Consider the following 63,572-nt stretch of genomic DNA (forward strand, 5'->3'; position numbering starts at 1 on the left):
AAACGTCCATAGTGAAAAAAATAATATAATGAAATGGAACCCTGAGACTTTCTTCATTTTCAGCTAGACTTGCGTGGGCTTTCTTGGATATTTATACTTCAGGGTTTGTACGACAGATTAGTCACCCTCCATCCTGGCGGACGCAGAAACAAAATGGTAGTTATGTTTTCATGGAAACAAATACGGAACACAAGAAAGTACGAGTTTTTCTTTCTTTATTTCCAAAGTTCCACCCACAGTGCATTACGTAACTTGTGAAGAAACCGGGAAACGAATAAAGGAACACTTGTACTTTCATGTGTTCCTTTTTTTGTTTCCACGAGTATATAACCTGTCTGCATGCATTTATGAACACTGATTTATGATCCTCGGGAAGTTAAGGAAGGTCACAATGATAATAAAATATTATGAGCGATATTTTATGGAAATTCAGGTTATATGACGTTCAGTCTGATGGGCACCATCACGAACGTGGCATCATTGCTGGACAAGGTCAGTGTGTCAGTGTCTGTGGGGTCCAACTCGTATCACACAGCACGATCAACGTCTGGAGCCAACAGCTCTTACTACGGAAGGCCGGAGGGGACTTATTGTACAACATGAACGCACCGTGATTTAATTCTCCTCGTTACATCATTACGGAAGTGTATCGTTGTTAGGCTATTGTATACACAACTAATTACGTCTTATAAACAACGTTGACTGATGGCTGTTTTCTATTTTGGACTATCGGACGTACTGACGGACATATTTAGATGTGACAGCTTATGTTTACATTTCTCTGATGAGACGACTCATAACCTTATATATTCTTTGATTGGCGGGAACCGAGTGCCCGGGTCACTTATGGTTATTTGTAGAAAGCCCAAAGGCCTTTAGGTAGTATTTTCGCATTAATACATAAATGGTTGTATAAGACTATTGCGTTGACTGACGCGCGATCACGTATTATGCTATTTTAGTCATCGGGGATGGTGGGGTAGTCTAGTGGTTTAACCGTTCGCTCGTTACGCCGGAGATCCGTGTTCGATTCTCCATATCGGTACAATGTGTGAAGCCTATTTCTGTTGTCCCCCGCCATATTACTGGAATATTGCTAAAATCGGCGGAAACCCAAACTCACTCACTATATCAGTCATCACATGTATGTGCAAGGCTGTGACACTTAGTCTATAACATGTCATGGTTTACTCGGCAATAAAGCAGGATTATCAGAATTCAACTATTTTCGTAAAAAAAGTTTTAATAACGTATTAAATATGAAAGTACATACCTCAGCATAACGCGACTCATGTATGTAATTAATACCGTGTGTAAAAAAAGTATTAATAGCGAATGTTTCTGTAAAGGACAAAACAATATAAGGGCCAATGTAACCCGAGGGATTTGCAAAAATTCCCATGTCAAGCGAGTTACAGATTTGTTCATACGAACAGGAATGATATCGTTGGTGATTTAGGCACTCGTTTCCCATATATACAGATTAACATCCGTTCGATTTTAGACGTTTCTGAGATAACACGAGCAAGTCTTTCACAAGTTGGGTTTTCTGGGGAGAGGAATATATGACAGTATACATATACACTAAACACCAAAAGAAACGTTACCCTGCTTCCTTAACGACGGAAGTACCTTCCGTAGCTACCATTGTGAACGTCCATTTCTTGGTCCGTCTACGGTGTCCCCAGTCTCTCTGTAGCGCTGAATAAGTCTTATAAGCGTGATACGGTAGTATCAATTGGCGTTGGCAACAGCATTGTATGTGGACCCCATCTGTACCATCCCAATGGCTCCTTCTCTGTCTTCAGCTGGCATATTTCACGTACCTGTGTATCAAGTCATGTGTATGGTATCACAGCATATCTTTATATATTACAGAATCATTCTACGCATGAAATGGATGCAATTACATGTACTACTTGAATATTGCTACATTTTGGCGATTGATATTGCCATGTGTAAACAGAAATGCAAAAAAATGTTACTTTGCCACAATAATGTTAAAAAGCATAATTTTAGATGTTTCCGAAACACATTTTGACAAATATCAAAGACACGTTTTGCTTGTTTTCACTAATGCAAATCAGCAGAAAATGTTTGAAAAGACGGAAGTCGTTGGAATGATTGTTTTACAATTTCACACACTCAGTTGTTTCTCTAGTTGTAATAATTGAATAATGGTGACTTTAAATGGGTTGTCTTTGTCTCAAAGCCGACTTTTATTTCTTTGTTTTGGACATCTAAATCACCGTTATTGGTTTATTTCGGCATGGTCGAAAATAGGAAAATGTAACTCTTCTTAAATAAATGCATTTCACCTAAATATGAATGCATTTGAGAATTCTCCCTCCCCCTTGATTTGCACAGAGCTGTATTGTTTAGCTTTCTTGTAAACTAATAACATACATTTGATTGTTTTTGAGTAATTTATATAGGTAGGATGGTTACGTTTCTTTTGGCCTTTAGTGTATATCGCCGGGATGAAAACGCGCAGCCACAAAAGAAGCAAAATTAAAAACCAAATGGTTATTCCATAATAACATATTTGATCGGGGTTAGACTGCCATCTAGTCAATGAAACAAACAGAATTTACAAAAACATAAAATAATTCCTAAAACATTTTTACATAAAAAATTGTCGTGTTTTAGCTCTAAGCATTCCAGTATTTCTTCACTCGCTATAGTCTTGCAAAGCGTGTGTGACGTTTTTGGTTAAGTCCAGTTTGATATAAATACATTCTTTAGTATGGTATCATTTGTGGTTATGAACTTGCTAATCGTAGCATTTTCTGTTGTAATGATTGATTTTAACCAAAGTTATGTTTTTGATTAAAATAAAGAGGCCTAATGACGGGGTAGGCCAAGCGTCTGTCGGGATGTAGGAAGGTCTACGGTTCGATCCCTGCAGCATTACACCAAAAGGTATTAAATGAGTGAATATAGGTTTACACCGCCTAGTCCAGTAATATGACGGCGGGAGACACCTGAAAATGATTCCCTTTCTGGAACCATACTAATAATGTTTGGATTCGAACCAGGGTCTTAGGCGTAACCCATTAACCACTAGACTACCCAACAAGATTATGTTGTTAATTAACCCGGTGATCGGCACTGAAGGATGAAGTAGTCTGTCTCACAGTCTCCCTAAGCCGCATTATTTTCCCTTCAGCCCAGCCCTTCCTGCAATACTCGGTTCCTAAATGAAGCAAGTCTAGATTTCTAGGTACTGAATCTCACATCTCGCTGGGGTTTAAAAGAATGGTTTGTTTCTATAAAAAAAAGTATATGTATTCGGAAACTGGGGATATTAGTCTGGGGGTGTTGTGGAGAAAGCATACAACGTCTGCCAGAGGAGTTCCGGGTCCGTGTCCTGGAGGTAGAACCTCTCTCTGGACAGCACCAGCTTAGGGCATGTTTTCTGAAAGTTATTTAACCGCACTTGATGTTTGTCGTCCTGGAACTGCAACGTTCTATTAATTCTTTTTCCTGCCATACAGAGGATGTGGGGATAAAAAGTTGTATTCTTGCCCATTTCTCCATTCCTCTCACATCGGTGCTTAAAACTGAACCTTTGCCATTTCTCGTGAACACAGCCACATTCATGAAACACGTTGTGCACGTGCTTTACCTCCACCTAAGCCCTTTGAAAGCACAAGGAATTGTGAAACTTAATCAGGCTGAGAAAATGCCAGGTTTGACACAAGACGAAAGGGATCAGGCTATCGGTATGGTTACCCAAGTTGCTCCAGATGTGATGACAGCCAGGCACTTTAAGTTTGATGTGCATTCATACACTGCTAGTGGACGCAGACAACGTTTGGGGATGACAACCGGAAGTGTTCCTGGTCGTCATCGACCTGGTGCACCAGCTGTGACGACAGCTCGACAGGACCACAATATCCATCCAAGTTGCACTCGAAATCGCTGCTGATACGAAGAGGGCAGCTGAGACAAGACAACGCCATATCAGCGTCCAAACAGGGCGAAGACGCCTCGCTGACTTCAGCATACGGTGTCGTCCCCCGTACCGTCGTCCAAACTTGTTGCATCGCCACAGACTTGCCAGACAACGGGCAGCTAATGGGACCACTCATGGCAACAGGAAATGGTGAAATGTCTTTTTTTCAGATGAATCCACGTGTAACGTTTCGCTTGCAGATGGACGTCAACGGGTGTATAGACATCGAAGGTAAAGAAGCTCCAAACTGTGTTCTTGAACATGATCGTTTTGGAGGGGCTGGTTTCATGACCAAACACAGTTGCTGAATTGACACAGGCCCTTCAACATCACTGGCAGACCATCCCACAGCTGTTCCTCTGAGAAGTCTGGATCTGTCAATGCCCCGGAGACGGCGAGCATGTCTTGCAGCGCACGGTGGACACACATGATACTGACTGCCAGCAGAGACTGTAGTCTCTGCTGAAAATGACCCCTACTTTGTTTGATGTTGTTTTTTCGTCGTTATTGTTGACTGGACATTTTCAGTTGAAATTATCCACAGACGTTCACTTAAAACATATCTGCCAGTTACATTTATGTATGGTGACATTTGCGTGAGTTGTTTTACGCCTCACTCAACAATATTCCTGCTACATGGTGGAGGTCTGTAAATAATCGAGTCTGGGCCAGACAATCCAGTCATCAACAACATGAGCATCGATCTGCATAATTGGGAACCGATGACACGTGTCAACCAAGTCAGCGTGCCTGACCTCCCGATCCCGTTAGTCGCCTCTCAAGACAAGCACAGTGGCCTTTTATGGCAAGCATGGGTTGCTGAAGGTCTTATCTACCACGGACCATCACCGGTTACTGTGCCTGGTGGTCAGTATTAAGGGGAGAACATAATGACTGGATGGCTCCAAGTCAGTGTGCCGCATGGCCAGTATTGTCTCTCAGACAAAGACAACGATATATATGGTTCTATATTTATTTATCTCGGTGGCCACACAGTAAAATTGACCATAACCAGTAAGCCATAACAATAGCTGTAAGAAATACATTCATACAAATTCATCATCACATCATGTATTGTTTGAAGACAAAGCTGTACTCCTTGAATGCCTTCAGGTGTATTTCGCACATTCTTTACTTCAGCCATGTTTTTCCCGGGGTAGAATAGACCTTCAGCAACCCATGCTTGCCATAGAAGGCGACTGTGCTTGTCGTAAGAGGCGACTAACGGGATCGGGTGGTCAGGCTCGCTGACTTGGTTGACACATAATCACTTGGTATCGGATATTTGTAAGAAAATATGTCACATGTCTCCCGGTAGTGAAGGCCGCATTGTGCAGTCCCGACGTGGTCAGTGTAACGCCAGCGCAGCATATCCCGTGTACCAGTCTGGGGTGGAAATAAAATTCAGAATCAGTGTTCATATGGACATAATACTAATACTAATACTGGGTGCATTAGGGAATGCAGTTTTTCGCTTTCTTGTTTAAGTGAAACAGTGAGTGAGTGAGTGAGTGAGTTGAGTTTTACGCCACACTCAGCAATATTCCAGCTATATGGCGGCGGTCTGTAAATAATCGAGTCTGGACCAGACAATCCAGTGATCAACAACATGAGCATCGATCTGCGCAATTGGGAACCGATGACATGTCACATCCAAGTCAGCGAGCCTGACCACCCGATCCCGTTAGTCGCCTCTTACGACAAGCTGAGTCGCCTTCTATGGCAAGCATGGGTTGCTGAAGGCCTATTCTACCCCGGGACCTTCACGGGTCTTAAGTGAAACAAGGTACATTACTTTTACAAACAGCTCTTTTACAACCCAAGAATATTCGCTCTACTTCAGAATTATGAGTGACGTCGAGAGAATAACCTAAATAAGTTTTCTATAATAGACAATATTTGACTTTGTAACCAAAACCCACATAGACAACGTGTGAGAACACAGACCATCTGTCAATGGGTCAAGGCATCTGAGTCACGCTGATCTCAATCAAGGACGGTACAAATCCGTTACATAATGCACTGGCAGTTAGTCAAGCGAGGAAGTCGAACACCCACCCGTCACATGAAACTCTCTTCAGTCTCAACGCGAGTGGACGTGGGTATCCACTATGGATCTTATTAGGTTGGACAGAGGATATTAGCTTAAAAAATCCAAATGAATTAATGCATCGTTGCATTAAATCGACTCTCGCGCCCTCTACCGGCCAAACATTATTTCAAGCGCGCGAACCCCAGAGAATTATGTCCCTCTGAGCGCTCCTCAGAACTTCAGAACTACGCAGAACTTGTGACCAGAGACCCTATAATAGTCTATTATATATTCTCTGTGACAAAAGAAGAGATTATTCAGTTGGGGGTTCAGTTCCATACAGAAGTGCCAAATATATACTAACTACCGAACAGTCATCGCCAAATTTTACCAGTATTCACAAAATTACTCCACCGTTCGTTAATTCATGAAACAAAATTCATTCACCGATCTATTCAGCCCGTCTACTGCCTCCGATCATGCTTATATAACGCGGCGGAAGGGAAATGTGCCAGTAGAAAAAGATGTTCATCGCCATTTAGATTTTCCCATGTCATTCGTGAAATATTCTTTATATTGATATCATTCAGCAGCCTCGAACATTTGATTGTGTCACTACTTTTATTGGGTTCAGAACTTTATCGTTATTTTTTTTATCTTATGTTACTTACTGTGAAGAAGTTTCTTTCGCCTATAGTTATATATAGTGGTCACGTGGGTACAAAAATACTGGGATTGTAACGAACTACACGTGTGATACTGGTGTATTGGCGATAACTGTTCGCTTGCCATTTCATATTATCATTTATTATCCATACAGTAAAACATAGCCGAGCACATTAAAATCATATGTTGCACACGTGCAATAAACCCTTAAACGAATTTCATTGGTCAGTTATCCGACCATGACCTCCATGACCCCTTTGGAATGTTGAACTACTTTTTCATTCACAACTTTTTACTACAAATCTACTACGAATGTTCAGTCTCGCTACTACGAGAACACACCAATGAAATGCTATCAACAAATCTAACATCCCAATGCATGTCGTGCACAAATACAAGCAAAGCCTTGTTGGGTGTTGTTGTTCACACTATCTTCGGAGGTCCTATATACGCGGGTACATTCCACATCAAAATTGACAAGTCTTCTATGGCAGTGAGTGAGACCGAGCCGTTACAAACCATTGCCGTGTTGTTCGCTCTCCTCTTGGTGACTTTTCTGACGACGAATAACTTTCCCATTAAAAATGTTCCCAGTTATACAATTCTTATAGTTACTTAAGTTGATAAAGATTAAATTTCAGTTCAAAATGTGTTTGTATTTTTGTCTTCGAGCAAGAATAGCTAGTCAAAATGTCGTGCTCTTTACTTTGTAGCATTACACAGCGTTTTTACGTCCATAGTGCCGTATCACTTTATTCATACGCGACCTTGACCTTTACGTCAAGCGACAACAGCTGATTTCGCTTTACGTGGAGTTGTTTGGAAATAAAAAGTTAGATACAAATGGATAATAAAGAAATTAACACACTCGCTCTCGCTCGGGAAATATGTATTTTTTTTCTGACACTCGTTTCGTAAAATCAGTATGACACAGTCGCTCGTGTATTAATCTCTATAACATTTACTATGATTATAGTACCGCTTCATCGAATAACGCCCTGGGATGAGAGTTATTTCCCATCGTTTTCCGATGTTTACACGCGGCGCTGAAATCTGCACACGGCACGAGGTTGGGAGCTGAACAGCTGAACTGTGCTGTGGAAGTGGGGCATTTCACAGGTGTGCTCGTCTTTATTTCTCCTCGTCATCTCCACAACTATGTCGACTCCCGTTGTCAAGGCCCCCATGCACGTGCCACCCATGGCAGAAGCAGCCAAAGGTAGACCGATTTTGTTTACATCTGCAATTCATGTCAGGGTACGATGCACAACTTCCACAAGTGGTTGCATTCAAGTCAACGGGTATCTACCCATTAGCCCAGCACGTATAACCCCAGTGATCGTAAAGACGTGTTTCATTGGTGGGGAGAGGGTAGCCTACCCTAACCAACTAGATCAAAGGGACACGATAACACTTGTCGACAGTTTCAGCTTTGAGCAAGCTTTGCCCGGTAAACCACCCTCTGTTCACAAGTGTAGAGTAAGGTCACCGAGAATTATCATGTCATGCTTATCAGTATGTATAACCCACTTCCACATGGAATACGGAGCCTAGTCGTGTTCAAATTTCAACTTGAGAATTGTTATCTTACACAAAATAACCAACGTGGCCTCGTCAACATTCGCACCTGTGTGTCAATGTTGATGATCATTTACTCATTTGAATGCAGGGATCGTGCATATAGAGATATGAATAATTTAGAGACAGCTACATGTGATATAATATTACTTCAACAGGTTTAATTGTTTGTCATGAGCTTTCTGATATGTCTCACAGGGAAACATGCATTCAACTTAGAACGTACTTGAAGCAGTTATACAATTAAGTTAAAGTATAGGGAGAACAAGTATATAAGGATGAGAATGTGGTATCAGCTATTCCACTATGAACTGTACAACCCTGAATAGGCCCCTATCCCCAAAAGGGCCCCAGTACTATTAACGTAAGGGAGATAACTCTCATTGCCCTTGTTCTAGGAGTTGAGAGCACATGGCCACTGTCTCGCCATGTTGGCTGAGTAAGCCCATTTTGAGCTACAAATAAACCCACAAACCTCTGTGATAGTTGTCCTTCCTACCACCACAGAGAAGTTCTTTAATTCTAAAGGATGATGTTTCAATAGAGGTCGTATACTGGCATTAAAGAAGTTGTCATTCATATACACTTGTTCTATCTAACTTCCAACTTTTAAAATGCTACCCAAAGAAGTCATAAGTTCAGTTATGTTATATAGAACTTCATTTGTTTAAAAATACTTAATAGACTACCCAGGAGAGTGAGACAGTATTGAATACCTGAGAAACATCACCAACCAAAGTAAATGAAAACATTAGTAGATGCTCAAAAGATTTTCTCAAACCTTAAATCAGGGTTTGTGTTAGGATTTATTTTGTAGTTGTTTTATTGGCATCATACCAGTTTGTGAATTAAACTTTAGTCTGTATATCCTGTAGACTAACAGGTCTCTGAAATTGTGTACTTTTGATTGAAAGAAATAACTGCTGGAGCCCTGATGAAGTGGATGAGAGAGTGAAGTCGAGGCTTACTTCAAAGTCTTTTTAACTTAACAAAATCCTTGTGCAATTTTAAAACTGCATTTTCTTCAACACATTAATTAGCAAATTCAGTGCATTTAATGTATTTGCACCATCACGGTTTATCCATGTTCTGAATAATTTTGATTGTATACACGTGGAAGGCAGTTAATTCGAGAGGAGTAATCGCTAAGTAATCTACCTGTTACCATGTTTGAATGCTATTTACATGCGTTACCAACGTCAGCTTACTAGTGCACTAGAAGATGTTATGGCTCCGAGATTGTGAGATTGTAATCTGCTCTGCTCATGTTTGACAAGCTAACAAGATGACCTATGCTGTCTACATTCTTACTACAATACTTGGAACTTAAAGGTCACTTGCAACGTAGAAAACAACTTTGCATATTCTGATACCTTTTGGTATGCACTGACTTGTGAAGGTCCTGGAGTAGAATAGGCCTTCAGCAACCCATACTTGCCTTAAAAGGCAACTATGCTTGTCGTAAGAGGTGACTAACGGGATTGGGTGGTTAGGCTTGGTGCCTTGGTTGACACGTCATTGGTTCCCAATAGCTCATGTTGTTGGTCACTGGATTGTCTGGTCTAGACTCAATTATTTACAGACCTCCACCATATAGATGGAATATTGCTGAGTGTGGCGTAAAACTAAACTCACTCACTCACTCATTCCAGTATGCACTTACAGAAACAAATAATCAAAAATGCCAATTCAGCCTAAGTTGAGTTCAAATGATTCAATAATTTTCCTGCAGCGCTGGTTTTGATTTGTGACCATACGCTTATTATTTTGTTTATTTGTTTTTTCTTAATCAGCAATGCATTTTATATTTCATGAATAAGTGATAGCTGTGTTTTAATTATGTTTGACATTTTGGTTGCATGCGACCTTTAAGCTTAACATTTCAGCTGAAATTTGAAATCTGTGTTGCCATCCCAGTTATGGAAATATTCAGAACAAATTTGTAGTAAGGCTTAATCTCATTCTTGTGATGTCCCCAGTCGAAACCTGTTTTAGATGATCAGCAAAAATAAACATAGGCTTTATGACATGTAAAATGATTCCAATGATTATGTTGTTTTCAGTTTTGCAAGAAGGACTAGCAAAGAACTTTGAGAATGTCACAGTGAAGGTGGTGGACTGTCCAGACCTGACCCAGGATCCCTTCCTCTTGTCAGCCAAAGGTACAGGGACTATAGTGTTCATGGTCTGTCATGGTTCAATGTATCTTAGAGGGATGTAAGTGGTCCAGTCATCCAAAGGCATCACCATTCGATTAATTTTTAACTTACCTTACCACAGAAAATATGCATATTACCTCAAGCTTCACTTAGAAGAGATCAGACAGTCGTTGATTCGCCATTCTCATGAATGGCTACCTCAAGTATCGACAAGTGTATAGGCACGGAAGTGACGTGATCTCCTGAACCGCGCAAGCGCGGACCTTTCAAAATTCACTTTTACATCAAGCGTCCTTGTGGTCAGACGTTACAGTTTGAGTTTGTTGGTTCTTTTTCAGACTTCTACCTTGTTCTTAGTTTATTCACATAGCAGTAGGTATGTTTTTGCTTTCATGTTACGTGAGTGAAGAATAGAATTAACTTCACTAACCTGGCTACCTTGTGTAATTTTATCATTTGCCGCTTGATGTGGGTCTTGTTTTTCTCACATCTCAGCGGTTCTTGCGTGGTCTTGGCATGGTGTGCATAACTTGGGTTAGTTCTTACACCATCTTACGCTTGGCTTTCTTTATGGTTTATCCATTTGCTCTAAACTTTTTCCTTTTTTCTCATGTAGCATATCTTTGGTTGTGGGGGCAGCCATCTTGGTTGTTGCGTCTGCTGCGCCTTTGGACGTGCCTATTTTTATTAATTCGGGGTGTTTGTCACATTTTTTATGAACAGGTGTTTTTCTGCTACGTGAGTTTTGTAAGGTTTACTCGCTTGTTGTATGTTGCAGTAGCTGTTTATGACTCGTCAGTTTTGTACTGTGTGTAAAGTCCTAAAGTCAGCAAAGTACCCCCACCCCTGATGTCCAGACTGCGCCACCGTTTCCTGCTCACTTGACCAGTGCTGTGTACATTGCGAGCCCCTGTCTACGGTGGAGTTCAAGGCTTATCTCACTGCGAGAAGGAAGCGTTGTTCTCTAAGAAGATATCATCACCAGCGTCGTCGTTGGGATCCCGTTCGTCGCTACAGGAGACTCCAGTGCGACAGCCGCTAGTGCCGACGCAGGTTTCCACTCACATCTTGACGTGCGATCATTGCCCTGATTCCTTGGTTGACTTATCTCGTCCTGATGCCTGAAGTCACCCGGAGGTGCAGAAGCTGCTCCGGTCTTTATTACAGCCTGCTGTTGGGACGCCTGGATCGACGCTGATGCCGATGCTGACACCGATGCCGACACCGATGCAGTTGTTGCCTTCTGCTCCGATGCCAGTGACGCCTCCCTCTACTGAACCTGCTGTATTTCCTACGCCAACGCAGATTTGGCGCCCTACTGACACCAACCCTGATGCTGACGCTGACACCAGGACTGGGTTCGCCTCCAACCACTGTCTGTGTCATGGGATGATACGGAAGAACGTTTTTTCTCTCCGGATTACAATGAGGAGCCATCTTAAGAGATTGATGATTGCGGGACTTATCATCCTCCCTCTGTCATTTATGACTGGAAAGCCAACCGACTGCTGGATTGCCCATTACCGTCATCAGACTCGAAGGTCATTCAACTATCATTCGAGTTACTTTTGCTGCTGCATCCTGTGGTAGCTGACGTCATTACATTGTTGGATGAGGACTTCGCCAAGCTATCACTTTACCCAAACATTCGAGCACCCAAATCGCGTAAGGCGGATTACAAAGTACATAGTCTGGACTTTGCTTATTCGGGAGCGGTGCATGACGAATCTTTGAAGCGCTTACCTGGTTCCGTTTCTTCCTCCTGCTAGGTACAGGACACCAAGTTACCATCGACACAGAATTGAGGCGGATGCTGAAGCCAGTATCGGTGTTGGCGTGAGCTACTTCAGCAGCGGCTTTCCACCTGACGGGGGATAATACCTCTAGGATTGATCACTTTACGACTTTGTTTCAATGGCAGGGCAAAGTTCTCCACGACCTTCTCGCACACTTGCGTGCAGTGTTGGCAATAACTTCCTCGGTGGGACGTAATGGCTATTTGGACCCAGGCTCTTGGCAGGAAGAATTCAAGCAACAGTTGTTACGGGCTCCCTTTGCATTGTGGTTCTTGTTCGACAATAAGGTTCCTGAGATTTATCACCAACATGCGGAACTTACTAACATGGAAGTCTCGTTATCTACATTTGAAGCCCTGAGTTCTGCATTTCATGGCAGGCGGTCATCACGTGGACAAGGGAAACGTTGCTATGTCCCCCGTAGAGAGTCAATTAGATCTGTTTTCACCAGAGGTTGAGGTCGTGGATGCCCGGACCCGGATACCCAAGCAAGACCCCTGGACCATTTGCGAGACGCCCCCTCTACTCCCGGCAGAGGGAAGGACAAGGGGCCTTATTCCTCCCGATGAAGATGAGAACGCTCAGGACTGGGTCCTCCCACCCCCAGTCGTGTCTGTTCACCCGACACCAGTTGATGGGAGATTAGGAATCTTTTGGCCCAACTGGACATTCCTAGAAGATCCCTACATCACAAACATCATAAGGACTGGTTACAAAGTGCTGATTGTCACCCTGCCGCCACTAACATCTGCACCTCAGGCACGAGTGTACTCTTTGGAACAGCAGCTCTTACTTCAAGCCAATATTCAAGTACTTTTGGAGAAGCAATCCATAGAGTTAGTAGTCGATCCCGTTCACTCCCCAGGGTTTTACTCTCCAATCTTCCTTGTCCCCAAGAAGGGACTAACATCGGATGATCCACAACATGGCGTTTTTCAACTCATTTTTGTATGGTTACCCTAAATCTGCTGTGTGCCAAGCTGTGACCAGGAATGTGGTTAGCCAGTCTCGACTTGCTGGACGCATACCTCCATGTTCCAATTTTTCGACGCCACTGGAAGTTTTTTTCGGTTCATCTTCAGCGGGCTTCATTACCAATGGAGGGTCCTCCTGTTTGGAATTTCTTTGGCCCTGTGGCTGTTTACACAGATCACGTCTCCGATCACCCGATTCCTTCATCTGAGGGGAATAGACTTCGATCCCTACAGAGACGACTGCCTCCTGAACAATTTTGAACCTCAGTTGCTCTGCAGACAGTTAATTTTCACCACTTGCCTTCTTCAGCAAGTGGGGGGGATTATCAATCTCGACAAGTCACATCTCATGCCGTCACAGGAACTTACGTCTCTAACGAACTGGCAGTCGCTGTTGGGCCTTTTATTCAGAGGGACGAACTACATGTGCGCTTCCCGTTACCTCAGCATTTACATCCGTGCCTTCGTTGGTGGACGGTCCCATCGAACGTTTGTGCCGGCATCTCTTTGAAAGAATTCACCCATGATCACAAGCTGTTCATACACGCGTCCCTCCAAGGATGGGGTGCCCATCTCAACGTGCAGACCACCTCGGGGCTGTGGTCAAGCACAGATCAAGGTGGCTTCTTTTGGTTTTTCTTCTGGTCACCGCTGCCAGGGTTAGTGAGATCCACGCTCGTCATGGATGTGCCCATTTAGGTTTGTTATGGGACTTTATTGCGGAAAATCAGCCCAATGACTGTTTTCCATTCCTCCTCTCTCTGCGATTTTGGCCCCTGACGATATGGAGGAGACTCTGCTGTGCCTGGTGTGTGCTTTGGAACTTTATTTAGCTTGGTCTGCTCCTTTGAGACGAGGTCGAAAGAGATTGTTCATTCCCTTTTCGTCGATGTGCAAGGGCGAGGTAAATAGAAACACTGTTGCTTTATGGTTGTGTTCTACAATCCTGGCCGCTTACGATGCTGAAGGACTGCCTCTTCCTATGGCTCACAACCCCCACAAAATCAGAGCTTTAGCTTCCACGAGGGCCCTTCACAGGAATTGCACGGTTCCAGCCATAATGGAGGGTTGCTTCTGGAGGTCATTGACGGTCTTTGCCAGCCACTACTTACGCGACTTGGCAGTGGAGGATGTACAAGGTCTCCAGTCCTTTGGTCCTCTAGTGGTCGCTCAACAGCTCACCCGTCCTGCTACTCATTAGGTAACTACTGTTTCTTACCTGTAGGTCTCATGGTTTTCCTTCAGAATGAACTATGATCGGCTCCATGGAGCTTCTCGAGTTACTACCTGTTTTCTCGTGTTACAGGATGTTTCCTGTATCTGACTCCACTGGTTTCTCAAGATTGTATGATATCTGCTGGCATCAGTTGGTTTTGGTCCTCTGGAGCCCGACACTGCCAACTTACTGTCACTTCTGTGCCTATACACTCATCGATACATGAGGTAGCCATTCATGAGAATGGCTTATCAATGACTGTCTGATCTCTTCTAAGTGAAGCTTGAGGTAATATGCATATGTCCTATGGTAAGGTAAGTATTTAAATATCTAAAATATTTAGATTTTAACAAATTATTTCTCTCAACTAACATTTCTGTAAAAAAATTAGAAGTCAGTCTCATCCAGTGGCCTTTAAATGTAAACTGTAATTCTTTAAATAAAGCACAGTGTTCAAAACCTTGAAGAATTTTGAATGGAATGGTACCATTTTAAATTGTGTCAGGTTAATATTTTCAACCTGTCATAAGCATATGAATTACCATTTTTTCTAAAGTTTCCATGGTTACGGTATAATCTATATTAAAAACTTCAGTTTATTTGGCAGCAAGTAAACACATTAACAAAAATCAATGAAAATGTGCAAAATATGTATGTTTGATTACACAGTGCTATTTAGAAAGTGGTAAAATGTAACATATGATTACACTTTCTTAGTAAAGTACTGCCAATTACGTGTCTGACTCTGAGAGTGCAGGTTCGAATCCCTGTAGGACTCACTAAACTCGATAAAATAGCACTAAAATTTGTACTTCACTAAGAAAGTGTAATCCTAAATATAACATCTGTTATGTATGCATGTTTTCCAAAAATGTTTTTCAATTAAACATTAGGCCAGACCAGTTCTATTTCTTGTTGTACAGATTTTTGTCCTTTGGAAACCTAAAGACAGGCAGGAAAAAAATAAAAATAAAATTTTCAATCAAAGTAGTATTCCTTCTAAATGCTCTAAATAATTCATGAAGGGAACATGGGTCAAAAAACAACCTAAAAAGTATTTCCTTGTGAGTTTACATTTTTAGCAAAAAACAACATTAGGATTTTATTTTTTGAGCGGGGAAAATTAATTTTCATTTTTTTCTTATGTTTGAAAAAATACAACAGAAGGATGCGTAAAACAAGAAATAAAATTGGTCTGGCCTTAAGATGAAGCACATTCAGATAATGAAGTTGTCTGTTTGCAAGGTATATGTGGGAGTCCAAGACTGGCTGATATTGGGGGACCGCCATATCTTCTGCCATTGGCTCAGAAGGACAAGGTTAGTGGATAATCAGACACATGTAACATGTACATGAGATGGCCTGTCGTCTCTTGTTCACGAGACGGTTTGCTCCGTGGGACTAACTGAAACGCTTCCCCCTAATTAATTCAATTACCGTGGGACCAACTCGATTGGGTGCGAACACGATGCAGGGTAATTAAAGCATCCTGTAAAATCACCAAGGGTGGTGGGGTACTTGACAGTCGTGAATGGATAGGTTTTTTCGTATCGGATGCCATGATAGTACAGGATAGAAGTGTCATTTGTAATTCTATCAAGTGTACCAGAGCGTACTTGCAAAGGGGAGAGCCTTTTTGAATTTAGTGTGTCAACATGGAGACCATTATTTATTCCTTTTTCATACCTTGTTAATGTAACTTTTTAATGAACTTGATTGGAAGTGGTTGAAATCAAGAATATATGCATTTGTATTGTCATTTATCTCCATCTATAACATGATTTATCTCCATCTGTGACATGATTTATCTCCATCTGTGACATGATTTATCTCCATCTGTAACATGATTTATCTCCATTTCCATCTGTAGCATGATTTATCTCCATCTGTAACATGTGTTATATTTGGGACTTTTTCAGTAAAGTACAGATTGCCATCTGGGTGTCTAACCCCAACTTTCTAAGTGACATTGTATACTCAAAGCTTTTGGCTATACCAAATTACACTTGTCAGAGAGGTGCACAAAGTATGTGATCTTGATTTCCATTTTTGTGGGAGTCGTAGTGGGTTAGATGGCTGACTTTGTGCGCTAGAAATTAGGTGCCTGACTTGGTGGGTGTGGGTTTGAATCCTTGACGGGACTAAATCTAAGGTTCACTTCATCAAAAAATATGCATTGTACCAAGCATGTTTTTTTGTCATGTTTGTATACATTCCTCTTGCTCAACAACATTACGCTAGGTATATTCACAATCACAAAATATACTCTTAAAAAAAGTAGGGGATATTGAACTTTCATTTTGGATAGGAAGTGTAAACGTTAACAGACGTTTCAAGGACAGACATCTCATGAACGCACCACCGTTATGGCATTTTGTTCTTGTTCAAAAAGACATGAAAAATATGTATCATCATATTGAAAGTACTAAGAACATAGTTAACAGAATTGTGGTGTCTAATGTGAAGTTTTGATAAGAATCATGCAATTGACTGTGAAAGCTTCAAATACACGCTGTTAACATAATGGCTGTCACTGATCCAAAAGTGTTTTGTTTGTTGTATGTCCTCTTCTATCAGAAATATGGGAAATGTCGTTATAAGTCGCTAGGAGTTTCAAAACAATTTTGAATCAACTGTAATCTTTAACACTGGGCATATATTTCACATCTCTGAGAATAGTTTTGTCTGACGTTTTTTGGTCACTGTGTACTTTTCAGCGAATTTAGTTAAAATTCTTCTTTCGGTATTAAAGCAAGGTTACATGATTGTTCCGCATGAGAAATATTTTTAAGTCAATTTGGAGTTTCTGCTTTGGGATTTATGTAGCTTGGTTTGTGGTTGATGTTCATCTCTAAATATTTACATATTGAATGAAACAAATAACATTCAGAAATATGATTGGAAATACAAGGTGAAACTGTAATAATTACATCAGAATATGTCTTTAACAAATATATTTTTGTCTTTCTTTTAGCTGTTTCAAGGAGGATTAATTCTTTGAAATAAATAAGGGAAAACTTTGGTGGTATTTAGTGCCACAGGAATCAAATAGGAAAAGAGATATCATTCCAAGGTGAAATCCTTCGAGGGGGCCTGATTCACTATTTGTCATGTCTGAGAATAACTCAAGTTGGTCACGAACGATGTCAACCGTGTCAGAGAGTCTGACCACTCATTTCTATTAGTTGCCTCATATGACAACCTACATCGATTCTAATCTGGATCTTCACTGGTGACAGTGTTGTGTACATGTGTGATGCTTTGATTAATACTCCTCATGTTGCAGGTGTTTAACTTTCCCCTGATATCCAAACTGGTCAACTTGCCAGGTGCCTTCATTGTTGGAGCTGGGGCTGGTCCATGTCATGTTGTAGGAATCAACAGTGAGGTAAGACATGGACTCTTTCATTGAGGACTTTCTCTATCTTCATAGTAGATAAAGCTGTTCACCCAAGGGCATAAATTTGGTTTATGGGTTTTGGCAGTGGTTTCTGTCAGATCACAAGTTTTCAGTCACTATTGCACTGTTGTTTGATTCTTGTCCATGTCTTTCCAGCTGATTGGCAATGTGAAGGTTCCGGAGACTGACGGTGGGAATGTCATCAATAACACCTACACTGCCAAGATACAGGTAGTACACTGGAACATTTTCTAAGTAAACTTCCTGTCACTGTCTCTAAGGAGATTGTGGGTCAGAATTATAGGGGTAACACTGTTTTTCTGGGCATTTTCAGTTGCAGAAGCCATAGGTCTTCTGTTAACTGAGCGATGAGGGAGGGAAGCTGTAAAGACTGTGGGCTTCTGAAAAAGGATAATGCCCTGAAAAACAGAGTTACCCCTGTTATATAAATCTAAAGTGTGCTTCTATTATATATTAGGTTATGTCTTGTTTTCCCAGAATGACCGCATTTGAGGTTTTTGTTTTGGAGGCACAGATTTTACTTTTCGTTACTAAGACCGCTTCCCAGGATTTACTTTTCCTAACTTAATATGAACATCAACATTCAAATAATACATGACTGTTTGAAATCAATTTAAAATATCATTCAAGATTAAACTCACAATACAAAGGTTTTCCCAAGAGGAGCTGGAACTGCAATTCTCTCATCCATAGGCAGACGCTCTACCGCATAGCCACCGGGCTGACGAAGGTGGAGGGGTTAAATTATCTACTTACAGTTACTGTCATTAAATTGATTTTACGCATGCTTCAGTTATTGTTATGTAGCTTCATTAAATGATCATCTACATTGTAATTACCCATCATTGACGGTATATATGTTAGAGAAAACACTTCCCCGAGGTTTTGATAGACAATGTAAAACCAGAGTGGGAGGGAAATCCCGAGGGGCGGATCCCAGAGAGATTTCCCTCCCCCCTCTGGTTTTACATTGTCTACCAAAACCAAGTAGAATTGTTTTCTCCTATACATGACTAAAATGTTTTCATTGGATGAATAGTTCCTTCGCCAAAGAGTTATGTGTCTCCATGACCAAGAATGGGTATCCAGCAACTTATTCTGGTTGTATGAGGCAAGCAGCTGACTTAGAGAATGAGACTTTGTGTGTTGGTTGGTTGGTTGGTTCTGGATGTCATTGGTTGCTCACAATGCCAGTCTCTGGATTTGCTGGTGAATACAACCCTCATACAGCTAGCATATTACTGACAACAGAAATATACACTTTATCTTCCTACCCATGTTGCAGTTACACTAATCAGAGCAGACGTGGATTGTTGTTTCCTATATCAATCACAGGATAGTCTGGTCCAGATGTAATTAGTTGCAAGAACCTCTTTAGAATTAAAAACGTGAAAGAAGAAAGATCCAACAAACCAACCTATCAAACTTATCTCCCACATGAAGATGACATGAGTGACATGAAACAGAAATATGTGCCCAGCTGAATATTTACATATCTTTGTCATAGAGTTGATTAATTCTAAATAACATTCACTCACTTGTTCAGTCTCGGTGTTTATTTCATTTCAGAATGATGCCTGTGTTCTCGAGAAAGTAAACTCCACAGACTTCTGTCTCATGGGTAATTTCCTTTGCTCAGAAGGAAAACCAGGAAAGGTATTTTCTGTCCCTCCTCTATCCTTGATAATCTCCAGGGTATATGTTCCAATAAATCTCCACAATTATTCTGGATACATCTGTAGCTCTGCCCCAAAATTGTATTACCTCTCTTTGCTAGCTTTTTATCCTGTCAGGTGTCTATGCTGGGAAGTTGAGCGTACCAGTCACAAGTCTTTCATTTTTAACAATTAAATCTTGGCATCACAGTTGTTGCAGAGGTCCCTTGAAAGAGGTAGAAGGAGTTCTTACATACGTTTTTTCACAGTCGCACAGTGAGCAAATCTTTGCCGATCCAGTCACAATCTTTGTTGACAGTAGCAAGCTCGGTTGTAATGGCTTTTCTTATTGGCTGTTGTGAGGACAAATCAGTGAAGGGAGGTAATACGATAATCAATCCTCTAGGCATGCTTGATAATCAGGAAGTAGTGATTGCAGAGTGAATTAGATGCTCGTAGGAATACCGCTTTTATGCTTTATAAACACTGAGAGATGGCATTAAGTGTTTTTTAATGAGTGGCAGAAGCAGACAGTAAACCTGACACTGAACCAGCATCCTCTGAAGGTTTTGTATCAACTCAAGAAGAAAATGATAGTCATTGTGTAATTCGGCAGCCTGTCTAAACTGGTATTTTATTTCAGTTCCACTGGGTGCTTTTTTAGACAGGTTTCACTGTAGCTGACAACTGTCTATGCTGTACTGTTCCACAAGCTGACAAAGATGACGTTCATTCGTTTGTTCGTTCAGCTTCTTTGAGTGGCATGTTTCGAAGTTGGTAAATCAACTTCAGGCAAACTTTATGGGTGAACAACTTCAATATTCAGGTGAAGTGATGTTTTGATTGTATTGAAATGTCACTTCACCTGAATAAAGGAGTTGTTCTTCCATAAAGTTTGTCCTTATCTAGTACTTCATTGCATTCATAAAGGAAAGTTTGAAGCATAGGCAATTTATGAAGTACATATGGGACAAAAAACATTGAAATTTCTTGGAGTGGAGGGGACAAATTTACATTTTTGGCCAATAAAACAGTAGTGGTGAAAATCAATTCTTATGTTTGTCTTATTCTTGAGAAAATACGACAGCAGGATCCGTAGAAGAAGAAATAAAGCTGGTCAGGCCTTACTCCAGCATACTGTTATATCTACTCTAATTTATCAAGCTTGGCTTGTTTTTTTTCTCTGAATACAAGAATATTTAGTTACTTCTCTCTTGAGTCCTCCACTCTCTTGTTATTAGATTACCTTTACAACAACATAATCTACTGGTCAGTAAGACTGTATCAAGCTACTCTACAGTTGTAATTTTAAGCATATATTTCTTCTGGAGACCTGATGGCCATTACATGCCATGGGGTGCCTCCACCCAGGTAATTAATCCCTGTAGTTCATTTGTGATGTAGTTCAAATTAGATGTAAACTGTGAAGGTCAGGGGTAGAATAGGCCTTCAGGAACCTATGCTTGCCATAAAAGGCAACTATGCTTGTAGTAAGAGGTGACTTACGGGATCGGGCAGTTAGGCTGGCTGACTTGGTTGACAATTGTTATTGGTTCCCAACTGTGCAGATTGATGCTCATGCTATTGAGCACTGGATTGTCTGGTCCAGATTCAATTATTTACAGACCTCCAACATATAGCTGGAATAATGCTGAGTGAAGCATAAAACAAAACTCACTCCACTCACTCAAATTAGATGTAGTGCTTATGAGAGTAAACCGGCAGTTAAGTTTGCAGCTTGAAATCAGTTGTCATGTGATCAGCTCAGCCAGGTCCTGCCAGATATATCATCAGCATATGTCGCCCAGGTAATAGAAGTTGTTGCAAGCAAGAGGTCTGGTCCAGACAACTTCATGACTAGCTTGAGGACGAGTCTGGCCAATCACTACAAGACCAAGCCTGTAGCCCTGGGTGGAACCTTCTTGATAGAGAGTGGGAAGGCCAACCTGCATATCATGGTCAGTGGTAGTCAGTATTACCTGTAGAGGGTGTAACAACGTTCATGTGACAGCATACACGTCACTGTGTGGAGGTCACTCGTTGACCACAGCTTCCAACATGTAACAGAAAGTTCTGATGACTAAATGTTTTGACAAAATTTGGACAAAATTGTTACTGTAGTTCATTAAATGAGATTATTCACTGTTTGAATGAACTGTTTTTCAAACAGACAAAAATCATAATAAAATTCTTTGAATTATATAACTGAATACCGTAATTTATACTATTAAATATCTGAATTGTACTAGCAAGATTTTGTAAAAAATATGCTGATGATTCCACCAAGATAATGGTTGTCAAGTGTCTGTGTTGACTTGGTGCTCACTTCCAGCCCGACTTCTCCAAGACTCCCCTCACATCTGAAGAAGATGTCAACAACTGGCTGAAGTTCTTCGAGATGGACGCACCCCTGGTGTGCCTGGGAGAGCTGGTGTCACATGATCCTGTAAGTTTATTTATCATACAGTTGCCATGAAACCCTGAATCTGATAACTATGTCGCTGTGACGTGAAACCTGTCCAAATGGCTAGCTGGCCTGATGGCTGCCATGTCATAATTTTGTGTGATGTGACATCATTTGCTTATCTTGCCTTAGCTTATCCTGTCCAGGTCCCAAGATGCCATGAAAGTTTGAAGGCAGTCGGTAGCTATAGCATTTTAGCTGTAAACATTTTGTAAAATGTTGCTTGTGAACATGATAAATGTGTCACTCACACAGTGTGTATGTATATGTATCCCTCAAACCTGTGTTCTCGTGTTGTATACAAACCCCTCTACTGTCAAGCAACTTTTGGGGTCAAGATCCCCTCATAACAGATGACGAATGAGTTAAGGTGATCAAACATAGTGACTTGTTCCTGTTAGAGGTCAAACACTGGTGTCCCTGTGACCTATTTGAGGTAAAACACTGGTGTGCCTGTGGCCTGTTTGAGGTCAAACACTGGTGTCCTGTTTGAGGTCAAACACTAGTGTTGCTGTGGTTTGTTTGAGTTCAAATGCTGTGCCCCTGTGGGCTGTTTTTGTGCCTAACACTGGTGTCCCTGACATGTTTGAAGTCAAACACTGGTGTCCCTGTGGCCTATTTGAGGTCAAACACTGGTGTGCTTGTGGCCTGATTGAGGTCAAACACTGGTATCCCTGTGGCCGTTTTAGGTCAAACACTGGTAGCCCTGTGGCCTGTTTGAGGTAGGCACTGGTGTCAGTTTGGCATGTTTGAAGGATAAGTTGTAACAGAATTTCTCAGAATATGTTTCAGTAATTGTCTTAAGATCACAAAACAATTCAGTATTTTGTGACTTATTGAGCCATCCATCTGGTCTAACATTGCACTGATCTCATGTCTTTCAGGACCTTGACCTTCGGGTAGAGCATTTCCACTGCTTCAGCACACACGGTCAGGGAGGTCACTACCACTACGACACCACACCTAATGAGGTCAAGTACAGAGCCTACTTCTCACTGGCTGAGTTTATCTACAGAATTGACCAACCAAAGGAAACTCATAACATGGGGCGTTGATGTTGCACATCAAGCTTGTAAAACATTTTTAAGTGGGTCAAGGTCAAAGTGGGTAACTGACCTTCACTTTAGCTATCAAAAGTATTGATGATTCTGAACACCTACCATCCTTAATTCACATATGTGATTCTTTTCTGGTCAGATCACTTGTTACACATCATCTTTTTGGGCAGAGGGGGGTGGACATATGGTTCAGATAATTGTTGTGATTATGTCAAATCAAATTCACATCAGTACAAATCAGTAACTTTAGACCATTTACACAAGATAATAGACACCTCATCTGTATCCATGCAAACTGCACTGATGATTTATCATTCCTCATTTTCACATAGCTTCTAAATTTGATGAAAAAGTGTTTCATAATTATTTGAGAACTAAGAACGACAGCACCAGATGTTTCAGGTTTCAATATAATTCAAATGAAAGCACAGACATAAAGGGCTTGTCTATATATTAATTGAAGTATTACTCCATGTGAAAACTTGCAATCGTTGTTAAACAAGAATTTATTTGTTTACACTATTTTGTTATATTGATGCAAAGCTCTTTTGAAATACCTCTATACTGCAGGAGATATTATTCTACATTCGTTATCCGACGTTTGTTCTTCTGATTTCTGAGGTTATGATCTCCGAATTACATTTCCTTATCTCCACATAAAGAAATAAAGAAAAAAGGCAATGTAAGCCAGAGCTGATGTTTTTGTGTTTTCACACTAAAGGGGAGCTGAAGCTTGCAGTGATCAGGTTATAGTTTTCAAAAACAATTGTAGTTAATGTGTCAGTGTTTACCTTACAGCATTGTCAATCAATATGTTGTTATACTTTATACCCAAGAATTGAAACACAATTCAATAAATACTTTTACACGTTTTCCTTTTGATTCTTGTCTTTTCCAAATACATTTAAGTGTTTGGTTGTTTTTTTTAATGCTGCTCTCAGCAATATTTCAGCTATATGCCAGTGGTCTGTAAATAACAGGGACTTTCCCAGACAATTAAGTGATCAACATCATGAGCATCGTTCTATGCAATTGGTAAACAAGGGCTGGTCAAAAAGTTCTAAACTTACATAACATCAGCATTTCCTGTTATTTCACGCAAATAGATCAACTAGTTTGAAAGCAACAGGTCGTTAAGGCATACTGGGGTATGCAGCAGATTTGAGGTCAATAACAGCCTAGTGTTTTCCACGGAGATGTTCCTTCAGTTTGGGAAATAGGTGAAAGTCGATTGTGGCCAGGTCAGGTGAATATGGAGGATGAGGAAGTTCTTCGGGAAACATTGGTGTACTGCAGACTTTGCCAATCGAGAGGTGTGAGATGAAGCATTGTCATGTATAATCAGAACTCCAGGACTCAACATCTCTCACATACTCATGTATAGCCCAGTATGCCTCAAGCACCTGTTGGTTTTGAACTAGTTGATCTGTTGGAGGAAAATAACTGGAAATGCTGATGAAGAACACTGTCCCACAACAATCCTAAGATTAGTTGGTGTCACCAGTCTAGAAATTATGTAGGCTTAGAACGTTTTGACCAGCCCTTGATGACCTTTGTCACTGAGCCAGACCACGTTGTCATCTCTTGCGACAAGCACCGGTTACTGGAGACCAGTTCTACCACAGACCTTAATGGGTGCCCACTTGAAGTGAGAACAGATATGTTAAAAGAGTCTCATGAATTAATGGTGTGCTGACATAAGATATGCGAAAACTACAAGAAGACATTTTTTGTCACTGGTAGCTTTCGTCCACAGACCTCAGTCACACACCCTGGCTAACTAAGTTGATCAAATCTGAGTAATTTATCAATTTTTACATCAGTGTGGGATTTGATACCAGCTGAAATCACAATATAAGTCAACAAGTGTAGAAAATAGAAATTTTGTTTGTTTGTGTACAAAATTGTCAGACAAATGTCACTTCATTATTACTGCAAAAACAATATGCACCAGATGCACTTTGATAAAATGATAGATTTAAACATTTCTCACAGTTGGGAGTCACATCATCTGATAAATAGCTACAGTTACATGAAAGATACTGCCTGAATATTGCATAAATCACGATGAACAATCAAGGCATATATATATATACATGTCTGAAGAGTTTCATTAAAGAGAAACTGGTCTGAATGTGCAAGTTTAGTAAAGGGAGATAATTCATGAACATCAACTTCTGTATCACGCAGGGATGGCAACAGGTGAAAGTGATAGTGGCTGAAAATCAGCTTGGGGTCTGGGACAGACAGGCCCCCAACAGGGTCCAGGATTAAATTTTCCGGCAGAAAATTGCAATCATGATTAAGAGGAGTGAGTGAGTTAGTTAAGTTTTACGCCGCTTTTAGCAATATTCCAGCAATATCACGGAGGGGTACACCAGAAAACGGGCTTCACACATTGTACCCATGTGGGGAATCGAACCCAGGTCTTCGGCATGACGAGCGAACGCTTTAACCACTTCGCTACCCCACTGCCCCATGATTAAGAGGAACACAATGTTTTAGCATATGTTCTTACTTATTCATCAGTCATTCAATTGAATGTAAGAAAATACTCTAAAACTTCTCTGATTATAAAATTGATAAATATTTCCCTTTATGTGTAGCACTAATAAATGTCTTTCAAAGATTTTAATTATCTTGGTTGTTGTGTTGTGGAAATGATGGTGCAACAAGGACACCTTCACACGATTTGATTCACAACACTACAAGTTCGATTTCACAGACTTTGCATATTCCATTCTTGCTATAGCTCGCTTGTGTACTTCATCCGGGCCGTCAGCGATACGCAGGATACGAGCCCAGGCAAACATGAATCCTATAGGCAGGTCGTGGTGAAGTCCGGCTCCCCCGTGGGCCTAAACACAGACAGGTGAGGTGAAACGGTTGACAGAACAAAATGTTGAACATATAGCTATACATTGTTTAACCGCCATTACATGTTTCCATGTCTCATGAAGATCAGGGTTAGAAATGATCTTCAGTAACCTATGCTGGCCGTAAGTGGCGACTAACGGGATCGGGTGGTCAGGCTCTCAGACTAGGTTGACACATGTCACTGTATCCCACTTGCGTAGATTGATGTACATGCTGTTGATCATTGGACTGTCTGATCGAGCCAGCTGGAATATTCCTGAGTGTGGCATCATACTAACTCACTGACTCCTTGTCTTATATTGACATTTCATTAAAAGACATCAGACTAGATATCTCACTAATGCAAACGAGTTCTTTGTTCAACAGGTCCCACCTGTATGGTCAGTCTAGGGCCATCATGATTATGTGATGTTCAACATTTCTCAAAATCAAGAGTCTGTCTTCGGTCATACTGATATTTCGCTGTCCATATTTCTCACCTGTATGGCTCTGTCAACAACTCTCTGGGCCATATTTGGGGCTGCCACTTTGATCATGGCTATCTCAGGAGCAGCCACCTAGAAATACAGTACAATCCAATATGAACAAGAAGACAAAGTCATCAAAATCCCCTGCAATGGTAAAACACTCTTCATGAATGTGTCTACTAGTTATGATGACGTCAAACGATTTGGCAAAGTGGAAGGAAAGCAATGAAAAGATTTTCAGAATTCCCAAACTACCAAACTGCACCAGTATACCACCAGACCAATGTATGTGCCAAGTTTGAGGAAGAATATTGAAAGGTTCTACAGTTACCCTCTGGAAAAGAGAACTACCATCAAATTCAGTCAAAGTCAAACTTGTTGCCATGGAAACGCAAAAAATATTCTATTCAGAATTCCAAAACTACCAAAAGGTACCAGAACACCACAGTATCTATCTATGTACCAGGCTTGGTTAAGAAATATGAATGGTTTTAAAGTTTAGGTTCAGAAAAGGGTACACTTGCTAAATTCAGTCAAAGTTGAACTTGTTTCCATGGAAACGCAAAAAATATTTCATTCAGAATTGCAAAACTACCAAAAGGCACCAGTATACCAGAAAATCTATGCGCCAAGTTTTGTGAAGAAATAGTAAACGGTTTAAAGTTCTGGTCCAGAAAAGAGCATACCTGTCAAATTCAGTCAAAGTCAAACTTGTTTCCATGGAAATGTAAAAAATATTTTACTCAGAATTGCAAAACTACCAAAAGGCACCAGTCCACAACCAGAACTATCTATGCCACGTTTGGTGAAGAAATATTGAACTGTTTCGAAGTTCTGTTCCGGAAAAGACCAATGTGGACAGAAGCACAGATGGAGTGCACTGTAATACGTCCTGCAAAACGTGCCGTGGGGAATAAAAATGAATGAACTAAAACTTTTTTGGATGATGATGGCAGTCATGAACAACAAGAATCAATTATGTTTCATTTCCATACAGGACAAAAGTTGTTGTATCTGTTTTATTTTCATATGTGACTCATGTTATGCTGATACATGCCCATCAAATAGGCTGCTTTCAATTCTGTTTCTCTCAACAAGACACTTGGTGATGATTGTGTCCCATCTCTATATGAGACACAAGATCCTGTGTATGTTCTATCTATAGATATATATACAACACTTACTTTACTCCCACACACGTCCATCATGTTGGCAGCCTTCAACACCTGGAGCAAGTCTGTTCTCTCTATACAAGACTCACCTTATTCCCGTACAAATCCATCGTTTAGGTAGCCTTCAACATCACGAGCTGATTCTGTTCTATCTCAGTTAGAGACTCAATTTATTCCCATACATGTCCATCATGTAGGCAGCCTTGAACACCAGGAGACAAGTCTGCTCTATCTCTATACAAGTCTCACCTTATTCCCATACACGTCCATCATGTAGGCAGCCTTCAACACCAGGAGCCGAGTCTGTTCTATCTCAATGCGAGACTGGGCAATGTCAGCCTGTATTGTTCCCTGAGCTGCTAATGGTTTCCCAAAGGCAATTCTTTCCTGAGTCTGCAAGATTGACAATCACTGAGTGAACCCAACCAGACTCACAAGATATCTAAACATATATTAGGATCTAGTTTCATCTGTAAACACTCATCTAGAACTGAATAACATACATACTTATATACATGAAACCCCAGACTGCAGCTACGAGGATTAAAAAACCTCCATCACCCCGTGCCATGTGGACAACAGGCAATCATGTCTAAATAACCATTCCTAAATCAATCAAATTTTGGATTAAGGGTAAATACATTATGAAAAGACTTATTAGAGACCTGGTGCTTATTAGAGGAAATATGGTATCTTATTTATTCTCAATCCAGGATTTAAGAATATGAATGAAAAATAGATAGAGATTATTATACAAACAAACGGAGCATAGGACTTATATGAAACATGTGAAATTCTGTACTGCCTGAGTGAGTTGTTCACAACATTGTCACAACTGTCACAGGACATTTGCAGTCGCAGAAAATACACATATGTGCCCCAAGGAAGATCTCATCTCAAAAAGATTTTGTGTTTTGCAAACAGACAATTTCATGTTTTGCCTTGACTTTCATATACTTACTCTCTTCACCATCAACTCAAGAGCACGTTCTGCACTGCCGATCAGCCTCATACAGTGATGGATTCGGCCAGGACCCAGACGACCTTGAGCTATCTCAAACCCACGACCTTCACCCAGAAGGATGTTGGAGGCAGGAACCCGTACATTCTCAAACAAGACTTCTCCATGGCCGGCTGGCATAGGAAACACATCATCAATATTAATAACTAGAAAACTATTTAGCAAGAAATGTAATACTTACAAGCACCTTTAATACAAATATCGAAGAATACCTCCATAAGGCAAAGACTCTGTGCTACTAGGAGAGAGAATTTATGTAAGTTTTCAGTTTCTATGTGTGGGAATGAAACACATCTGCCAGGGCTTATAAGCTAAATCTTTTATCATGAGTTTTCCATCAACTAAGATGGTCATCTCAATGTGTGTGCATTACAACTGTGGGAGAATTCAGAGATTAATTAAAGCAACTGAATATGGTCTTAAAGATATTACAGACATAATTCATGTTAGTGATAATGGTAATCAAATGATAACCAAACTCAATATATGAAGAACAAAGTATTCCCACCATTACATCTAGTACCACTCTTAAAACTGGCACTATACTGAAAGCTCCCAATCTGAGGGAGGTGAAATACCACTGAACAAAGAATAATGATTTTCAACCAACTGGGCAACACATCCTATTCTTGCGGTAAACACATTTTCTGCCGAGGACGCTGATGCGTGATACTTAGCAGTTGTTTACATCACTAACTGGTAACTATAGGAAGTGGCCCAACTCTGTGAATTATCAAAATTTTGCAGTGTAAAGAATATTTGTGAGTTCTAACCAACTTGGAAAAATCGTAACTTTCACCCGCCCTTCCCCTTCCTTACACGTAATAACGTTACTTTCTCGATGTACCGCGAGAATAGGAGACGTCTGGAAAAGTCAGCAGCAAACAACCATGTTTTTCATCGAGCTCAAGTGAGATAATACACTTGATGGATCAAGCAGTTGATAGATGCAGATGTTAGAGGGGGTATCTCTTCATTTATGTGTTTCAGTGCTATGCTTTTATTCTATAATGTTTGGATATTATCCATACAGATGAAATGTCCATATATCCAAACACAAAGAGCAGACTGACTCCACGCTAAGACGTACATCTCACATAGCCATACCTTTTTACCAAAACACAGAGAGCAGACGGATTCTACACAAGGATGCTTAAAGGGCGTAGACATGCCTGGACTGTCCTTTAACCCAATCACAGTGATGGCAGATGGACCTCAATGCTAAGATGTATGTATGGTGTAGACATACCTGGACTGTCCTAATACTCAAAGACAGCGATAAGATGGACTCAACATTAAGATGTAGGTATGGTATAAACATACCTGGACTGTCTTCATACTCAAACACAGCGAGCAGATGGACTCAACATTAAGATGTAGGTATGGCATAAACATACCTGGACTGTCTTCATACTCAAACACAGCGAGCACATGGACTCAACATTAAGATGTAGGTATGGCATAAACATACCTGGACTGTCCTCATACCCAAACACAGCGAGCAGATGGACTCCACACTAAGATATATGAATGGTGTAGACATACCTGGACTGTCGATGTAGGTATGGCATAAACATACCTGGACTGTCCTCATACCCAAACACAGCGAGCAGATGGACTCCACACTAAGATATATATGAATGGTGTAGACATACCTGGACTGTCTTCATACCCAAAGACAGTGAGCGGTTGGAGAATCTTCACTCCTGGAGCATCCATTGGGACGAGAATCATACTCTGCTGCCTATGTTTCTGTGCTCCCGTGTCAGTCTTGCCCATGAATATACAGAGCTTGCATCGGGGGTCAAGGGCACCTTGTACAGAGACAGAAGTTCATTTTACATGATATTCTTATTTCTCCTATACTACTGAGTCATGTCAACGGATTCACTCAGTCAACCCAACAACAACAACAACAACAACAACAACAACAACAACAACAACAACCCCTTCAGTATTACAGAAACCTGATCAAGGATTAGAGAACAACAAACTAGTCCTGTCTGATCTATTCTCTGTTGACGCAGCAGAAAATGGGTCCCTGGTGGGTAGGGGTGGGTATTGCTGAGAATTTTCATATCGCAATATTTTGTGAAGCCAAAGCATGTATTGTGATGTGTACTGCAACATCTAGCAACAAGTTTTTTAACCTAAAAATAAATGCTCTTAGCTGAATTAATGATTTATCCATAAAACAAAAACACAAGAAGATCACAATGCATATTTAAACTTTAACAAATAAATATAGAATGTGAACATTTTTTAGCCTTTGCCATAGTATTGATGGGCACCAGTTTAATTGTTTGTTTTGGGGTTCCATTTTACAATTAAGGCATAACATCCAGGGTGAAAAAGGGAAATATCCGATTTCAAAGTGTTACAAAGTTTTCTGAATAGATGTCAAAATACTGCTTTTCAGTCAGCATATTGCTATGTGTATCGTTTTCATGTCTGAACCAGTAAATACAAGTAAACAGCCCTCTTGGTGGGATAACTCATGAGGTGATTAACCTTCTAGCTCTTCACAAACAACTTGGGCTATCCTGGGTTATAATTCAATCCTGATTACAGGGTCCACTAAGCAACTAGTCAGATGCATATTGGGCACTCTATAAATGAATTATTATTATTATTACTACTACTATCTCTCTCACCTGATGTCCACCACTTGTGTCCATTGATGACGTAGTAGTCACCGTCTTTCTTGATGGAGGACTGGATGTTGGTGGCGTCAGATGATGCTACCTGTTGACAAGTGGGCGATCTATTCTCACATAAAGAACACTACATTACTACAAGACACTGTACTGTAGCAAAGTAAGGTCTACACATTTAATATCACTATGTTAGTAAATTCAGTCTTTTTCAATATTTTAATAAATTTATAAATATACATGATTGAACTTTAAATCCTCTCCTTGTTCACTGCTGTCAGTAAAATGCACCACAAATGATAACACTGGTTGTTACTATAATTACATAATTTAGTAATTATTTGTGGAAGCAATTTGGACAAATACAAAATACGGAATATGAAAGTGGAATGCGATTCCACATTACAAACACCTACTACATCAAGAAATAAATGCAAATGCAATGCACAAAACCCAGTTCATGTGTCTCAGCTGTGATATTGGTGAGATCTTGTTGAAAGCCACATAAATCCTCACTCACTCACTCACTCACAAGGTATAAGATAAGATTAATTTCATACACTTGGTTCTGTCATTCCGAAGCAGGATCTGATCTCCCCGCTTAGAAGTGGTGTCAGCCATTTCTGCTTCTGTTCTTCTGTCCCATACTTCACCAGCACCTCCATGTTGCCTGTGTCTGGGGCGTTACAGTTGAACACCTAAACCATAAAACCTAATTCTGAACAAAATATAACAGTTTTCCCCTAAATACAGTAACAGAGATGCCAACCACAAAGTGTTGCAAATAGTAGTCTCAATGTTCAGAATTAGTAGTTTGACCGTAAAATTAGTAGTTAACTAAGTAAAGATAATCATGACGGATTCTGAGAAAAATGAATGTTATGGTCACATGGTTAAATTAATTCCACTGGAACTAAATGTGTCAAATCGCAAAGGTATTGAAATCAGCTTTGCTAAAATTACGTTTGTTACTTGCAATCATTCCAGTTCAAATATGTCATTAAATGTGATGAATGGAAGGTATGTGAAGGTATGTGAAGTCTGTGAATATATGTTTTTGTCTATATATCTGAATTTTAATGCATTTTATTCAAATTTCATAGGATTTCTAGTGGAATCGTATTGGTGTAGTTTGAAGTTAAAATTCATAGTGACTACGACAATATCATAGAGGTTGGCATCTCTGCAGTCAGTCCTGACAGGAACACCAGAGACAGACCCAATAGACAGGTATGGACTTGATAATGTTAATGATTGCAGCACGTGTGATTTTAACCTACTCTAGTGTGGATGTGTCAGTTGCTTCTCAACTCCCTGGGATCATACAAACAGGCTTGTTTAAGAGTTTGAAGGTTTTTCAAAGTCATTTATAATCAACACCATCATCGGTTATTATTACACCCATGAAAGAACTTGATCACTGTCATGAAAGTACATGATAACAATAAAGAAAATATTTTACTTATGATAACCAGCACAAAATCTAATAATTGCAACAAAACCCAATTTTGCACAGCCACATGAAATCGACAGACCAATTCTGATGATGTGTCTTACAGTCTAAGTAAACTTCATCTCAGTGTATTTCGTTACACTCCACCACTGAGTCAAACAAAACCTAGTAGAAGGTCGGGTCAGGTAACCTTTGATCAACCAATGACAGTCCAATCAAATGCGAGACGGTTAAATAGATTTAACCAATCAGACAATGGCTACTATTTAGGGAGCGGAGGGACTTTCAAAATATTCAGGTCACTGACACAGATCTCTCCACAAACAAAAATCTGCATATAACACACTTATTTGACCTGCAGTATATACGCTTTGGGGTTTCTGTTGACATGGTTACCATTAGCTAATATTTCTGCAAGATAGCATCCTTGAATAGTGCTTGAAAACACTATTTTCAGCGACTGTTTACTCTCCGTTGTCATGGCAGTACGTACGCCGTGTGCATCACCCGGAAACGATCATACTCTAAATAGCATTCGGAATCATTCGGGTACGAACCTTTTCTAGATAAAAAGTTCAAAAGGTATATGCGAATGTGCACTTTCACGATTTGGAAGGTGTGTTCTGATTGGTCAATCTCAAAGGTTACCTGATGTGACCTCCCATAAGGTTTTGTTAGACTCAGTGGTGGAGTGTAACGAAAATTACTGAGGATAAGTTTACTTAGACTGTTATGATAACAAACTCTAAAACTGATATTTCTAGTGAGGTAAAAACATGGACATAGCATGTATCTAATTTTCATCACATACAAACGAACATGAATTAAGTTGTGAAAACTGGATGTCAGAAGTATGGGAGTCTGTCACACAGACTCCGAAACACAACGCAGCCCAAGTCGAGAATTAGTCTGTCTCAAAGTTCCTGAACCACACTATTTTACCCACTGCTAATCCCTCTCTGCAATGAGGGTCTATCTGCCAGCAGAGACTGACCTGATTATTTTGGCTGGGTACAATATAGTAGTTATCAATAATACCTCTGAAGCCAGGACACATCGTCCCATCTCCTCACACAGGAAGGCGTACTCCAGGTTGGTGAGACCTGCTCCGTATTTCCGCTCTGGATCAGTTTCCAGTGGGAGAAACAGGTTCCATAAGCCCTGGGCTTTTGCTTTTTTCTGAAAAGAACAAAGGCCCCACGAACCTGAGTGAGGGAGGTAGTTCTACACTGCTTTTAGCAATATTCCAGTAATATCACAGCAGTGGACATGACAAATCAAACCTGGATCTTCTGCATGACGAGCTTTAACCACTATATTTCACTTGCAGTGAAAACATACCAATATTTTTCACTTTAAAAAAAAATGTGAATGAAATTTGATTTCTATAACCTGCTTGAACAGTCGTGCCACCTTGTGCATACAATCCACCAACGAAACTCTACTGCAGTACAATCAAATGTTTGAAATCCACTCTGTCATTCATTGTCAAACTATAATCTTTCAAGAACTCTATAATTAAATAGAATAAGAAAACTTTATTAACATGCAATTTTTATCTACTTGGGTATCCAGGTTAGGTCAGCATAGATGAAACTTGCATTAGTCTAAGCGTATTAATGGAGAGGTTATGGAAAATGTGTCAATGTTCTACCTCGGGTCAACGCATGGACACTTGTACTTGGAGTGAATGTTGAGACTGTTTAAGGAATGCTGGTACAAAAGAGACATTTGTGCCCTTGAATTGATAGCACTTCAGTCGCTGACGTCTCTCAGGTGGAAGTGAATGCATTGGCCATAACTGCCGCGATGAAGAGTCATGGCGGACTACGGGAATGGGTGAGAAAGCGGCACGTTTTGGGATGCTGGCATAAAGGCAGGTAGAATAGAAGATGAGGAAAATGTGAAATTGTGCTAGGTTATTCTGGATGCTTTTGCCATATGTTCTTTCTTGGAATTGCCAGCTCGCTGGTAAACACAGAGAGACAATATGTATACAGTCTTGTGGTCAGTGACAGCCATAATTTGAGCTGCACCAAGGTGACACCTTGACAATAGTGTTGCCTCAGTGGCATGGATAGAATAAATTTTGTACACCATGGTTAGATTGCAACTCTTGCTTAGCTGTGGAATGAATTTCTGGAGAGCATTGACTCTAACAGGAATGTTGCAATGCAAAATTGTGTCGTCATAGAGTGTTTGTTTACAAACAATGCAAAAACGTGAGATAACTGTTGATGGTATGTTGTTACTAAGGACGAACATGGTCCAGTTAGTATGGAAAAATATACCTAAGGCATGTGACCGGTTTTGACCAATGGGTAGCTGACATTGCTGTGCAAGTCAACACAATACCATATTCCCTCTATTAGAGGGCCTATTGGAACCTTCTACCAACATTGGGATAAGGTTGATATAGAAAATAAGACACCCTTTAAGTTGCCTGGACAATTTTTAACTGGCTGTTTCATCCCAGTACTGCTATCTTGTGTCAGCAATATTCCACCTACATTAACAAACACAAACAGCAGTCATGACATGCAAGAAGTCTCATCCTAATGAACAGGACAAAACCAGGTTAGCCGGAGTCAGTTCCTCCCTAGATGCACCACATTATGTCTGATCTGAGGTTTCAAACACTGATTTGAAACCTGTAAATAATGAAATGAGAGTTTAACTACATCTGACAAACTCACTGTTTGCTCACACAAAAATAAACCAAACATGGATCAGATGGCAGATTGGCTGGACCTTCATGTGTCCTTACCTTGAGATTTTCCAACGGCTTGAACACCTCCCATTTGTTTGGTCCCATGCTGTGGGTGACCATATCTGCCTCGAGGGGGATTATCTCCTCATCAACAATCTTCCGCACCCTCTGATGGAGATCCTGAACTAAGGGGGACAACCCCTTCACTGACACAGCCATGGCCCCTGCAATCCAGTGAGCACACCTTTCTACAAAGGCACAATGTCACACCACACTTCTTTTACAAAATATAATATATTTCTCCCAAAAATTCTTTCCTCAGTGTGAGTGAATTTAGTTTTATGGCACACTCAACAATATTCCAAATATATGGCGGTGGTCTGTAAATAATCGAGTCTGGACCAGACAATTCAGTGATCAACAGCATGAGCATTGATCTGTGCAATAGTGAACTAATGACATGTGTCAACCAAGTAAGCAAGTCTGACCACCCGATCCTGTTAGTCGCCTCTTTACAACAAGCATAGTCGCTGTTTATGGCAAGGATGGGTTGCTGAAGGCCTATTCAATCCCAGACCTTTACAGGTCGTTTCCTCAGGGAAGCTTCAAATAATTTATTTTAAAAACAATATTACGAATTTAGATTACAACATGAATTATGTGTTAATTCTAATTTCTAATGCATTAATGCAAAACTGCAAATCGATTCTCGCACCAGCTACTGGCTGAACATTATCTTCAAGCAAACCCCCTAGAGTTATGTCCCTTGGAGTGCTCTTTCTAAATGCCCTGTGCACAGGTATGTGATTGAAACTAATTTGGCAATCAACCTTGTGCATGACAATTTTCGATGTATGGAACAAAATATGTCATGTGTTCCTGTATGGAAGCTATTCGCCTTGGAGTTTCAATTATCAATTTCAATCTTTCAAGGATAATAAGTCTTTTACTGACTCAGTAGGAAGCTAAAGTGAGTGTATATGCCCAAATATGTATAATATAGGCCAAAATATTTTTGAAAATCTGTGACAGTGTGCCTGCAGTAGCCACACATTTAAACCATATCAGAAAGTCATATACTAAATTAATGCATAGTAATACCTAATGAAAACCTGTTGTCAAAGGGCAGTATAACAAGTAGATTATCACAGATTATACTGAAACAATATCATTACAGTTTATTATTATTTATCCTAAATTACTACGAACCAGTGTCATTTATGTCATATGTGTACAAGACACATATCACTTTTGTCAAGCAACCATTCTTTCTGTATTCTGGTGTTCATGATGGTAATGAACAGGGCAGTCACGCTTACTTACTGTTTTACTGCATAAATGTACATGAACAAAATGGATAATAAAGAAATTATTACACCTGTGCAAGTGTGTCATGACTTTTATGAAACTGGTGCAAAGTTATGTATTATGAAATACTAGTTTCATACAAGTCATATGACACACTTGCTTGTGTAATAACCTCTACTTATTACCTGGCCTGGTGTACTTACCAGCAGTGCCAGTGTGTGGTTGTGTAGACATGGGCCGGGACATGTAGGTCATGACTGACCTGGTACTTGTGGAATACGTCCTCCGCCCTGACTGCACCTGGGATCCTGTGCCCTGCTTTTCTACCATCCCCAATCCAATGTCAGCCAATGTTTCAGCAAACTTGCCGACCTTCTCAGCAATCGGGGAACTTCCTTGTCCTTCAGTGGAAGAAGAGTACTCCACATTGACAGATGTCATCGCTCAGTATCCAGGCTATAAGGACAGGGTTGACTTAAGGATTTCCACGTCTTATTTAGCATGAGCAATCCCTCCAGTTCTCATTAGCCTCAGGCATGAGCAATCCCTCCAATTCTCACTAGCCTCAGGTCTATCTCTCAGATGATCATGTTTTGACCATATCAATATTTTGGATGCATGCAACTCAGAACTCTTGTCTTTGCTTTGAAGAAGCATAAGTATGACTGTGGAATCATCCTTAAGAACTACTACACTTGTACGAAATATAATTTGGGGGGGATCAAATTGTCTTGAGCACAACCCAAGTCATTAAGTCTGAAAATCCTATCCCTTTAGCTGCTTCTCAAGAACATGCATGGGTTGCTGAGGACCAATTCTAACCTGGATCTTCAAATATCATTCAAAATTCATCAAATTCATCATTGGCAGGTACAAGTCAGTTAGAAATAGATATACCATTAGTCTGTTTTTTTAATCATGCTACTTTTCTCAACAGGCTTACATAAGAGGTTGCCAAGCGCAGATAACTATAAAAGCACAAAACCAAGGAATCTACTGGCAAGCAAGGATATGTTGGTTTCACGTTTACGAGAAGTAGGTGGTGCACAGTAATGAGCAAACCATATGGTTTGTGAAATGGAGAGCAGATGTAGGCCAGAGCATGTGCACTGCATGACAATGAAACTGATTCCACACGTAGCAGCACACGCCTTGCTCATAAGACTCTCAGGCTTCACCCATAGCACTACACTTGATCGTGGACAACCTAGGGGCCCTTCGCTCACAATGGCAATCGCCAGTGGGTGGCACCCATACATGCTAATACAGGTCATTTGTCAGGTTGGTGCTCAACTTATCCTTGTTGACCAATAGTGTAAATGCAAGATTGCATGTTTCAATATTCCAATAATTTTATGTGTTAACATTGTTTAAAGTTTAAACTTCCTCTTAAACTCAAATTTACTAAAACTTCAAATTCAAACATCTTAACTCATTGGTCTAATGGTTATGGCTGTGGATTTGTAATCCTAAACTTACAGGTTCAAACCCCACTTGCACCAGCCAAAACTTTTGTAACTAATTTAACTAATATTCATAATGTATTTAAATTCGAACAAACCTGTAGAGGTTGCAGATTCTTTGAATAGAGTCCTCCTTGGGGTACTTATAAGCATTTAAATGTTATTTAAATTCTCGCGACAGTTGTAACTATATTTTTTCAATAAAATATATACAAAACAAAAAACATCGTTTTTGTCTTGTGAGACCACCCCTACAGGGCCCCTGGCCCCGTGACAGCCAAGAGCAGGTAACTCTTCAGACTATAGCCTCCAGCAAAACACTTCCGTTCTGTAAGCAATACAGACAGAATGTGGGGAGGTGGGTGGCCTTACCCCAAGGAGGACTCTATTCAAAGAATCTGCAACCTCTACAGGTTTGTTCGATTCTTTTTCATAGAGATCCTCCTTGGGGTACTTATAAGCATAAGACAGACTCCAAAAGACTGATCTTAGGGAGAGGCATTCTGTCTGCTCATAAACCTGACATAAGATGATAACCTTTATTACGTTTAACTGAAAGTAACAAGGAATCAAACTTACCTGGTCACGTGACCTTCTATGCCTTGCGGTGGGGGTGCGGACCAGGGCCAGGCTATTACACTGTCTAACCCTACATTTCTATGAGAAAGTCGTAAGGTGCTTATAAAAAATACCCCCCCCCTTTTTTTTTTTCTCTCAAAAAAAAACAGGCGACAGGTCGAGACAGGCGACCGATATATCAGGGTCCACTCTTGTGCACTGGCCAAGGTGCTAGGGAAGGACTGAAACAGTCTAGACCGGTAAAGCAAAAAATACCACCACCATAATAGAGCCCACCACCGGGATAAAAGATGGAAAGTATACAGTAAGACACCACCACCAGTCTACTTGTTGCAGCTACAATGTCAAATGATCGTTCGTCAAATGATCGTTCGTCAAATGCAAGGGTAGCTCAATCGGCTAGGGCACTCGTGCCCTGCCCACTGGTGAGAACTGACTGGCCAAACCTAGCACGCTCGCTTGACAGTCTGTCTAACTGATAATGACGGATGAACGTGCTCGGTCGGCTCCAAATAGCCGCGGAGCAGATCTCCTCAATGGGCAAGGCAGACGCATATGCCTTAGACGTCGCCACAGCCCTAACCGAATGAGCTTTCAAACCCTCAGGGGTGTATCGAGGTGTATCCCATACAAATGGCAGAGACAAGCCAGATTTGGTCTGCTTGTTCGCCGGAAGGCCAGCCTTGCCGCCACCATAACAGCAAAACAATTGACCATTCTTCCTAATGTCTTTTGTTCGTTTGATATAAGCCTTAAGGGTCTTACGGACATCTAAGATGTGAGCACGTTGAAGAGAGGTACCGGGCCGCAAAGGCTGCGTGAAAGCAGGAAGCTCAATAGGCGCTGTAACGTGAAAGGTGCTATCTCTCTTAGGACGGTAAGTATCTGGCAATTGAATGCTCACTCTGTCTTTGTGAAACACCGTTAATTCAGGGTTGGCGGACATAGCGTGTATGTTGCCTACCCGCCTGCCAGAGGTTACCGCCACAAGAAAAGCAGTCTTCCATGTCAACAGCTGGAGGGACAGAGCCGACAGGTTGTGAAAAAGAGGACCGGACAGCCAATCAAGAACGACTGGCAAGTCCCATAGGGGACTAATCCGCTGGACAGACGGACGGATTCTGTCCACGCCTGCAAGGAAGCGCTGAACTAGAGGGTGCTGCCCCAATAATGCACCATCGACAGGAATGTGGAAGGCAGAGATTGCCTTGGAGTAACCTCTAACTGTAAAAGCGGCCAGACCGGCTTCCAGTTTAGATTGCAGAAACTCCAACACAGATACTAGATCTGCAGAAAAGGGATTGAGAATCCCCCCTGTCGACACACCAGCGTGCATAACAGGCCCATCTATCCTCATATTGAACATTCGTCGAATCCCTACGCGAAGCCAGAATTGTGTCTGCAACTAATGCAGGAATTCCTCTCGCATGGAGGCGACTCCGGACAGCGGCCAAGCCACCCACTGAATCCTGGGACTGGGGTGTGGTGCTCCGTTCTGGGATAGTAAGTCCGGTCGAAAGGGTAATAGTACAGGAGGCTGAGCCAGAAACCTGAGATTTACCGGAAACCAGCTTTGAGCCGACCAAAGCGGTGCTAGAAGCACAAGTAGCCGAGCAGGTTGTGCGGTCAGCTGCGAGAGGACTCGTGAGATCAGAGGCACTGGTGGGAACGCCCAAAGTACTCTGTCTGTCCAATCGAGCAGAGAGGCGTCGTTGGCTATCGCTCTCAGATCCGGTATCCTTGAGCAAAAGACAGGAATCTGGTTCATGGCCTCAGAGGCAATCAGATCTACCTGGAACGACCCGAACAACTGGGAAATAATCCCGAATATCCCCCGATGCAGCATCCACTCGTGTGGGGCTAGTATACGTCTCGATAGCGCATCTGCGCGGACGTTGTCTATGCCCGGGAGATAAACGGGGAGTACCCGAATGTCAAACTGGTCGCACCAAATCAGAAACTGCCACGCCTCCTGAAGGAGGGACAGAGACACTGTGCCGCCTTGCTTCAGAATATACGTCATAGCGGTCTGGTTGTCCATCTCTAGGCGAACCACTTGACCCCGCACTGACTCCACGAAGCTCTCGAACACCCGGCGGACTGCTCTCAATTCCAACACATTGATGTGTAGGGTAACTTCGTCCTCGGCCCAACGACCCGAGACCGATAGTTCGTCCAGGATGCCCCCCCAGCCTGTGAGGGAGGCGTCCGTCTGAATCGAGAGGGAAGGTGTCAGTGTCTCTAAGGGGATCCCCCTGGACAGATTTCCGACTTCCGTCCACCACCGCAGGTGAGGAATCAACCAAGCGGGAGTCTCGAGAATAGTCTCGTAGCTCTCCGAATGGGACCACAACTGGGCTAACGCCTGTTGAATGGGTCACATCCTCAACCTCGCACGCCAGACCACGTCCACTGTAGCCGCCATAGTGCCCAGCAAATGAAGCCAAGTTCTTGCTGTGGCTCTGGGGAACTCGAGAAATTGAAACACAGTTCTCTGAACTTTGACGATGTGGTCTGGGGCTAGGGAAACAATCCCCTGAGCCGTATTGAACCGTGCCCCCAAGAACACCAGATCCTGCGTGGGGGTCAGATCTGATTTCTTGAGACTGATGATCCAGCCGAGCTTCAACAGGATGTCCGTCACTTGGTGTGTGGCATCGTGTGATAACAGGAGCCCGAGGGCCCTCAAAAGCCAATCGTCCAGGTACGGATGACAACACCTGCCCTGTGACCTGGCTAGCTGAGCTGGAATCAACATAAGTTTGGTGAACACCCTCGGCGCTGTGGAGATGCCGAAGGGTAGAACCCGAAACTGATAACACTTCCCGTCGAACGAAATCTGAAGGTATTTCTTGAACTTGGAGTGTATCGGAACATGGAGGTAAGCGTCCTTGAGATCGATTGACGTGAGCCAATCCCCTGTCTCTACGGAAGAGATCACTGACCGCAGTGTCTCCATCCTGAAGGACGGAACCTCTATGAACTTGTTCAGCCCTTTGAGATTCAAGATAGGTCTGAACCCTCCGTCCTTCTTTGTCACAAGGAAGTACGTGGAATAAATAAATCCCTGAGAAGCGTGGAGGGTCTCGCTTCCACTGTGGCATATGGCCATCCCTGACTGTGGACAGGACCCAGGGATTTGAAGTGGCTGCCTGCCATTCCGAAAGGAATAGTGACAGCCTGCCGCCTACAGGGACTTCTGGCGCAAGGCAATGTACCCCACATTCGGCAGTTCTCCGCCTGCTTGTGTGGGGGACACCAAAGGCTCTGGGCAAATGTTTAACGGGAAGCCGGGGCAGGCTTCCCTTTGCCCCGAAAAGGCTGCTGTTGCTGCAACTGCTGCAACACAGGCCCCTTGCCTTTGCCTTTCGCCCTCTTGCTTCGTTTGTGCTGCAGCGGAGCAGTCCATTTGGCACCTTCCTTCGCCGCGCCGAAGGGTAAGCTGAAGCAAGAGTGGGAGGTCGTTGGCGAGACGAGGAGGGTTGCTCTAACAAGGGCTTAGAGTCCTTGAAAGTGCTAACAGCCTCAGCGGCCTCCCGCACAACCTGTAGTGCCCCAGGGAAGAGGGAAGATCCCAACCTGTAGGGCAGAGCCAGGAGTGCCTGCTGGGTAGCGGGAGAGTACCTGGCTATGGATAGCCATAGCCGACGCAACCCCATGATGGCCCCCATCATCTGGCTAGCACAGCACCTAATGCTGTCCCTCGCCAGATGAGAGTGCACGTCCGTAAGCTGCCGGCCCAACACTGCTGACGGAGAGTCGTCAGCAGTGCTCCCATGATGCAACAGCTGTCCCTGCAAAGCAGAAAGGTAAGCCAAATGGACCACTACTCTCAGCTGCTGGGCCGCACACCTATATTGCTCCTCAAAGGAACGATAGGAACGTGGAGAAGGGCGGCAGCCGCCGGCCCTGCCTGGTCGAGGCCAAGGAAGAGGAGGAGGACCCCCCCAGGGTGACCAAGGCGTACACACACTAGTCCACCACCGGCGGTTCGAATAGCGAATCCTCATCCAGTTGATACCGGCGGCTGATCTCCGGGAGATCAAAGCTCGACCGGGTACCCGAAAGGAGCGGATTCACTACCTCCCTGACCAGCGATGGGAGCAGGCGCAACCTCGCCTTGGCGACCTTAGTAGGCGCAAATGCCTCCCCGGGGAGCCGAAACTCCAAGGGGTCGGGCTCCGACACAGGAATAGAAACCTGAGGTAAGACCTCGGCAATTTTCTCTCTAACCTGTTTGAGGGACGAACCGAACGAGTATGTGACCTCCGACTCGCACTCCTCCCCAATCCCCTCCTCCTCAATATCCATCTCCTCACGCTCCTCAGACAGGGAACCTTCGCCGTAAAGCGAGCCTGTCAAGGGCGCTACCGAGACGGAACTCGAAGGAGCAGAGAGACTAAGAAGGGCCGAGCCGCTAGGTTCGCCCCTGCCAGAGCCCGAACTAGGTCGCCTGGGCAACTGGGGCAAGCCCCCCACCGGAGGGTGACCCGAGAGCCCAGGAAATGGATAAGATGTTGATGCCCCGAGCGGCTGGGCAGCACTAGGCTGCCTGCCCACTGTGGCACTAGGCGCGCTGACCGAGGTCAAGCCGCCGACACCGGGCGTCGTTGCCCCACTTGCCCCACTGGACAAGCTGGGGCCGACTGCCCTAGGCACATCCGCCTTAACGCCTGAAGGGCAGGACAGCTGCCCAGAGGGAGGAGCGTTCTCCAAGCCTAAGCCCGGGCCGCGGCCTCCCTCAACTGAACCACCATGGCCGCTCAATGAAGATCGGGCATCCAGTTCCTTTCGGAAACCAGACAGCGCCGAATCTATCATTGATTGTACCGAAGATATCTGTTGCTGAAACAAGGCATTCATTGAATCAACAGAGATTAATGGTGCTTACGAAGTAGGGGTAGGTGCTGAGGATACAGCGGCAGGAGAAGGGGAAGGGTCCCTAGACACCCTGGCCTTCTTAACCGTCCCCTCCGAAGAGGAAGCTGCGCCTTTCTTTTTGTGGGAGTGCTTAGATGGAGGGTCCTGAGCCCATATATCCCCCCCCAACCTTAAGTAGGTTGGAATAGAACAAGAAGTCCGTGTGTCTAGACTTTCTGGTCCGAGGGGTAAAACCCACGCACACATCACAAGACTGATCGTCGTGATGACATTCCACTAGGCACCTTAGACATACATCATGCAGGTCTTTAGCCGGAATGGAGGATTTGCATGTTGAGCAGGATTTAAACTGCAAGGCAACAAATAACCTCCTAGTGTTGCGTAATAAACAACAAATAAAACAAGACACGCATGGGCGCAAAGCTAAAACTAAAACTACCTACGTAGTTAAGGTAAAAGCTAAGTGCCACTACACCATAGTTTACGACATATTTTTTATAAAAAATAGTAGTAAATATGGAGATAATATGAATAAAGTACATAAAAGTATAGCTAACACAAGCTTACTTTAAATAAAACTGAAAAGTTTTGGCGGGAAAAAAGGGTTGCCTTCCACCATTATGCTAACCACGTGGCTACCAACAGGGACGGCAAAAGTTACAACATTTTGACAAGTAAACTGTAAAAAATGATTCCTAATGCGCCCATGCGTCTAATAAAGAAACCATACATACAGTTTGAGCCTCTGTGGTACTAATCTTAGTACTTGTCTTCGTCTTTGGTAAGCAAGAATCTCTGTGAACGCTGAAGTACGTCTGCATAGGCGGGCGACAGAAAAGGAAGTGTTTTGCTGGAGGCTATAGTCTGAAGAGTTACCTGCTCTTGGCTGTCACGGGGCCAGGGGCCCTGTAGGGGTGGTCTCACAAGACAAAAACGATGTTTTTTGTTTTGTATATATTTTATTGAAAAAATATAGTTACAACTGTCGCGAGAATTTAAAGAACATTTAAATGCTTATAAGTACCCCAAGGAGGATTTCTATGAAAAAGAATAGCCTCGTTTCCAGCACTTGTTTATCAAATGACATCCCTAAGGTAGCATATGATCTAAAAAAGCATGCTCTTCAGTCTGTGCCTGACCACCATGTGGGAAAGTTGCTCACCTCACTGTCTGCTAATCACAGCATGTTAAGGAACAAATGTAAGTTACTTTGAATTCATATCACCTCTACTTTTATTCCTAAATTAGCTGTAGTAGTAATGAGTTATATATAATTACTGGTAAACAATTTTTGTTAAGTTTAGTGAAATGCTGTTCAAGTGTATATTCAACCGTGTGTTTTTGTGCAGTTTTAGTGCACAGTGTAAAGTTTGTTAATGCTTAAAGTAAATAAGTTTGAAGTGCATTGAGCAAAGATTATGAAATTATTTTTGCTTACATTGTAGTTTTTTGAACCTCATCAGAGCTGTACAGATCTCTTCATGCCCCTGATTCGTGAAACGTCTATCCCGATGTAGTACGCAAGCATTCATCTGTCAGTCAACGTCAGTCAGTCAACATCACAGTTTTCATGAATAAATTACAGCCAGAATTATTGTAACTAAAGGTGAAAATAATAAACTCTGATGCGAGTGTCGAAGATTTTGTTCTTGCATCTACAAATAGTTCACACTGACTATGACAAACAGCAGGGGGTAGAGCAAAAGACAGACACTTCAACTTTAGGGCCACAATAAACTAAACAAATTTAGGGAAACATTGTAATGTCGTACCTGATATGGCTCGTTTATAGACACCTTGACATATGGCAGCCATCCTGAAGAAAGCAAAGGCCAGGTAGAAGTCAAAGTTTGTGACTGGTTGAATGTTCATTCTCTGGCAGTACTCAGCAACAACTTCCTGGACTGTTGGAATACCGAGCTTAGACACATCCTGGCCAAGAAATCCTGTCGCAAAACAAAATATTCCTCAGTAAGCATTCTTTATCCATATACATCCCATAATAATCCTGTTTACTTTAGTCCATTGCACACCCAAATACAACAGAATATCACATCTCTCCTTGCACATAAATGCCCTTTTCTGACTGAGTACTCTTCTATTATTTTCAATGTACCATGTTTACAAGCGAGTAACAGTTTCTATGTGACCCAATGTGAATGTTGTACTGAGGGAATTGCTTTGGTACTTTGTGTTCTTGTAATTCTTTGTCTTGAAAATATGAGTTACACGTGATGTACTGAAATTACCAATGTTTTGCAAAATAGATAAAATGAGATGTGTCAACCAAGGCTCCTTGCCTGACCAACCAATCCAGTTAGTTGCCAGTTATGATATGAATGAGTTGGTAAAGACCAGGGCATAAATTTTTTAAGCTCTCTTAGTGCTAAGATAGGCGTAAATTAATGTATGGCAGTTACGACTATCTTTGTGCTAAGGCTGCTCCGAAAATCTAGGCCCAATTCTAATCCTGACCTTCGCAGGTTGATTGGTCCATGGTAACATTAGTATCTTCTGTATATTGTACGAAACTTCTCGATGATGACTTCAAGAGCTAACATAGAGTAGTTTTTTTTCAGAACTTTATTTTCCCATAATGAATGCTTGCTGCAGTATGGCAAGTGTGATTTGGGTCTCTTGCAACAACACCAACCTGAAAATAATGGGAAATCTTGAGGTAGATAGTAGATAATACAGCACTGCGCAAGGTCAGACAAGGGGTCACCAAGGGTGGATAACTCCCAATCTAGCACGCCAAGGACATCTGACTTGTATTGACTGAATATCAAGTTGTCCAACCTGCCAAGGTGAGCAGAGACATCAAATTAAGCTGAACATTGTGGAAACACATCAGCATCAGAAAAGAGATGTTGATAGGGACATTACACCATGGAAGGATACAATACCATTACAAGAGTCATCAGAAGATGACAAATGTCCCCACTTGATAAATTTGAAACAACAAGCCATGTGACAGTTCCTTAAAGTTCAACTTCTTTTTTCTGGATTATGTCCAAAGTCCAAATTGTTTACATGGAACCCAAGAAACATGAAAATGATGAAAATCTGCAAATAGCAAAAGGCACCACTCTAGCTTCTGACTGATGTGCCTACCAATTTCTGTTGAAAAATATTGCACAGTTTTTGAGTTATGCTCCAAAAGCAAGAGGATTACAGATGTACAGATGTATGGACAGACAGTGTCCATACGTCTGTACAGATTGCTCAGGATAAAAGCTGTTTACACACAGAGGGCCAACAAACGGCTGGTGGAACTAAACAGACAACTGAGACCGTAACCAGTCAGGAAACAGACGGCACAAAAAATATCTCTAGCCCTGGATGCACTTGATAACAAAATAAACATACAACAGATGTGGAGTTATCTGAACCCTCCAACAATTTTGAACATATGCTATGACCCTCTACAGTTTTCTAACAATAACTTAACAATAGTTTAAGGGCAAAGATCAAGATTACTGTACTTATACCTGTTGTCTACATTAAAGCAGATCTTAAAGTGCCAGTGACTTATATATCTTACAGAGCCAGTGATTTATATATCTTAAAGTGCCAGTGACTTATATATCTTACAGTGCCAGTGACTTATATAGCTTAAAGTGTCAGTGACTCATATATCTTACAGTGCCAGTGACTTATATATCTTACAGTGCCAGTGATTTATATATCTTAAAGTGCTAGTGATTTATATATCTTACAGTGCCAGTGATTTACATATCTTACAGTGCCAGTGACTTATATATCTTACAGTGCCAGTGATTTATATATCTCAAAGTGCCAGTGATTTATATATCTTAAAGTGCCAGTGATTTATATATCTTAAAGTGCCACTGACTTATATATCTTAAAGTTCCAGTGACTTATATATCTTACAGTGCCAGTGATTTATATATCTTAAAGTGCCAGTGACTTATATATCTTACAGTGCCACTGATTTATATATCTTAAAGTGCCAGTGACTTATATATCTTACAGTGCCAGTGACTTATATATCTTAAAGTGCCAGTGATTTATATATCTTAAAGTGCCAGTGACTTATATATCTTAAAGTGCCAGTGACTTATATATCTTAAAGTGCCAGTGATTTATATATCTTAAAGTGCCAGTGACTTATATATCTTACAGTGCCAGTGATTTATATATCTTAAAGTGCCAGTGACGTTTATATCTTACAGCGCTAGTGACTTATATATCTTAAAGTGCCAGTGATTTATATATCTTAAAGTGCCAGTGACTTATATATCTTACAGTGCCAGTGATTTATATATCTTAAAGTGCCAGTGATTTATATATCTTAAAGTGCCAGTGACTTATATATCTTAAAGTGCCAGTGACTTATATATCTTAAAGTGCCAGTGACTTATATATCTTACAGTGCCAGTGATTTATATATCTTACAGTGCCGGTGACTTATATATCTTACAGTGCCAGTGACTTATATATCTTACAGTGCCAGTGATTTATATATCTTACACTGCCAGTGACTTATATATCTTACAGTGCCAGTGACTTATATATCTTACAGTGCCAGTGACTTATATATGTTAAAGTGCCAGTGATTTATATATCTTACAGTGCCAGTGACTTATATATCTTACAGTGCCAGTGATTTATATATCTTAAAGTGCCAGTGATTTATATATCTTAAAGTGCCAGTGACTTATATATCTTACAGTGCCAGTGATTTATATATCTTAAAGTGCCAGTGACTTATATATCTTACAGTGCCAGTGATTTATATATCTTAAAGTGCCAGTGATTTATATATCTTACAGTGCCACTGATTTATATATCTTACAGTGCCAGTGATTTATATATCTTAAAGTGCCAGTGATTTATATATCTTACAGTGCCAGTGACTTATATATCTTACAGTGCCAGTGATTTATATATCTTAAAGTGCCAGTGACTTTCATATCTTACAGTGCCAGTGACTTATATATCTTACAGTGCCAGTGACTTATATATCTTACAGTGCCAGTGATTTATATATCTTAAAGTGCCAGTGATTTATATATCTTACAGTGCCAGTGACTTATATATCTTACAGTGCCAGTGATTTATATATCTTAAAGTGCCAGTGACTTATATATCTTACAGTGCCAGTGATTTATATATCTTAAAGTGCCAGTGATTTATATATCTTACAGTGCCAGTGACTTATATATCTTACAGTGCCAGTGATTTATATATCTTAAAGTGCCAGTGATTTATATATCTTAAAGTGCCAGTGACTTATATATCTTACAGTGCCAGTGATTTATATATCTTAAAGTGCCAGTGACTTTCATATCTTACAGTGCCAGTGACTTATATATCTTACAGTGCCAGTGACTTACATATCTTACAGTGCCAGTGATTTATATATCTTAAAGTGCCAGTGATTTATATATCTTACAGTGCCAGTGACTTATATATCTTACAGTGCCAGTGATTTATATATCTTAAAGTGCCAGTGACTTATATATCTTAAAGTGCCAGTGACTTATATATCTTACAGTGCCAGTGATTTATATATCTTACAGTGCCAGTGACTTATATATCTTACAGTGCCAGTGACTTATATATCTTAAAGTGCCAGTGATTTATATATTTTAAAGTGGCAGTGACTTATATATCTTACAGTGCCAGTGACTTTTATATCTTACAGTGCCAGTGACTTATATATCTTAAAGTGCCAGTGATTTATATATCTTACAGTGCCAGTGACTTATATATCTTACAGTGCCAGTGATTTATATATCTCAAAGTGCCACTGATTTATATATCTTACAGTGCCAGTGACTTATATATCTTACAGTGCCAGTGATTTATATATCTTAAAGTGCCAGTGACTTTCATATCTTACAGTGCCAGTGACTTATATATCTTACAGTGCCAGTGATTTATATATCTTACAGTGCCAGTGATTTATATATCTTAAAGTGCCAGTGACTTATATATCTTACAGTGCCAGTGATTTATATATCTTAAAGTGCCAGTGACTTTCATATCTTACAGTGCCAGTGACTTATATATCTTACAGTGCCAGTGATTTATATATCTTAAAGTGCCAGTGATTTATATATCTTAAAGTGCCAGTGACTTATATATCTTACAGTGCCAGTGATTTATATATCTTAAAGTGCCAGTGATTTATATATCTTAAAGTGCCAGTGACTTATATATCTTACAGTGCCAGTGACTTATATATCTTACAGTGCCAGTGACTTATATATCTTACAGTGCCAGTGACTTATATATCATACCGGAGTTTCGAGTAGGGTATCAACATGTAACATATCTCAACGTCTTTTGGTAAGATACAAACAAAATGATCTTACCTCACACATTAATGTCATTTTCTGATTGGCTGACTACTCTTCTACAGGTGTACTGCAATACACCCCACTGCCTGTTGCAATACAAACCACCTCGATGTCTGTTTATGTTCCCCTCGCCCTTCGGACTCAGGGGTGAGGTGAACATAAACAAACATCGAAGGTACCTCAAGCCATGCCCCCCATCATGACCAGTGAACAACTTATAATACACACTAGTAATGGCAACTCATTCGGTACACTTCGTGGTAGGAATTTTTTATCTTGAATAACACTGACTCACAGGTGATTTACAGAAATTAATGATGTTTTGTGAATGTAAATCGATAGAAGGGAGATAACTCTAAATGTAATTTTCTTGTCAGCAGAATCTAGTGATGACTACAAAAAGATTTCTACCTATGCCTCAAACAATTCAAAATTAACATGTAGGTGTTTGAGCTCAGAGAACATAAACGAACACTGAGGCTACATCAACCTATGACACCCCTTCGTGACCAGTGAACGACTTGTAAAGGAACCAAGGACTTTTCCCATACTTAGAACTAGAAGAACCCCCATGCAGTATGTTTTTCAATTACCTACCGGAAGTCCCCGTGTACAACAGTCACTCTCTCATCCTTGGGATAGTTCTGTGGAATCCATTCCATCAGTTTTGTCATTGATGGTATCTCTCTTGTCTTGCTTGCCTCATACTGTTTAGCCCATCTCTTGAAGTTCCGTTCCATGTAGTTACCTTGGAAACAAATCTTAACATCAGAAACAAGTGAAATATAACTGAGTGTGGCATTAAACAAAACAACCCAACAAACAATACAAATGATACAATGTTGACATAGGTAAAAATAAACTTGATGACTGTGTGACCAGTTTATAATACTAACCCCATTCTACAGAATACTATTTGGGTCCTGAACATTTGGCTTATTTACATGTATGGTTGTTACTAGTGCTTGCCAGTCAGTCAGTTATAAGGTTATATAAGTATCAGTGACTGTGAATTATCGTAGAATATTTAATTTATACAGTGCACATATATCCACGCAACTAGTACATGCTTAAGGCGCTGAGTATTTCCTTCTTTAACAGATGACTTTTTTCTGGCATTCTTTTAACCTACTCAACTCCCTGGGGAGTATTCAGTTCATGCTGCCTGTTAGTTGCAACACATTTGCACAGCCTCTCCTTCATAAGGCACCCATTTGCAGCTGGATGGACTGGGCAGAGTATTTTGTTCAATGATACTGCACCTTATATACCCACAACTAGGTGTCTGCATGTGTTCATGTGTCCACCATCTGAGGCGTGTTCAGTATCTCAAGAGCTGATTTGATGTTGTCACAATAGCCCTTCACGATACCTTGTTTTCCATAGTTTTCCAAGCCAGCCTTGTTGATGTCCACCGAGTGGATTTTGCACAGAACATCAATCATGGCAGAGTAAATGTTCTTCTTCTCTGTGGAGTTCATCCCTGTCAGGTAGAAGTCCTCAAATATTCTCCCAGGTACGTAGTCCATGAGGTAGAACTGGGTCCCGATTACACTGAAATAATTATTTGATCAGCATTCTTGAATTTGGTGAGTAAATAATAACTTGATAAATGAGTACACATGTATATTGAAACATCCTTCTATGCAATAAATAAGAAGTTGTTTTCCATAAAGTTGTGTCCACCATTACAGACAATGAAACAGACACCACAGACCAACAAATCTACTGTCATTACATCCCCCAAATAAACAATGTAAATCTTAAAATATATCAATAATTCATAAAAATAGCCGAACTCGTATCTAACTTGCATTTATTTTAGTTTTACCCTGCAAACAGCTATATTGAAGCTATATGACAGAAGTCTATCAAGTGTGAACCTGACAATCCTGTGATCAACATCATGAGCAATGATCTGCACAGTTATGATATGATGGTAAGAAAGAAGAGATAAGTGAAACTGTTTCACATTTGTCAGATGTCTGCATGTTTTGAGTGGTACTACTGTGTAGGACTGTGACAGGTAACAGGTGCTCAAGTTTGGTCAGTGCTGACTAGAACCTGTTACCAACATGACTACCCAGACACTTCGACAGTTGGGCTGCTGGAATTCACTTGCATTGAATCATATCAATGGTCATGAGTTCAGTTTGTTATTCATTTCACTAGTATCAAATACATATCAATTTTAGAAAGAGGGTTTTTAATTTTTACTTGTTATTTACCATAGGATGATGCGGAATGAATCATACTGACTGACGGTGTATTGATGATCAGGACATTTACGATGGCAGTGAACTAAGCTTACAGCTAACTCATAGGAATATAGCAACTGCTGATTGATTGACTGACTGAGTGAGTGAGTGAGTGAGTGAGTGAGTGAGTGAGTGAGTGAGTGAGTGAGTGAGTGAGTGAGTGAGTGAGTGAGTGAGTGAGTGAGTGAGTGAGTGAGTGAGTGAGTGAGTGAGATTTTTAGAAATATCACAGCAATATTACGACGGTGACACCAGAATTGGACTTTACAATTTGTACCCATGTAGCTATTTTAGCATATAATTAAAAGGTACAGGATGTTGACTATGAGTTACCTTTCATCATTACAGAAAGCCAGCATCTTTGGGACTGGGACGCCATTTTCTCCCACAGCCTTCATCACCTGATACTCTCGGTCAACAGCATGGGCGGATGGTAGCAGCTTGCCGGGCTGGACACAACACATGACAATGTTTTTTTCATTTTTCAATGCCAATGGCATGGTCTGTTCACAACATTTAGACCAGACATTCCTGTGATTCACATCAACTTCCATCTATGCCACCCTGACATAATGACATGCATCAGACAAGTCAGTGCAAATGACCTTCAGACAGTGTGCAAAATATCTGAATGTAGAAATTAAGCAAAAGATCACAAAAAGGTAAAATTCAATCACTTATCAAGGCATCATTCTGCATGAACTAAAAGTGTATATTACTTTAATAAGTTGGATAGAGTGATATATTTAAACAAAAGATCCATGAAAATTCACTAGACAGTCAGGCTAGTGACTGTGGAGAATTACTGGCTCTGCTGGATTTTCACTAGCTATAGGCTGGTGGGCCAGTGGCTATTTGTCACACTGCCTTCAGATCCTTTTAGTTGCCTCTTATGACAAGAATGGGTTGCTGAGAAGCAGCTCTAGTCCAGATACTTATGAGGACACACGACAATAAGTGGGTGGGGTCAATCTGACCCGACATATGACAGATTTTGTTGAAATTATTGTCACACACACCTGTTATCCTCAGACTGATTTTGTGAGGCCTGATTTGTGCATTAGAACAACATGGTGGTCTTCATACATACCTTTCAAGAAATATGTGGCTTAATAAAAACAGGAAAATTCATTATGCTGTTCTCATTAGTATCAAAAAGTTCTTGTAACTCACTGGCTTTTTCCTGAGAACCATATTTCTGCCTCCATAGTTGAGGTAGTAGGTTGGGTTGGACTGGCCATGCTTGAAGGCCCTCAGTACTGGGGGTCCTGAAACCAGTGGCAGTTTAGTGAAAACCTGTCTGAATAGATGACATGATCTTACCTTGAGATTGAGGTGAGACTGTAGGTAACACACCGGACTGTATACAGGCAGAGCTAGATGAGATGAGCTTACTTTGAGATGTCACATTGAGTTAAGACTGTAAGTAGATGAGACGAGCTTACCATGAGATGTCAGATTGCGGTAAGATTTATGTAGTTACCAGACCGTCTACAGGCAGAGCTATATGAGGTGAGCTTACCTTGAGATGTCAGACCGTGGTGATACTGTAGCTAGATGAGATGAGCTTACCTTGAGATGTCAGATTGAGGTAAGATTTATCTAGTTACGAGACTATCTACAGGCAGAGCTAGATGAGGTGAACCTACCTTGAGATGTCAGATTGAGGTAAGACTGTAGGTAGGACACCAGGCTGTCTACAGGCAGAGCTAGATGAGGTGGCACAGATATGGTTCCAGGTACATATCCCTGAAGACTTATGCCCAGCTCAGACTCAAGCGCAACAACTGCCTGGCTAGGGTCTTCTACCTGTAACCATGGCAACCATTGATTTCTTTGGCATACTATACAAGGATCCTTATCATATATATTAATGTCTTATCATACTAGTGATGCCTTATACCATACTTTCCTCATGTTTACTGTGCCCTAAATACCTATCCTGATTCTGAATCTACAGACAACTGTGTACTTGTTACCCAGGGTAAAAACATGAATACTCTACCTTGATGGTACGAATGCCCAGTTCTTTGGCTTGCTTCAAGTTGGAGCCAATATCATCAAGGAAAATGGCCTGTGCTGGTGCTACCTTGAGTCTCTCCAGGCAGGTGTGGTAGATTCGAGGATCTGGCTTCCTTACTCCCTCAATGCAGGACTCAACTATCTGGAATTACAAGTAATCACAGAGACACATGGCCAAGCATAGACCCACCCCATCATCTCACCCTATCAAACACATTCACCACAATATTCACCTTTACAACAGAGACACAAAGCCAGATAGTCTTGTCACATGAAACATTTGCCACGTCAGCTCATTAAACAGACTCACTGCCTCAAAAAGACTAGACCATTCAGACAGCTCTCATTCACCAAACCAAACAGCTTTTTCAAACATTCACCATATCAACAAGAGACTCACCATATGTACCAGTTACTCACCACATCGATCACAGATCACCATATCAAACCAACTCACCACATAAAACAGACTCACTACAACAACCGAGACTCATCACATCAAACAGATACTCACCACATCGAACAGGGACTTGTCAACAGGCACAAGACTCTCTTCCCTGTTGATGAACCAGTTGTTGGTAAGCAGAGCTGTCTTGATGCCCTCGGCTCGGATGCACCTGAGGGCATCCACGATCTGTGGATATGCAGACACAGCTCTCATCCCCAGCTTCTCCACCAGGGACGATGCATCAACCTTCCTCCCCATCTGCATACAGATCATCTCATGTTGGTGTGCATACTAACACTGTTACCAAAAACAGGCTGTTTGGTGCCTGTATTCCATAACTCGTGGGCTCCTTGGGGCTGGTTCCTGCAGTATTTGAATCTAAGGAAACCCTGTATCTCCAGCTATTCATGTAGCATTAGATATGAGGCAGACTGCTGTGACTTTACATGCAATGACTGTCAGTGGAAGCTAATGATAAACAGGCTGGAACATGGTTGTCAAAAAGACAGCACTCTTATTCAGGATGGGACTGTTTCCAGAAGGCTATCTGTACTGAGCTGAGGGCAAAATGACCCTCTTAATGATACAGCCGATGTACATTTATGGTGTATATGGTTTTAAAACACTGTATTTCTGCAAGTTTCCAGCACCTTTCTCAGATTCAACAACATAGAGAAAGGCATACTGCAAGACAGTAAGACAATTATGAACATACACGAATGCATACTTACACAATTACCTGTGAGTGAGTGAATGAGTGAGAATTGTTTAATGCTGCTTTTAGTGGTATTCCTTCAATATGACGATGGTGGACACCAAAATGGGTTTCACACATTGTACCCTTAAGGGGAATAAAACCTGGGTCTTCTTCTTAAATCTTTAACCATTAGGCTTGCCCATCCCCAACATTGATTTGGAACATCAGAAGATATAACATAGATTATGTCACTAAAATCTCTTATGATATATTTATTTAGTTGTAATGTACTAAACAAAATACAAAATAAGGGCGCTAATCCATTTCATAGCAATGGTCAGCAGACCTTAAAGCTAATGCTAGAGCTTCTAAACACATTGTTCCACAGTAACTCCTGGGTTCCTTGGGACTGGTTCCTATAGTACAGAACCAAAACCTAAATTCATGGATAACCTTGATTCTTGGACTGCAGTAATTATCATGCTATCTCGTAAATTAAGTCACGCATGAAGACACAGAGAGGCACTTTTGATGTACCAACAATGCCACACCTCACAGACAAAAATATTCTGAATCTCTGCATTACACGTAAGTACTAAGGAATCAACCACATAATCCATGAAACAAGGTGGTGTCACATTTTGTTGGGATGTAAATGGGTGATGATTGTTAATGGCTTTGGAAAAAAACATTTCCTTCACAAGTGGAATATTAGGCATTTTCAATTTTCTGAATCCATGAATAACGTGAAACATAAATGAAAATGAAAGAACAAAAAATAAAATGAACAGTGAGCATACAAAATGAAATTGTGCATATCATTTTCGCACTTCCCCAAATCAAGGTTACACAAGTGTATGTGAAAAAGGGAACCCATACTTTCACTAGATATAATATTATGAAAATCTGTTATGATATTTAGTTGCTGAATGCTACAAAGCTGACCTTCTGTGAGCACTCTTCACTAAAAGCAGCTGTCATTTCTTGTAGGGTGATATTCCCACTCTCAAGTCGTTGCCAGGCTCCCTTCTCTCCACCATTGACAATAAGGCTGATGAGGGTCCCCCTTGGTAGGTTGTGCTTCACTTCAAACTCTGGCAGTATATCGAACAAAACTGTGTAGTATCTTGATGTGTTGAACTTAAATTGTTTAAATATTTATGATGAAATTGATAATTAAAAATTAAAACTTATTCCTATTCATGCTTATTACTTATCTCCCTTCTCCTTTTGATGGTTAAGTGGAAACTTGAATCGTTTCAGTACAAAATACTGCACTTGATTTGCAATTGTACCCTTATAATTTTGTTCATTTGATTTTTCATAATCAGCAATGTATATCATATGTCATGACATGAATAAATGATAATTGTGTTTTAATCACGTTTATTTTGTTGGTTGCATCAAAGCCTTAGTGAAATATCATCATAACTGAATATTAATAACATTTCTCACATGAAATTCTCATTTTTCTTTCCATCCCTGAGCGGAAACTCTGACCAATTTTCAACTTAAAAAATGCACCTCATCCAAACACATTTTAGCATGGTGACCACTGGATTCCACTCAGGGACTGAAAGAAGGAGAAATGCACAAAGTGACAATGTTCAGGTTTAAAAGGTTTTCGATAACAACCTTTTAGGGCTTCGATTGGTGACGGGATGACAACTCCACCCATATCAAAGATGACAGCTTTGGTCTTTGCATGAGCTGCCTGCCCTTGTTTGCGTGCTGAGGAGGAAAACATGGCGACGGACTGGTATGGGACGACAGTGTGGGATCGAAACACAGATCTTGACATTGCAAAAAGTATGTTAGACATCTTCCACAACACACAGCGCTGGGTCTACCTACTTCCCATGTGTGAACCACAAATGCTACCTGGAATAAAAGATGAAAAGCAGTTATTTACTTATTTATTTTATCATTTTCCAGCACTGTTAACGAGCCTGTGCATGACTAGATTCATAAGACTTCACTACCTAATTCTTTAATTACATATATTTACTCAGTGTCAATAGTCTAAGGAAGAAAGTTCACTTCAGTTCGATTCTTTAAGAGGCTACAGAAGAATAAGATAATGGATGAACAACTTCATTATTTGGAGTGACTGTGTGAGTGAGTGAGTGAGTGAGTGAGTGTGTAAGAACTTGACTGAAATGCTTTTGAAATAAACAATTTCTTCATCTATTTATCTTATACTTCCATAACAGTGAGTGAGTGAGTGAGTTTAGTTTTACGCCCCACTCAGCAATATTCCAGCTATATGGCGGAAATCTGTAAATAACTGAGTCTGGACAGACTATCCAATGATCAACAGCATGAACATCGATCTGCACAATTGGGAACCGATGACATGTGTCAACCAAGTCAACGAGTCTGACCACCCGATTCCATTAGTCGCCTCTTATGACAAACACAGACGCCTTTTATTCTACCCCGGGACCTTCACGGGTCCTATAACAGTCAGCAGTAAAGACACTGCAGAAAATGTTGGGAAAAGGGTAATAATAGGTTCAGGACTGTACTACAGACAACATCACATCTGTACGTAGGAAATAAATAAATCACAAGTTGACTAATACCCATATAAAATAACATTTGCAAAAGTATTTCAGGCCTACCTTTAGATTACAGCACCACAAACTTTAAAAAAACATGTCATAATACTCGGTTAGGGTAAGGGTTAGGGTTAGGGTCAGAGTCAGAGTTAGTGTTGGGTTTGGGTTGGGTTGGGTTGGGTTGGGTTGGTTCGATTTGGTTGTGGTGCTGTATTCTACAGGATGCTCCTTATATTATTTTTTGTTAATCACTAAAAAGTTGATTTTATTGTCAGTTAGTCATAATAATTTCATGGTGGGAAAACTGTATAGATTTACATATTTACATGTTTACAGAAATTATCCTTTTAAAGGGGCACTGATGCGGAGCGAATAATGTTTCTCGCCAACTGTCTAATTACGGAACCAAACTGCAAATTGGTCAGCGCCCGCTCCTTCGACGGTGACGGACAAAGGAACTGGGCTCCTGTCCATATTAGCAGAGTTTCTTCACCCATAAGAGTCAGGAGGCCGGATGCCCATCATATACCATTATTTAAAAATATCCATGGTATTCCTTGTCTGATCGTAACAAAATATCCCAGCAGTGTAGTTTTTTTCGGATGCTTGGATGGTATAGTTACTCCATTTGATCCTATTTCTCTGTTTTCAACCTTGATATTTAATCATGTTACATGAAAATATGATGTCTACAGGCACGTAGCAAGCCATTTGTTTCACTCCGGAAGATTGCAAAGCTTTATATTTAGGTAATTTTGAGTGTTGGTTCAGCTGTGATAGCAAATATCATACGTAAATTTTGGTAGCTATGGTAGCTACAATGGTTTATTATTGATGATAATAAAAACACACAGTTGATTTATTTGAATTCGCAAACAATAAACGACGACTTTGCCTTTGGTAGAGAAATCTGACAATTTTCTTACGTAACACCCCACCCCCACCCCCCCGACCCCATTATTTCACCTATTTACCCAAGTACATAGCAAATGCCTGTATGTATTCCTTATGTAACGAAATTCCGTTGGTATCCTCAAAACAGTTTCGGCCTATAAGTGTTTTCAGGCTGCATGCGACACAGAGATTACATCTTCCTTGCTGTAACTCGCGTTTGATGGTGTAAACCTACACGTGTTATTTGTCATCATTCTCTGGATGGTCAATTAATGAATTTTTAACAGGTATAATTAGTAGTAACACCACTTCGGTTACTCAACAAAGGTTCCCATTTGGCATTTCTCCTGTCTGGAGTAAATACTCAACATTATAAATTAGCGGCAAACGTATTGCATGTTATGTAATAAGTGCATGTAAGTGATGCAAGAGGGTTTATCAGCTGAGTTACAAAAACAAACATCGATCAAAGGATTAACCGATAACACAGTGATTGATTAATTACTTTTGTTAATGAGCAGTATGTGTAGATGACTGCACCCTGTCGTAAAGTGCGATTGTAAAAACAACATCCTCCCTTCAAAGAATTAACCACCCTTGCGTTGATTGATTGATTGCACATTATTGGTTAACTAAATTACTTAGAATAGCGGATCTCATACAATTAGTTGCCAGGTGTGCTATATTGGGTGATCAGTGAGAGGTTTATCAGGTTTTCACCAACGGAAGACGTGAAATAATGTGTTACTTTTTCGCAAATGAGACAGTTGTAAGACACACGGCACAGAGCAGGATTATTTACCAGCTGCAGATGAATGGAATACGATTTCTTTTATTGGATATTGATGAATACATTTCTGAACAAGGTATGTTCACACTAGATCGCGTATGTGTGTGAAATAGGATCCATATTGGCAGTCTATACAATGTATAAATGTTGCTGTTATGTTAGAAATTTACTATGAGTATAAGCAGACCGTGTGTTCTTTTATTAATTTTCAAAATCATACAAATATGACAATAAACTAATTAGGGTTATGAGACAAAATATAGAGACGTACATTGGCTTCGGTATTTTCCCATCCTAATAGTTTTTTACCATTTCTACTACTGGCCGATGATTAACCTTCAAAGTGTTTCATTTGTTTTCATAATACATTTGTAATGAAGTAAAAATGACTTCACCTCAGTTGATCTGTCTGTAATTAAACTATTAGTTGCGCATACGGACTGCGCAGCAGAGGTCACGAACCAGTCACGAATTCTGGGATATCATCGGGGTACTCACTGGAGAAAAACAATAACAAAAGTTTACACCAGTCCACGGAAATTGCTCCGCATCAGTGCCCCTTTAATCCCTCAGATGTTATCACATGAATATTCCAGTAATGCTTAATTTGGGAAGAAAATAATGCACGTTCCAGACATTCACCTGGAAAAAGGTGGCAGAGTGAGGCTAAAGGTGTGAGAATTAGCTTCGTCACTGCAGATATGCATAATAGGTATACTGAAATGTACCCTAGCCTGATGTAGTCCAGGCATAACCAAAGTCCGCGACTTGGCATATGTCATATACTCGTGTTTGACATTGAAACTTATTTTGATGCCAGACAATGTAGTGTTCGATGTGTGTCTTGAATTCCAGAGTCGGCAGCCATGGTGTGGTAACACGCTAAAGAAACATACGTAGGCAGACATGGACTTTGGACCAATTGAGAGAGTTCCATGTAGTTACAACATATTATCTTCATAGCTCTCCGATGGACAAATTTACGAATGTCAAACAAAGATAACTGCAAGAATAACTACATTCCAAACCTTTCGACAAAATACAATAAATCAGTATGCTTGTATATTTTCACAAAACATGCAATTAAAGTAAAACCCCACCAGTGAGCGATGTCCTGGACAAACTGGAAGACAACATCAAAGGGAGGTAACAAGCTCCTGGTATAAAAATGTGTGGACCGCTAAGTAGTCTGAATGGTACATGTCAGATACTTTCTAGAGTTTGGATAGACTAAGGCTTAGTCTCCGAATAGATGTAATTTTGATAGTAACAAACAAACCCATTTTAACTGAAAAGGAGATTCAGGGAAACCAGAGATTCAGAACCTGAACCTGAGGAAATCTAGATTTCCTTATTCGGCAAAATAATGTTGTTCAGGGACTGTGAAACAGACAACTTTGGACCTTAGTGGGATATCGTTCAAGGACATTCCCAAAGACAGAGCTAAATTACTACATCACAGTTACCAATCTTCGCTAGAACAGACCCAGTCACTGTTACTTAGTGAGTGAGCGAGTGAGTGACATTTTACGTCACATCACTTGATTTAAGTGTACATGTATTGTAGCCACATTTTAGTCCAAAGGCCCAGGGGTGATTTTGGTACCAACAGAGGGCGAAATGTTTGAATATGTATTCTGATGTAAAACTGCCTTACGACTCCAAATCAAGCATTTGACCCAAATTTGTTGCAGTGTGAAGTATAAAGAAAGGTGTGTAATTGCACAAAATACAATGTTAAACTGAAGAGTATGTAGAGCATTACAAATTGTTTTTCTTCTTAGATTTATGAATTTTTAGGTGTTATGGTGCGTCTCACTTCACGTGTGGACTTGAATTTATGTGTAGAATAGATATCTTTTTTTCATTCGGTATTTCTATTTAAAATGACATTTCAAATGTTTATGAACCTTTATGTTCAGTGTGCGAAATAGCTACTGGCCCGCCAGCCCATGGCTCGTAAAAATCTAATAGGGCCAGTAAATCCTCACTGTCACTGGCCCGACAGGCTAGTACATTTTCACGAGGTCGTTTTGAAAATGTGTCAGTCTCTCCGACTTCTTAGGCTATAATACAGTTTTAAATCATGCAGGATTATGGACTGTTAAATGTGTTCATCACATTGGCAGTTTATTGTTGAAACCCGTGTCTACTTGAAATTTGGGGCTGGGGAATGATTTTTAGGGTTAGTAACTTTCAGGCATACTTACTCCACTGGCTCGCAAACTTTGGCCAGTATTTCTCACACTGTTTAAGTCGTTGGTTTCAGACAACAACAAAACTTCCAACCCCAAATTAAAGAAAAGTTTGAGAAGCAGGATTCGGGATAATTTTCGTCTATTATGCGTCGATTACTAATCTCAGTTGTGAGAGCGCGACGTCAGTGTATGAAATATTTTTTCAGGATTATTAATAGACAGGGCGAGGAAGTTTCAAAAGTTACTAGCCCGAATGAAAATTTGCTAGCCAAACTAAAAAAAGATACAAAAACTCTCACAAAAACTTATTATTTCTTTCAAAGTTAAACATCAACATTACAAATTGACAGGACCAGATGATTCAGCAAAAAATTCAGGTTTATAACTATTCAAACAGTGGCAGTCCAGCTGAACACTCTCTCAGTCAATCAGGGTGGAAACGAGGCCATGGCGCCATTTGCAATTGAGAATTGTTCACAGACACTAGCAAACCGGGCCACCGTCATTCTATTTTTACTAGTCCGGGGAAGGTTTAGCTAGCATCGGGCTACCGGGCTAGAGGTTACTTCCAGAAATGTCGCATGATGGGATGGTTACAAGTTTAGCCAATTGGAACGCACCTCTGTCGCACGAGCTTAAATTTCCATGCGTTTTACCTGAATCACTAGAAGCGGACGTAAAATGTTCCGCTGCATGTCACTTTCCGACATGCTGTTCATAACTCATGACGTAGAGGTTAAAGTCGGTTTAGAAGGGATTTGTTGCGCTTCCTTCATTTACGCAGAACGCATCAGTGATGATGTCGCATATATATGAGTCTTTACCTGTATTCATGTTTTTTGACCCTCAGTGATATTTGTGGTTCTTATGCAGGCTATTCCTGAGCTAGCACAGATTTTCGCCGGTGACGAAAAGCATCGTTTGATGGATATTACCACAAAACTGGACTTATTCAGTCAATGCCTGTTAAAAGCAACTGATATAAATGTGTTGTCTCAAGTTATATTTTGTTTTCGAATACCGATCTATGTCTCAACAAAGTAGTGCAGTTTTTTGTTTATGGTTGGTAGAATTTGGATTTGGTTGAGTGAACTTTTAGCATTATTATGGTTTAAATTTAATTTAATTTAACAAAATTGGAAGCATATGATAAATAGAATAATTCATGTGACGAGAAGAACGAACTATTTTCACTCGTGACTACCCAAATACATCATATTTCAGAAGACACTAAAATATCCACCGTGTCCTTATCAACAGTAAATATTTTTCGCTGCAAGTTGCCCCGTGTAAAGTACAGCAGCTATATGTCCCCTTGTCTATATACGTATTGTTCGTTCTATTTCAATTAATGATGTTAAAAATATCGTTGGGCTGAGTGTGTATTTTTGTGCACAGTAAAAAAAAACAGGGAAAACGTATTGTTACTATCGTCCAACAAACATTCGGATGACTAGTAACTGTGTCTTCTTTCCACGCCGCCTAGGTTTTGCGCTTGAATTTATCGGATCGGAAATTTAAAGTCTTACATGTCTTTGGAAATTGTAATTGTACGTAGACCCAGTTAGGAGCGAAGGCAGTTTATTTTCGGGTCATGTGTAGATATGCTTCATACAGTGTTTTGGTTTAAAATACCCTTAACTGGTTCCTCGCCAGTTTCTGTAGTCATGGTGACTTTGAATGTTATATCCCTCTATCATAGTAGATGATCCCCAGACGACCAAGGTGCTTGGTTTCACATTACAACTGTTCATGGTCACGTGGGCTCCATTCTGAGAAAGCTGTGATGTGCAGGACTTTCCCTGTGAAGAAT

At 40.9% G+C, this 63,572-nt stretch overlaps 2 protein-coding genes across 3 annotated transcripts; one reads left to right on the plus strand and one right to left on the minus strand.

The window, feature by feature from the left end:
* Positions 1-7,688: 7,688 nt before the first annotated feature.
* Positions 7,689-23,849, plus strand: LOC137298858 (ester hydrolase C11orf54-like). The gene is made up of 9 exons (XM_067831195.1): positions 7,689-7,875; positions 10,298-10,396; positions 15,625-15,698; positions 17,666-17,767; positions 17,936-18,010; positions 19,370-19,456; positions 21,264-21,413; positions 21,788-21,901; positions 22,804-23,849. Exons 1-9 carry the CDS (start codon positions 7,815-7,817, stop codon positions 22,972-22,974), a joined length of 933 nt encoding a protein of 310 aa, XP_067687296.1. The 5' UTR covers positions 7,689-7,814; the 3' UTR covers positions 22,975-23,849.
* Positions 23,850-24,844: 995 nt separating this feature from the next.
* LOC137298865 (acyl-CoA dehydrogenase family member 10-like) lies at positions 24,845-60,718 on the minus strand. 2 transcript variants are annotated; one of them, XM_067831216.1, is made up of 23 exons: positions 60,662-60,714; positions 59,957-60,058; positions 56,952-57,197; positions 56,262-56,410; positions 54,686-54,877; positions 54,155-54,313; positions 53,799-53,958; positions 53,323-53,417; positions 52,483-52,598; positions 51,264-51,445; positions 50,489-50,639; positions 46,216-46,361; positions 45,335-45,508; positions 36,843-37,040; positions 35,389-35,555; positions 33,660-33,800; positions 31,729-31,866; positions 31,169-31,259; positions 30,170-30,328; positions 28,455-28,627; positions 27,743-27,886; positions 26,334-26,411; positions 24,845-25,835 (listed from the first exon to the last, which is right to left on the minus strand). In XM_067831216.1, the coding sequence occupies exons 3-23, from the start codon at positions 57,136-57,138 to the stop codon at positions 25,683-25,685; spliced, it is 3,153 nt and encodes a 1,050-aa protein (XP_067687317.1). In that variant the 5' UTR covers positions 57,139-57,197; positions 59,957-60,058; positions 60,662-60,714; the 3' UTR covers positions 24,845-25,682. The 2 variants fall into 2 exon arrangements, with proteins under 2 accessions (XP_067687317.1, XP_067687309.1); XM_067831208.1 differs by lacking the exon at positions 59,957-60,058 and having other exon boundaries at positions 60,662-60,718.
* Positions 60,719-63,572: the final 2,854 nt, after the last annotated feature.

The sequence above is a fragment of the Haliotis asinina genome, chromosome 1 (genome assembly GCF_037392515.1).
Source record: "Haliotis asinina isolate JCU_RB_2024 chromosome 1, JCU_Hal_asi_v2, whole genome shotgun sequence".
Classification (NCBI taxonomy): Eukaryota; Metazoa; Mollusca; class Gastropoda; order Lepetellida; family Haliotidae; genus Haliotis; species Haliotis asinina.

Coding starts and splice junctions, on each gene's coding strand:
- LOC137298858 (XM_067831195.1), top strand. CDS start 7,815: ATGTCGACTCCCGTTGTCAAGGCCCCCATGCACGTGCCACCCATGGCA. Junction 15,699..17,665: donor CATTGGCTCAGAAGGACAAG/GTTAGTGGATAA, acceptor CTCATGTTGCAG/GTGTTTAACTTTCCCCTGAT. Junction 19,457..21,263: donor CAGAAGGAAAACCAGGAAAG/GTATTTTCTGTC, acceptor TATGTCGCCCAG/GTAATAGAAGTTGTTGCAAG.
- LOC137298865 (XM_067831208.1), bottom strand. CDS start 57,138: ATGTCTAACATACTTTTTGCAATGTCAAGATCTGTGTTTCGATCCCAC. Junction 35,556..36,842: donor ACCACACACTGGCACTGCTG/GTAAGTACACCA, acceptor ACTGGATTGCAG/GGGCCATGGCTGTGTCAGTG. Junction 27,887..28,454: donor TTGAGTTGATGGTGAAGAGA/GTAAGTATATGA, acceptor TCAATCTTGCAG/ACTCAGGAAAGAATTGCCTT.